General features: G+C 41.2%; 3 protein-coding genes across 3 annotated transcripts; all 3 read left to right on the forward strand.

Annotated features, from left to right (window-relative positions):
- Positions 1-8,292: 8,292 nt before the first annotated feature.
- On the forward strand, positions 8,293-14,309 carry LOC139152870 (vomeronasal type-2 receptor 26-like). The gene is made up of 2 exons (XM_070730243.1): positions 8,293-8,419; positions 13,405-14,309. Exons 1-2 carry the CDS (start codon positions 8,293-8,295, stop codon positions 14,307-14,309), a joined length of 1,032 nt encoding a protein of 343 aa, XP_070586344.1.
- A 6,206-nt stretch (positions 14,310-20,515) lies between these two features.
- Positions 20,516-39,932, forward strand: LOC139156510 (vomeronasal type-2 receptor 26-like). Its single transcript, XM_070732635.1, has 6 exons — positions 20,516-20,551; positions 23,900-24,736; positions 29,655-29,750; positions 31,271-31,489; positions 37,738-37,867; positions 39,028-39,932. Exons 1-6 carry the CDS (start codon positions 20,516-20,518, stop codon positions 39,930-39,932), a joined length of 2,223 nt encoding a protein of 740 aa, XP_070588736.1.
- Positions 39,933-61,042: 21,110 nt separating this feature from the next.
- Positions 61,043-70,731, forward strand: LOC139157109 (vomeronasal type-2 receptor 26-like). Its single transcript, XM_070733929.1, has 4 exons — positions 61,043-61,124; positions 64,200-64,363; positions 65,387-65,516; positions 69,827-70,731. The coding sequence occupies exons 1-4, from the start codon at positions 61,043-61,045 to the stop codon at positions 70,729-70,731; spliced, it is 1,281 nt and encodes a 426-aa protein (XP_070590030.1).
- Positions 70,732-72,089: the final 1,358 nt, after the last annotated feature.

The following is a 72,089-nucleotide window of genomic DNA, read 5'->3' on the forward strand; positions in this document are numbered from 1 at the left end:
GTAAACATGCAAAATATTACACAGGGCAAAACCCGAACTCAGAACAATCTACACACACATATATATGTCCAACAGGGAAAGCTGTAGCCTAGACCAAAGTCCTAGGTCCTTACTAATTTTCTGGATTAAATTATCGTAGTTGTCTTTTTTGAGTGAATTACATTTTTGCAGAAAGTATGATTCCTAAATATTTGACTGTTTTAGCTACTTTAAGACCTAATTGACTTTCTAAATTAAAGGCAATTTTCATCAATATCTTGCTGCATTTCTGAAGAATGTAGCACAACTTCACTTTCTCATTTATTAACTCTACTTCTTAAATCCCCTCAGTTGTTTCATCCATCAAGTTTCCGTGATGGCAAAAGTATCATATCTTCTTTGATTTCTCATTTATCCTGTTTATTCCTCATATTTTGGGCATTGGTGTTCTGGCATTTGAATTTTTTTGACTGACCCTGTATTTTTTTTGTGTCTGAGAAGCCTCAAAATGATAGAAGCCAGGATGCCTTATCTCTGATTTTTAACCAATTACTCCAATTTCTGAAGGTCATTTTTGTTTCAGCTTCTTCCTTACTTGACAAATGTCCAGTTCAACAACAATGCTGGAGAAGAAGTCACCTTCTCAGAAAAAGGTCTGGGATCAGCTCGTTATGATCTTCTCAATTGGGCTCACTTCCCCAATCGATCCATTGTCCTTCAGAAAGTTGGGCAAATAAATTCCGAGGCTCCCCCGGGCCAGGATGTCACCATTCATTCCAATGCAATTGTCTGGCCTACAAAGGTGAGCTGTAAGTTTCACTCTTTCCTGGGGATCCTAACTTTAAAATAGAACTATTTTAAAATCCTAACTTTAAAATAGAACTATTGAATCAGGAACCATGACAGCATGACGTTGGGTAAAAAATGTGCTTTGCGTGGAAGACATTTGTGGTCTTCACAATCGAGATCCAATAATCCAGTTGGCCATTAGAGCCGACAACAATGATTTCTAAGTACCCAAACCCCAATAATTCAGTGTTGTACCTCATGATTCTTGACAAATGTATCTTTTCTTTTATGTACACTGAGAGCATATACATCAAAGACAAATTCCTTGTGTGTCCAATCACACTAGGCCAATAAAGAATTCTATTCTATTCTATTCTATTCTGCTCAAAAAATAAAGGGAACACTTAAACAACACAATATAACTCCAAGTAAATAAAACTTCTGTGAAATCAAACTGTCCATGTAGGAAGCAACACTGATTGACAATCAATTTCACATGTTGTCAATGCATTCAACTTTTTACAGAACAAAGTATTCAATGAGAATATTTCGTTCATTCAGATCTAGGATGTGTTCTTTGAGTGTTCCCTTTATTATTTTGAGCAGTGTATTCTATCCTACCCATCCCTACCCTACCCTTCCCTTCCCTACCCTACCCTATCCTATCCTGTCTTGTCCTATCCTATCCTATCCTATTCCATTCTCAGGGCTCACTGCAATAATTTATTTTATTTTATAGTAAATTTACCAATTGAAAAGACAGGAGTTTTTTAAAAAATAGTTTGCACCTGAGGGATTTCCTCCAAGAAGTCATATGGTGCACTCATTGTTAAACATTTCAAGACAGATGATACAATCATACCTGTGAACAGATGAGGGAAGATGTAAACATAGATATTCATAAATGGTAAACTCAAGTTTATTACCATCCATCCTTCAGTTATTATCCTCAATAAAAATATGTTTTATTGTATTGTATTAATTTTAAAAAGTTATATGCCACAGAAACATTGTTAAATCGTACTGTGAACCAATTTCTTCATGGTTGCCTCAACTCATAGATACATAGAAAATAATGTACTGGGCAAATTATTATTCCAAAATCAAACTAAGACAATTGGAAATGTTTATAAATATTTACTAAATCATAGAACGATAGGTTGGATATTGAAAGATAATATGATTAGTTGGTGCAAAAATTTTGGCAAAGAGATTGATTTAGATACTTGGGAAAAGATATGGATGTATAATTGGAAAATAACAAAATCAATCTCTTTTAAAGAAAATCAAATTAAGATGTTTTATAGATGGCACCTTCCACCATACAGAATCTCTAAAATGTTTCCTTCGGTATCGCCCATTTGTTGGAAATGCAAAAAAGAAGTTGGCACATACTACCACGTATGGTGGACCTGTTCGGAGACCAAAATATTTTGGAATAAAGTAGAGAATTGGATAAATGAAATAACAAAGGAGAAGATTAAAAAATCTCCTGAATTTTTTCTATTGGGTATTTCAAACATAAAGTACAAAAAAGAAATTTACTATTTAATAATACATATATTGACGGCAGCACGAATAACATTCGCGCAGAAATGGAAAGAAAAGACGATACCGAAAGATACTGAGGTATTTAAAAAAATTATAGAGTGTGCAGAACTAGACATGATGACTAAAAGGTTGAACAATCAAACTGAAACAGAATTTTATAAAATTTGGGATAAAGTATATGATTGGTGGAATGTTAAAAATAGTATTAAAAATTAAATATATAAGAATAAATGACTACTTAAAAATCATAAGATAGAATTATATAGTTTATATAGTTTATATAAACTATATAAACAGTCCTTGTGGACTGTTTTAAAAAAGACATCAGGAAGAGAGAAAATTAAGACCAAGACTTTCTTAAATTAGATTAAGACCTAAGACCGTTGAAGACCAGAAGAACATCATGCCTGGACTGACTAACTTCTGATGATTGAAGAGTTTTTAAAGATCTGTTTTTACCACCATCGATATCAATTTTATATTAATTTATAATTTTAGCGTATATTTTATATATTTATATTTTAATGTTTTTAGTGTTTAAATTGCTGTTAACTGTCTTTTTATACTATTATTAATTTAATTGATTTTTTAACGTAATTGGGGCTTTAAGTAATGGATGACTGGGATAAACATACTTGTGGTTACGAATGGAATGACTGGTACGATTGGATGGGTGGGGGTGGGGGGGTATGGTATGGATGAGTGTATCGATAGTAGTGTGAATGATATGTCTGGCCCACCTGACGCCCGGGAGACAGGAGAGGAAGGGGCACCGATCTCTGGGGTGGCAGGGGGTCGGAATATCCCTGTGTTGCTGGGGAGAGGCAGATATGGCGGGGGCCACAGAGTTAGCCGTTCCAGGGGAACGAGGGACCGTTGCTTAATAACGGTCCCCTGTTCTGGCTCTGTGAGCCCAATCTTGGGTACTGGTGATGAGTGTAACTCTGGCCCTGGGCTCAGGTTGCTGCTGCTGAATGCCAGTTCGGTGGTTAATAAAGCTCTCCTCATCCGGGATTTGATCCTGGATGAGGAGGCCGACCTGGCATGTATTACTGAAACCTGGCTGGGCCCGGAGGGAGGTGTTCCTCTCTCTGAAATTTGCCCAGCCGGGTTTCAGATATGGCATCAACCGCGACCCCAGGGGAGGGGGGGAGGAGTGGCTATTGTAGCCAGGGAGAGCCTTTGCCTGCGTGGACTCATTGCTCCAGAAATAGCGGGTTGCGAGTCTCTCTTGATGAAGTTGGACTTAGGAGTTCAGGTGGGCTTATTTCTCACGTACCTGCCTCCCAGCTGCGTGTCAAAAGCCCTGCCTGTGCTACTCGAGGAGGTAGCCGGGTTGGCGGTAGAGTTCCCCAGACTCATTGTCTTGGGGGACTTCAATCTGCCGTCACTCGGCGAAACCTCTGGGTTGGCACAGGAGTTCATGGCCACCATGACAGCCGTGGACCTGACTCAAGTAGTTCAGGGTCCGACTCACGAGGGAGGGCACGCACCTGACATGGTATTCCTTTCCGAGCAATTGAGTAATGGTCTGAGACTAAGGGGCTTAGAAGTGTTGCCTTTGTCATGGTCAGACCATTTTCTACTACGGCTTGACTTCCTGGCTCCAATCCTCCCCCGCAGGGAGGTGGAACCAATGAAGATGTTCCGCCCCAGGCGCCTGATGGACCCAGAGGGCTTTCAGACGGCGCTTGGGGTTATTCCAGAGGCACTCGTCCACAGTTCAGCGGAGTCTCTCGCGGAGGCCTGGAACAGGGCTGCAGTGGGGGCTCTTGACCGGATTGCGCCTTTGCGACCTCTCCGTGGCGCTAGACCCCGTAGAGCCCCATGGTTCAACGAGGAGCTCCGGGAGTTGAAACGCCAAAAGAGACGTCTAGAGAAGCGATGGAGGAAGAGTAGGTCTGAATCCGATCGAACACTTGTAAGAGCTTTTATTAAGACTTACAAAGTGGCGCTCAAGGCGGCAAGATGCGCGTACCATGCCGCCTTGATTGCATCAGCGGAATCCCACCCGGCCGCTCTGTTTAGGGTGACCCGCTCCCTTCTCAACCAGGGGGGAGTTGGGGAGCCCTTACAGAGTAGTGCCGAGGATTTTAACACGTTTTTCGCTGATAAAGTCGCTCGGATCCGGGCCGATCTCGACTCCAATTGTATAACAGAGTCGACTGACAATGAGTCAGTCGAGGTGACTGGGGCACGTACTTGTCCACCTGTCTGGGAAGAGTTTGATCTGGTGACACCTGATGAAGTGGACAAGGCCATTGGAGCTGTGAGTTCCGCCACCTGTTTACTGGATCCGTGTCCCTCCTGGTTGGTTTCGGCCAGCAGGGAGGTGACACGGAGCTGGGCCCAGGTGATTACCAACGCCTCCTTGGGGAGGGGAGTTTTTCCATCTCTCTATAAAGAAGCGCTCGTGCGCCCCCTTCTCAAGAAGCCCTCCCTGGACCCAGCTGTGCTTAACAACTATCGTCCAGTCTCCAACCTTCCCTTTATGAGGAAGGTTGTCGAGAAGGTGGTGGCGCTCCAGCTCCAGCGGTCCTTGGAAGAAGCCGATTATCTAGGTCCCCGGCAGTCGGGTTTCAGGCCCGGTTACAGCACGGAAACCGCTTTGGTCGCGTTGATGGATGATCTCTGGCGGGCCCGGGACAGGGGTTTATCCTCTGTCCTGGTGCTCCTTGACCTCTCAGCGGCTTTCGATACCATCGACCATGGTATCCTTCTGCACCGGTTGGAGGGGTTGGGGGTGGGAGGCACTGTGCTTCAGTGGTTCTCCTCCTACCTCTCTGGCCGGTCGCAGTCGGTGTTAGTGGGGGGCCAGAGGTCGACTCCTAGGTTTCTCCCTTGTGGGGTGCCTCAGGGGTCGGTCCTCTCCCCCTGCTATTCAACATCTACATGAAACCGCTGGGCGAGATCATCCAAGGACATGGGGTGAGGTATCATCAATATGCGGATGATACCCAGCTCTACATCTCCACCCCATGCCCAGTCAACGAAGCGGCGGAAGTGATGTGCCGGTGCCTGGAGGCTGTTGGGGCCTGGATGGGTGTCAACAGACTCAAGCTCAACCCGGATAAGACGGAGTGGCTGTGGGTTTTGCCTCCCAAGGACAATTCCATCTGTCCGTCCATTACCCTGGGGGGGGAATTATTGACCCCCTCAGAGAGGGTCCGCAACTTGGGCGTCCTCCTCGATCCACAGCTCACATTAGAAAAACATCTCTCAGCTGTGGCGAGGGGGGCGTTTGCCCAGGTTCGCCTGGTGCACCAGTTGCGGCCCTATCTGGACCGGGACTCACTGCTCACAGTCACTCATGCCCTCATCACCTCGAGGTTCGACTACTGTAATGCTCTCTACATGGGGCTACCTTTGAAAAGTGTTCGGAAACTTCAGATCGTGCAGAATGCAGCTGCGAGAGCAGTCATGGGCTTACCTAGGTATGCCCATGTTTCTCCATCACTCCGCAGTCTGCATTGGCTGCCGATCAATTTCCGGTCACAATTCAAAGTGTTGGTTATGACCTTTAAAGCCCTTCATGGCACTGGACCAGAATATCTCCGAGACCGCCTACTGCCGCACGAATCCCAGCGACCGATTAGGTCCCACAGAGTGGACCTTCTCCGGGTCCCGTCAACTAAACAATGTCGGTTGGCGGGCCCCAGGGGAAGAGCCTTCTCTGTGGCGGCACCGGCCCTATGGAATCAACTCCCCCCGGAGATTAGGATTGCCCCTACTCTTCCTTCCTTCCGTAAACTCCTTAAAACCCACCTTTGTCGTCAGGCATGGGGGAATTGAAACATCTCCCCCTGGGCATGTTTAATTTATATATGGTATGCGTGTGTGTATGTCTGTTAGTATATGGGGTCTCTTAAATCTTTAAACATTTTATAAACTGTTGGATTATTTATGATTTGTTGTTACATGTTATGAGCCGCCCCGAGTCTTCGGAGAGGGGCAGCATACAAATCGAATAAATAATAATAATAATAATAAATAATAATTATAACTAACTTAGAAGTGTTTATATTATCTTCTTTCTGTATTACTAATAATTTGTTTATTGCTCTTTGATATATATATATACATATAAGTATATTATTATTATTTTTTGTTTAAAAAAAATATACAAAGAAACTTAATCAACAATCCTAATTTTAAAAAACTATAATTAAATTTAACGATAATGTAATCTTCAAGAGTGGCTTTTCTGCTTAGATCTTGTAATAGTTAGAGTTTTTTTTATTCTGTATTAGTTAGACTTCTATGATAAGCGGAGCAATAGTAGCTCCTTAAATGTTCAATGTTGTATGTCTTTGTTCGTTTTACTTTGAAAATAATAAAAAATATTAAAAAGAAAAAAAGAAACATAGAAGACTGACGGCAGAAAAAGACCTCATGGTCCATCTAGTCTGCCCTTATACTATTTCCTGTATTTTATCTTACAATGGATATAATGGATATATGTTTATCCCAGGCATGTTTACAATGGATATATGTTTATCCCAGGCATGTTTAAATTCAGTTACTGTGGATTTACCAACTCCCTCAAATTTCTTCTTTGTTAACATACACTAATTCTTCCAAGAACTTGTTTTCTTCACACTGTTCAGTTGGATTGATATGTTTTATTTTTAAATAATAGCTGTAGTTTATTTATTTATTTATTTATTGTTAGAGTTGGGAGGGACCATGTGGGTCATCAAGTCCAACCCCCTGCCCAAGCAGGAACCCCACAGCATCCCAGCCAAATGGCAGTCCAATTTCCTGTTAAAAATATCCAGAGTATTGGAGTTCACAACGTCCGCTGGTAGGTTGTTCCACTGGTTGATCGTTCTGACCATCAGGAAGTTCTTCCTTATTTCCAGGTTGAATCTCTCCTTGGTCAGCTTCCAGCCGTTGTTCCTCGTCCGGCCCTCCGGTGCCCTGAAGAATAAAGTGATCTCCTCCTCTCTGTGGCAATCCCGCGTATACTTGTAGACTGCTATCATGTCCGCTCTGGCCCTCCTTTTCCATGCCCAGTTCCCGCAGTCTCTCTTCGTAAGTCTTGGTTTCTAGTCCCCTGATCATTTTGGTTGCTCTTTTCTGCACCTTCTCCAGAGTTTCAATGTCTCTTTTGAAGTGTGGTGACCAGAACTGAACACAGTACTCCAGGTATGGTCTGACCAGGGCGTAGTAAGACTTCCCTGGTCTTGGAGTGTATTCTCCTGTTGATGCAGTTTAGGATTGTATTGGCTTTTTTGGCTGCTGCTGCACATTGTTGGCTCATGTTTAGTTGATTATCCACCAAGACTCCGAGGTCTCTTTCGCAGTCGCAATGTCATCAGTCTTTCTTTGCATACCAAAATCTGTGCTCTAATCTCCAGCATTCACTGGTGGGCCAAGAATATCACTGAACTGAAGACCATAGGAACTTGGTTTCTGGTACAGTGATTCCTCGTTTATCGTAGGTGTTAGGATTCAGGACGACCTGCGATAAACAAAAAACCGCAAAGTAGGGACGAGGCTTTTTTGAAATATTAAAGGGTTTTCTGAAGGCAGAGATCAGATGAGAAATGTGAAACAGCAAAGCCTTGTTGCATAAATGCCCTTGGCCACCACAGCCGCCTCCTTGAAAGCACTCAGGGATCCAGATGGGAAGATCCAGAGGGGAAGAAAGGAGATGTCCCATCCAGAGCAGAAAAGCCATCAAGGCAGAGGACAGTGAACCTTTCACTTCCCTCTCAGCTCCGCTACAGCCTCCTGACATCCGGGCAGCCCTAGAATCCCAGCAAACACTGCAAGACCCTGATCGTGCACATACCTCTCACAGAAACCCGCAATGCACCGAAGCTGCGAGCAGTGGACCGCAAAATGGTGAGGGATCACTGTAGACCGTGGTAAACCATATTTGAAAATGGAAACAAAATGTGGAAATGAAGAAATGGATTTGTTGCTTAATTTAGTCATCTGAAACATTTTTCTTTTGTCTTTTAGGAAATGCCCTTTGCCAGGTGTAGCATGAAGAGATGCCAAGCAGGAGAGAGGAGAAGTGTCCCAGAAGGCAAGCAGGTTTGCTGCTACCAATGTGCCCCTTGTCCAGAAGGGACTATTTCTGACCAGACAGGTAGAGCAGACTTCAAATGTAGATCTTCCAGGATCAGTGAACCATTCCGTAAATCAAAACATTGGTTTTTTAAAAAAATAATTGTTCATAGAATAGTTATTCTTCTGCATTTCAGAGTACAATTTATGGATTTTCTCTGTAAATCACTTCTTTCACTTTTCAAAATACTAGAAGCACAATTCTATATCCTTTTCCTTTTAACTAATTTCTGGCTGAAAGATATGTCAGTCTTTTTGAGAGTTCCAGTATGATGTGGGAAAAACCATCACTCTGACATTGAAAGTCACAGTAATCATATAGGTCAAGAAAAAGACAAACTTAAACATAAACTCAATTTAATTATACAAGAGGATATAGCCATACAAATAAAAAGAGTAAAACAAAACCATTTCGAACAGGCAAATGGCTGGCATACAAACTAAAAAGAGAGAAAGAAAACAAATATATTCAACAATTAGAAGACAATAAGGGAGTTACACAGTTTACATTAACAGAAAAAAAGAAGATTAGCTATGGAATTCTATCAAACATTATACCAGAAAGAAGAAATAAGTGAAACAGATATAAATAATTACTTAGATAAATGTAACCCAGAGGAGATAACAGAACTAGATAGAGAACTGTTAGGAAAAAACATAACTAAGGAAGAATTAGAAATTGCTATTCATAAACAAAAAAATAATAAAACCCCAGAATATCGGCGGAATGCTATAAAGAATTAGGAAACATTTTAAATAATTTGATGTTAGAAACATACAATGAAGTATTAACTCCAGACAAAATTCCAAATTCTTGGACAGACCCTTTGATAACCTTAATTCCCAAAGAAAACATGAAAAGGAAAAAATAGCTAATTATAGACCCATAGCATTACTGAACACTGACTATAAAATTTTCTGTGCCATAATAGCCAATAGACTTAAACCGATCTTAAATAAATGGATACACCCAGATCAGAATGGGTTTCTCCCTAACAGACATATCCAAAACCATACTAGAATAATGCTTGGCACACTAGAATATTACGAGTCACATCCAGAAAAAGCAATGGCAATAATATTTATGGATGCTCAAAAAGCATTTGACAATTTAAATTGGGAATTTTTATTTGAATTGTTAACCAAGATGAAATTTGGACCAAACTTCATTAGAACAATCCAAACAATATATTCAAAACAAACAGCTAAAATAATAATCAATGGAAATACAACAGACATATTTCAAATATACAAAGGAGTCCGCCAGGGATGTCCCCTGTAACCCTTACTCTTCATATTCTGTATTGAAACCCTATTAAACCAAATACGCAATAATAAAGAGATAACAGGTCTCAAGTCTGAGGGACAAAAATTTAAATTACAAGCCTTTGCCAACAACATAGCTTTTATCATTGAAAATCCGACACAAACGGGCATAAAATTAATGGAAGAAATAGATATGGAGCTTTAGCAGGATTAAAAATTAATAAATCCAAAACCAAAATTATGACTAAAAATATGACAATGAAAGATAAAGAACATCTAGCTAGAGAATTAGAATTGGAAACTACCGAAAGAACTAAATACCTAGGAATTAATATGTGAGCTAAATGCATAACCCTAAAACAGGATAATTATGATTTGCTACTAAGTAAAACAAAATTGCAATTAGAAACCTGGGCCAAACTTCCAATTTTATTGCTGGGAAGAATTGCAACAATAAAAATATCCATAATACCGAAATTTCTATATCTTCTCCAAATGATCCCAATTAAATTAGAAGGAATCTTCTTTAAAAATTTAGGGAAATTAATATCAAAATTCGTATGGCAAGGCAAAAAAGCAAGAATCAGACTCAAATGGGTCCAAGACAGCCCAAAACAAGGTGGGCTTACCCGACTTTAAATTATAATACCAAGCCACAGTTCTATCATGGGTCAAAGAATGGATACAACTCCAAAATATAAGATTGCTAGCCCTGGAAGGTCACGACATACAGACCGGTTGGCATAGCTTCATCTGGGATAATAAGGCCGCCACACATTCTTATTTTAAATATCATCTGATCAGAAGGTCACTATTAGATACCTGGAATATGTATAACTATTATCCTGTCTCTAACCTTCTCTTTTTAGGGAATGTTGTTGAGAAGGTGGTGGCGCTCCAGCTCCTGCAGTCCTTGGATGAAAACAATTATCTAGACCCTTATCAGTCTACTTTCAAGCCCAGTTTGCCAGCTCCCCAAACAGCATCTGAGAAATAAATCAGATTCCAGTCTAATTTTCTCATCCAAGGTTTGATTTATTATCAGAGCCATGTTGGTCATACCGTTGCCATCCCGACACTAACTTCCTTCCACTACCCCATCCAGGCTAAGGTTCATCCCACATCCCCACACTCACAAGTTCATCATGAGGACCAGTCCGAGTGCAGGGATTCCTCCTTACATCCACTGTGCAGAACAAAGGATGACCTTGGACTCTAAGAAGGGAATTTGTTGTGGCTAGTAACTTTTCTTCTCATGCAATTACCCCTCCCAGTTCCCATAATACTATTCTACTGTGGCAGGCCAAAGTCTCTAAATCTAAATGATGGCTTTGGCTTTACAGGTGCCCCCCCCCCCCCTTCGCAAAGAAGAAGCAACTCCAGAAACAATAGAATAAAACACACAGAGGTTAGTATCACTTTTAACTCCCTCTTTCCCAGCCCCAGGGGGACTCTTAGGCTTGGTTGGGTATTTTTCTTGGAATCGTTTAATTAACCAATCAGCCTTGATATCCCAACTCTTAATCCAGGGAGCCTCTGACAAAGAGCCTTCTCTGTGAGCCTTCTCTGTGGCGGCACCGGCCCTCTGGAACCAACTCCCCCCAGAGATTAGAACTGCCCCTACTCTTCCTGCTTTCAGTAAACTCCTTAAAACCCACCTTTGCCGTCAGGCATGGGGGAATTGAAACACCTCCCCCGGGCTTGTTCAATTTTATGCATGGTATGCTTGTGTGTGTGTCTGTTAGTATATGGGGTTCTTTTAAATTTTTAAATATTTTAAAGCTATCTGAATTATTTATGATTTGTCATATCTTGTTGTGAGCCGCCCCGAGTCTTTGGAGAGGGGCGGCATACAAATCTAAATAATAAATAAATAAATAAATAAATAAATAAATAAATAAATAAAGGGTACCCCTTCCAATGAATTAAGTATTGTAATTGCCCCCAGAAAATGCGGGAATCAAAAATCTTTTTCACTTCATAGTGGGGTTTCCCATGTATGACTACGGGGGGGGGGGGGGACTTGTGTAAGCTGCCAAATATTGGACCTGATCACTGGATTTAGCAGACTGTAGTGGAATACAGGATGGATCTTGTTGTGGGTGCTCATTGCCCACCTCAGATCATGTCAGATTCTGAGGAGGATGAGCCAAGTCCCTCTGGATACCCTGGGCCAGAGGGGTTGCCAGATGAAGTAGATAGCGAGAATGAGGCAGAAAGTTACTTGAGTGAGACTGAGGAACCACTAGAGGGGGCTTATGTGACAATGTGGGAGTGGTCCCAGTCAGAGAGTGAAGAAGACATGAGAGTGGAAAATCATTGGATTGACCCTCTATCAGCACCCCAAATAACACCTGAGAAATAAATCAAATTCAAGTCCAATTCTCTCATCCAAGGTTTGATAGAAGATTGCTCCGGAGGCGAGAGGAGTTACAGAGTAAAAATTATTAGCTTACAGGCTCAGCCTCTTTGAGGTGTGATGTAACTTCCAGATAGTATAAAGGAAAAGGATTGTGGGAAATGGGGTGTGGAGAATCAATGCCATTCATTGGAAGAGATGTGAGGCTAGGAGGTGTGATTGAACAAGGCTTAAAAATCATGATTTCTGCTTCCATAAAATACATTCTTTGTTGGAAGATTTCGGTGAGCAGAAGCATATGTTTAAGTAATGAATGGACTCTATCTAAGAAATGCAGATAAGACCGAGTTTTTGGTGCTCTTCCTGGACATAGATTACAGCTATCTCTAAAGAGAAAAATAACTTCTTCTGTACCATTTTAAAACATTGTGTTTCATTATGCATGTTTGTGTTTAAATAAATAGTTGGATTTTATCATAAAATAAGTGATTTCTGAGTTGGGGGTCAATCCAAGGGCCACATACAGAACAGATCTTACCTAGGATTCTAGGTAATGCAAGCTGCACCATGACTGGGTTGATCACTTTCATGATTGGGAAAGTGCCTAGAAATTTTGGACCTAACCAAATGTACTTGGTTAACAGGAGAACCTTATCCCTTACTCTAAAAGGGGGTTGGAGTGATTGATGTTTGTCTGCTTGCTTCTTGTAGGCTTCTGCTGCCTCAACAAGCACCTTTTTCATGTCCTCCCATCCTCTCGTTAGTTTCTCCAGCCACTCTGCCAACGTAATGGATGAGGGAGGTTCTTTAGGTAATTCAGGCATGGGGATGAAATCTTCTCCACTGGTGACCTGGAAAGGAGTTAGTCCCGTTCTGCTGTGTACAGAGTTGTTGTATGCTACCTCCGCAAAAGGCAGCAGTTCAGCCCAATTATCATGCTGGTAGCCCACATAACATCTGCGGTATTGTTCCACTAGGGTGTTAGTGTCAGGCCGAAACCATCATGTGGAGTTAGCGGCTTTGGTCCTCCAGTTAGTTTTTTCAGTGGCTCCATTTGTAGAAGGGTGGAAATCTAAGTTAAATCCTTGGCTAGAGCCAATGGGTAGTCCCGAACAATGAGTTTGTTTAGAGAATTAATCAATGACAGTCCAAATAATGGTGTTACCCTTGCTTTTGGGGAGTTCCACAATGAAATCCATCGCTATTTCTTCCATGGGTGTCTGGCCATAGGATTAAGGGGGCAGTCATGTCATCGCTAACTTCTTTTTATTATTAACTGTTTTTTAAAAAATATATTGTTGTCTATCTAATTATCCTTAAGCGTGAGATAGTGCTCCTGGCAGATGACTCTTAAAGGCTTACATAAAGACTCTTGATTTCAGATGCAGCTAAATGTGATCCTTGCCCACAAGACCAATATCCCAATAAAGATAAGATCCAATGCATTGCCAAGAAGATCCACTACCTTGCTTATGAAGACCCCCTGGGATATGCTTTATCCTCTTTAGCTCTTTTATTTTCCTTTCTCACAATTACTGTCCTGCTGATTTTCTGTAAACATCATCACACACCGATTGTCAAGGCCAACAACCGAGATCTCAGCTATATTCTCCTGGTCTCCCTCCTGCTCTGCTTCCTCCTCTCCTTCCTCTTCATTGATCGACCTGGGAAGCTCTCCTGTCTCTTCCAACAAACTGCCTTTGCCATCATGTTTTCCCTTGCAGTTTCCTCTGTTTTGGCAAAAACTGTCATGGTGGTTCTGGCCTTCATGGCCACCAAGCCAGGTAACAGGACACGGAAACTCTTAGGAAAACCAGTGACCATCTCCATTGTTTTAGGCTGTCCCCTGGTTCAATCAGTCCTTTGCCTCACCTGGCTTGTAACCTCTCCGCCATTTCCCAACATGGATTTTCACTCCTTGGTAGGAGAGACTATCATAGAATGTAAGGAAGGTTCAATTTCAATGTTTTATGCTGTCCTTGCCTACCTGGGTTTCCTGGCCCTCATCAGTTTTATGGTAGCCTTTCTGGCTAGGAAATTGCCCAACAGCTTTAATGAAGCCAAGTTCATTACATTTAGCATGCTGGTCTTTTGCAGTGTTTGGATCACCTTCCTCCCCACCTACCAGAGCACCAAAGGGAAGTCTATGGTGGCTGTGGAAATTTTCTCCATCTTGGCCTCTGGTGCTGGTCTCCTGGTTTGCATATTTTTCCCCAAATGCTACATTATCCTCTTGAAGCCTAATCTGAATTGCAAGGGGAATATAATGAGGCAGAAGAATTGCTGATTGAGCAATTTAAGATTGGGCACTGTCATTCTAGGGTATTTTTGAAGTCAACCTTATATCTAAAGTACATCATGACAAAAAAAAATATTGTCCATTAAATTGTATTTATTTTTATTGGCCAAGTGTGATTGGACACACAAAGAATTTATCTTGGTGCAGATGCTCTCTGCGTACATAAAAGAAAAAGATACATTTGTCAAGAATCATGTGGTACAACACTTAATGATTGTCATAGGGGTCAAATAAGCAATGAAGAAACAATCAATATTAATAAAAATCTTAGGACAAGATGAAGGATGGACTACAGTTCTAAGACGTTCCAAGAGAACCACACAAGGAATTCCTCCAAAGAGATACCAACAGCAAATATTACAAAAATCTTTTCCTTTTCTTTGCAACAATGTTACACTTCCTCCTGAAATTTTTTATCAAATAAGACATTTACCTGAGTCTGAACAAGAAAGATGGTATGAGGCAATGGAAATTGAACTGGACAGTTTAAAGAAACTTAAAGTGTTTAAATATGTTGAGCCTCCAACAAACAAGAAGATTATTGGTACATGGTGGGTCTACAGAATTAAACAAAAACCAAATGGTGAGAAAATATACAAAGCAAGATTAGTAGCACAAGGTTACTCCCACGTTTATTCTAAAGATGACACCTATACATTTTCACCTACAGTTAAAAATGAAAGTGTTAAAATTGCCTTAACCACAGCTATTGAATTGAGAAGTTTTCCAATTTGATGTTGAAACTGATTATCTGAATGCTGATTTAAATGAAAAGATCTACGTGAAGGGTGCACCCGGTTTCTGAGATCGAGAAGGAGATGTCTGGTACCTGCAAAAGAGTCTTTATGGTCTGAAGCAATCTGCTTTAATGTGGCACAGGTGTCTAATTGACAAGCTAAATTCAATGGGCTTTATTAAGTCCGACTCTGATGAATGCGTGTTTATAAAAGGGCAAGGTAATGTTTAGGAAATCATACTTGTATACGTTGATGACATTATGTATATTGGTCCAAACAAACGAATGAGTGAAATTTTTGCAAAAGGTTTAGAGAGACACTTTACATTGAAAAGCTTAGGACACATTCATGGTTACCTAGGTGTTCAGATTGAAAAAACTCAGAAGGGGTTTAGCCTCTCACAAGAAAACAAAATTGATCAACTTTTGCAAAATTACAACATGACTGACACACATCCATGTCGCTCTCCAATGCAAACAGATTTTTACAAGTTGACACAACAGAGTAGTCCTGAATTTGAAGATCAAACACTTTATCGTTCAGTCATTGGGTCACTGTTATACATTAGCAGTTGGACAAGACCCAACATTTCACTTAGTGTCAATCTTTTGTCATGGTACGTTGGCAAAGCAACTAGATTTCATTGGACATGCATAAAGAGATTACTGACATACATGAAGCACACAAAAGACAGGACGTTGTTCTTAGAACCAAGCCATAACAAGTTTCCTGAGTTAGTTTGCTACGCAGACTCTGATTGGGCAGGTGACAAAGAAACACGAAAAAGTACTTCTGGTTATATAATGTTTTTAAATGGTTGTCCAATTTATTGGAAAGTTAGAAAGCATAACTTTATTTCTTGTTCTTCTACTGAGTCAGAATATGCCTGTGTTTCTGACTGTTGAAATGTTTTAACCTGTGTTTCTGCTCTCGTTGACCAATTGTTATTGTGGAGGACAATGTTTCAGTTACCTTCATAACTGAAACTGAATATATTGGAGCGGGTTCACGGCACATCAATATAAGATATAAGAATGCCAGACAATATGTGAAACAAGGATTTGTGAAACTACATTATGTGTGCACAACTGAACAAATTGCTGATGTGCTGAATAAACCACTGCCAGCTGACCAACACAAATACCTATGCAAGAAAATGTGCCTTACGTGAACAATGTCAATGATGACTGCCAAAGAAGGGGTGTCACGCTGAATATTTGCCAGCCCCTTAGAGACATTTAGTAATGAAAGAGTTAACTGTGTGTGCCTTCTAAGATCCTCCTATTATGATGTAATATCCTGCCAATCTCACATCACTTCCTTCTTCTTCTCCAATTCCTTACTCTCTTCTCTTCTATCGTCCATTATGTAAAGAAGTATATTTGAGTTGTCCCTCGAGACATGTTTTATTTCTGTTTTTATAATAAAGATATCTTGTTTTGAACAAATGACTAAGGCTTTTATCCATCGACTCCGCGGGGTTAAGGTTCTAATGGACTTTAATCAATTCTCCAAACCGCGACAATTACAGGCATTTGGGACAGGCCGGCAGAACAGCTACAAGTCCCCAGCTATCTCTACTCCCCTCTCCCATTCCCACAGCTCTGACCAGCTATCAAGGTTCCTGGTAACAACCCAACTAAATCAGAATTTGAATCTAAGTATTCCTCAAAGTTCCAATTTAATTCCGGAGCCATTCTGGCACATACGCAGGGAAACCTAGATCTGAGTTTCCCACTCAGTTGAAAGTTCACATCCCTTGCCCCCACCCACAAACCTGTCACATTGCCCATTCAGATTGTGAATGTGGCTAGTCTTTCCTTCGCTTCTACTCAGGTGGGTGGGCATTGGATGGCCTTGAATCATTCGAAAGAATGCTTTGTGGCTGCAATCTGTTCCCTCCTGAAATTACCCCTCCCAAGTTCCCCCAAACATCAGTTCTTCTATAGATAATGTGGCAAGCCATTAATTTATCACCAACTTCTGCAGTGGCTTGACACCAGCCTTGTTGTGGTAGCCCTGATGATACTCCAAAATGGCTTCAGGGTTGACATGATAGCCGACTTGGAACTGAGAAGTTCTGACTGAGGCACCTTGGCAAAAAGTTGGACTCAGTTTCTCATCTCCAACCAATAATGACAGGAACCAGCTACAGAGCAGACAATCATATAACACTCTGCATTTATTCTTATTATCCCAGTTTCTAATTTTATCCTGTTATGTGTTTATAAATATACCAGTTATTCCATCTGTCAGAGTTCCAAGTAATACACCCATAGTGAATAAAACTCTGAGGCAGGTAGATTCCTCAAATAACAATTTTATTTGGAAATATCCAGTAATGGACAGCCAAAATATTTACTGCCAAGCTGTGGGTGTGGCTTATTTTGTGGGTGTGGCTTGGTGGTCATGTGACTGGGTAGGGGTGGCTTGCCGGCCATGTGACCAGGTGGGAGTGACTTGAACGATCATCATTCAAGTGAATTGTTAACTCCTTGACTTACTACCTCATTAGTGTCACTTTCTGGGGTTGCAATTTGCTTTGTGTTTCCCATCGCCCCCTACCTCAGGCTTGGTAGCTACGCAAATGGGTGATGATCAGCTGTTGAGACTTTGAAGTTTTCCGAGGTTTTCACCTCGTAAAAAGAAAACGTTTTTCCCTGCCCAAACAATCAGTCACATGGTCCAATTAATGTTCCATCTGGTTGCCTGGTGACATCTCCCCTCCTTCCTCTGACCAGGTGTGAGAATGTCCTGGGTTCCCAAAAGAAAGTATTGTGTTTCGACTACAAAACCCCAGTTATGTCTATTCCCCTCACCATCCCTCAGCTCCAATGTGGCAACACTAAAGCTCCAAAATGGCTTCTGTCAGGTCAGCTTTAGGGTTGACACCATCCAAGCATTGGTGTGATTGCTCACACTTACTAGGGTACAACTGTTTTTCATGTGCCACCATGGGCCATCACAGTATCTGAGAAAACTATAGTGCAAGTCAAACTCCATCTTCTGTATTAATGTCACAGAGGTCAAATATCCAACTTCACCTCAACTCTCAACTCCATCTGGTCTTTGGATTAACAACAAGAGATACAAACATGTTTCCCCCTATTGGATGTGCAAACAACATCTATTACTCTGCGGGCAGGACAATTGTTTTTCACTGCAATTATCACAAGTACAGTCATTGCTAATGTATCCCCTATGGATTTCTATCCCAAATACATCTTCCAAGATTTTTAAAAAGTGCTTTTAAAAAACATGCTCTGAATTCTCCAGATGGGATTAGGCCATGTTGCCTTGTCTTGCAAAGAACGAAGAGTTTGAGGGAGACTGAACTGGCTACTGGTTTTTCTTAGGTCACAGCCCAAACACAGGTAAGAAGGAGCATAGCTGTACCAATTTGCACTCTGAGGCCAACCAGGTGGCATGGCTCTTCTCTATTGTCCTAAAACTCTGATGAGAATTCAAATACTACCTGTAATTTAGCTTCTGCAACAACCTTGATTTCTGATCTAGGAGGGAAGGTGAGAAGAATGAATGGGATGTCTCTCCTGCTGCTGCACTTCTGGCTCCTACCTCCAATTACTGCTAAGAGGATGCAAAGCGTATGTGTCATGAAAAACCCTTTCCGGATTCCAAGAGATTATTACAAGCCCGGCGACCTCATTATTGGTGGGAACTTGCTCCTGAAAACAATTATTTCCTCCAACTTCCCAGACTTTAAAACTCATCCATCCCTGCCTCTTTTCAAACTGTTGTAAGTTCTGCCTGGAGACAAAAGATGTAGATGATTGTTTGATTGGATTGGATTTGTATGCCGCCCCTCTCCGTAGACTCGGGGCGGCTAACAACAGTAGTAAACAGCATATGACAATCCAATATTAAAACAGTTAAAAACCCTTATTGTAAAATGAAACATACATATAGACATACCATGCATTTGTTTTGGATCCAGGGACCATTTTCAGAAATGCTTTTTCTAGTGATGTTGTGATGCCCTGGTGTACCATATTTTTTTGGAGAATAAGATGTACCTTCCCCCCCCCCAAAAGAGGCTGAAAATTTGGGTGCAGCTTATGAATGAAGCTTTTTTAAAGCTCCCCCCAGCCCTAATGAGGTGCTAACAATCTTCCTGGCTTGCAGTCTTTTTCATTGCTACTCCCTCTGCAGAATGTTTTTTTTTCAGCCCTAAGTCTTTGCAGGCTTTTTTCATTGCTACTTGCTACAAATAAGGGTTTTTTTTAGCTCTAACCTGGGGATAAATAATGTGGAGAAGCCGATGAGATTAAGGACACTAGCCAGATGAATACCTGGTAGGGAGATTTTTTTCCTCCTATTTTCTTCCCCCAAAACTAATATACATCTTATACTCCAGTGCATTTTATAGTCTGAAAAATACAGTAATCTAAATCTTTGTGCTTTTCTCAATAAATAGCCACGTTTATAAATTGAGTGGAACCCTAATCAGGAACACAGTAAACAACATACGGATGATCAGGGATCATATCTAAGAAATTGATCTACTGAATAATTTATTTTATAATTTTAATGTGGAAAAAGTCTTGGTTGAAAACTCCAATAAAAACCAAATTCTGTTCTAGGGGTGTTTTTTTTTTTAAAGAAATCAGTTTTGGAATTAGCTGTGCTTATTCATAAGGGCCTTGAGTAAATCAACGATGTGACCCTACAGGAATTAGCAATGTTAAACAGACCTGCTCCAAGAAAGGACCAAATTGATCAGAGTAGAGGAGCAATTAGGGATGATTTCAGACACTGGAACAAAGTGAAAAAAGGAGGGACAATAGAGAAATCCTTGATTTGGACAGACTAATTTTTTTCTCTTTTCTCACAAAGCCATCCAAGTTTCATCAAGAAACTTCCTTTAAAAAATCAAAACCTAATGAGATATGGCACTTATTGCTCCAAAGCACAGCACAAAAAGCAAGGCAACAATAGACACCAGCTTTTCTGAATGGTGGCACTGTGGTTAGAATGCAGTATTGGAGACTAGCTATGCCCAGTGTCAGGAGTTCAATCCTGACTGAATGAAGGTTGACTCACGCTTCCATCCTTCTGAGGTTGGTAAAATGAGAACCCAGATTGTTGGAGGCAATAGGCTGACTCTGTAAATTGCTAAGAGAGGACTGTAAACATGGTGAAGCGGTATATACAAGTGCTATTGCTATTGCTGTTATTATAGCCTCATACCCATGAAGTACCAGCAGTTCCAGGCCTTGATGTTTGCAATCAGAGAGATCAACAAGGATCTTCTTCTCCTCCCAAACATCACATTTGGCTTCCAAATCTATGACAATCACCAGATTGAGACGAGGATTTATTTAACCAGTCTCTCCTTGCTCTCCACACGAGGCCAAATGATTCCAGGTTATACATGTGACAGGCAGGGACACCCTGCTTTCTGTCATTGGAGGTCTCAACTCCAAATCCTCAAGGCAGATGACCTCCATCTTCAGCATCTTCAAGGTCCCACAGGTAAGGTGAATACAGTATATAGAGAAACAACAGAAGCACAGATATAAGCCAAAGATGAAATGTTGTTTGGGGGAGGGGGCTGGAGGAGAAGATCAAATCAGGCATATCCATCCTGCAGTTGAATTCATTGTTAGGTATTGATGTGTCAAGATATAACCCCCAAGATATAAATAATGAGATATGTCCTAAATGATGAAGTTCTCGAGATAATTCCTTTCTCATAGATTCTTCATAAAAGTGTAGCCACCTATTCAGTGCAGTAGATTCTTGATGGTTTGTTACCTTGACAAACCATGCAAATTTTGTAACTGATCTTGGAGTCTTAGTGGACAACCAGCTAAATATAAACAAACCATGTGCGGCGACAGCCAAAAAAATCCAATGCAATCTTAAATTGCATTAACTCAAACTAAGTGAGATATGAATACCACTCTATAAAGTACTAGTAAGACCATACCTAGAGCACTGCATCAAGTTTTGTCACCACACTATATATACATAAAAGAAGTTGTGACTCTAAACAAAGTGCAAAGGAGAGCAACCATGAGGATTAGGGGACTAAAGGCTCAAGCGTATGATGAATGGTTACAGGAAATGGGCATGACAAGTCTCCCCTAGAGAAGAACCTGGGGAGATAAGATAGCAATCTGCCAATATTTGAGGGGCTGCCCAGAGAGGAGGGGGTCAAGCTATTTTCCAAAGCACCTGAAGGCCAGACAAGGGACCAACGCTCTTCATTCTCTACATCAATGACCTTTGCGATTACATCACAAGCAACTGTGTCCTCTTCGCCGACGATGTAAAACTCTTCAACACCACCGATAACACAACTACTCTCCAAAAAGACCTTGACGCTTTTTCTGAGTGGTTTAACACATGGCAACTCCAAATCTCAACTAGCAAATGCTCTGTCCTACACATTGGGAAGAAGAATCTGAACTCCAAATACGAACTGAATAATCAAATTATCACAGATAATCCCCACTCAGTTAAAGACCTTGGTATACTAATAACAAAAGATTTAAGTGCTAAAGCCCACTGCTACAATATAGCCAAGAAGGCTTCAAGAGTTGTAAACCTAATCCTACGTAGCTTCTGCTCTGGCAATCTCACACTACTTACCAGAGCTTACAAAACTTTTGCCAGACCCATCCTCGAATAAAGCTCATCTGTTTGGAACCCATATCGCATCTCAGACATTAACACCCTTGAAAATGTCCAAAGATACTTCACCAGAAGAGCCCTTCACTCCTCCACTCGAAATAGAATACCCTATGAGACTAGACTTTCAATCCTGGGCCTAGAAAGTTTAGAACTAAGACGCCTTAAACAAGATCTAAGTATTGCCCACAAGATCATATGCTGCAACGTCCTGCCTGTCGGTGACTACATCAGCTTCAACCACAACAACACAAGAGCACACAAAAGATTTAAACTTAATATTAACCGCTCCAAACTTGACTGCAAAAAATATGACTTCAGTAACCGAGTTGTCGAAGCATGGAACTCATTACCGGACTCCATAGTGTCATCCCCAAACCCCCAACACTTTACCCTTAGATTATCTACGGTTGACCTATCCAGATTCCTAAGAGGTCAGTAAGGGGCAAGTACAAGTGCACTAGAGTGCCTTCCGTCCCCTGTCCTATTGCTCTCCTATATCTCCTATACCTTTCTTGTATTCCTATATCTCTTCTTCTATTCTTTCATTGATATGTTCTATTACTTTATCTTCTTTTCTATTATTTCTTGGATATATTTTACTATGAGTATCTCCTCTATAACCTTCATCATGTATTTTATTATGTGTATATAGATATGTACCCACTAAAACCCTCATTGTGTATTGGACAAAATAAATAAATAAAATAAATAAACATGGATGGAAACCTCGAAATAAGGAGGAACTTTCTGACAGTGAGAACAATCAACCAATGGAACAGAAGTTGCTTTTGAAAGTTGTGGGAGCTTCATCACTGGAAGCTTTCAAGAAGAAATTGGACTGTTAGTGGTCAGAAATGGTGCACTTCCCGGTTAGACATGCCTGATGTCAGAGCGTTTGAAAAATAAAACTTTCGTTTCTTAGTAGGCATATCAATCTTAATTAATTAAGACAGCCATCCATCTGCTGCCATGTCACGATTGTAAAAGTCCGTTTGAACTTTATCGTGGAGGCGATGGATTTAAGAGCCCCAAAACATTTATTCAGAACAATATTTCTTTTATTATGAATGTAAAAATAAGCATTGTCTGAGTAGACAAAAGAACAAATACCTCACATCATGGAGTCTTAAGGCAGAGAAGGAGAACGGAGCAAGAAGGCGGAAATGACAAGGCAGGATGCTACATCAAAAATAGGAGAAGATTAATAAAGGCACACATATTAACTCTTTAATTACTAAATGTCTCTGGCTGGCAATATTCAGCGTGACAGGGTCTCCTGCTTGAGCAGGGGGTTGGACTAGATTAGATTAGAAGGTGCTTAAGTGCACTTTTGTGCCTACCGTCCCTGTCCTAATGTCTTTTTGTCTTTTCTATCTCTACTTTATACTTATATTATGTTAAACATACTACAATACTATATTTGTATGACAAACAAATAAAATAAATAAATAAATGACCTATAAGGACCTATAAGATTGTGATCTCGCTGTATAGAGCGCTGGTGAGACCACATTTGGAATACTGTGTTCAGTTCTGGAGACCTCACCTACAAAAAGATATTGATAAAATTGAATGGGTCCAAAGACAGGCTACAAAAATGGTGGAAGGTCTTAAGTATAAAATCTATCAGGAAAGACTTAATGAATACAATCTGTATAGTCTGGAGGACAGAAGGAAAAGGGGGGGACATGATCAAAACATTTAAATATGTTAAAGGGTTAAATAAGGTTCAGGAGGGAAGTGAACACAAGAACAAGGGGGCACAATCTGAGGTTAGTTGGAGGAAAGACTAGAAGTAACGTGAGAAAATATTATTTTACTGAAAGAGTAGTAGATGCTTGGAACAAACTTCCAGCAGACGTAGTTGGTAAATCCACAGTAACTGAATTTAAACATGCCTGGGACAAACATATATCCATCCTTAGATAAAATACAGGAAATAGTATAAGGGCAGACTAGATGGACCATGAGGTCTTTTTCTGCAGTCAATCTTCTATGTTTCTATGTACCTTCTAACTCTGTTAATCTGTATCTGGTGGATCTTCCTTAGAAGGGAAGAACTTAGTCTTGCCACTCAGAGCAAGTCAGGCTCACTGGTGGGACAATAAACCACACAATGGTGATCCCTAAAAGCACCATAAAACATTTACTTTGTGTTTGAAAGAAGAATCTCACTTTCTTTAGCTCGGTGTTGGCTTTGAGTTCCCTCAGGGAGAGAGCAAAGTTTATCCTTCCTTCTTCCGGATTAATGCCAAGGAATTTCCTCAGAATGTGGGTATAGTCCAGCTGCTCCTGTATTTCCAGTGGAACTGGGTTGGGCTCTTGGTCTCTAAAGATGACAGTGGAGAACGCTTTATCTCATCCCTGGTGCCAATGCTCAAGGAGAAGGAGATCTGCTTGGCCTTCACTAAAACGTTGAAATCGGACTATCTTTCAAATACAATGCTCAGATTCCTTTGGCATTTAACATATTCCTTTCAAGGTGAAGTGATTGTTCTCTTTGGAGACTACAGAGCGATTGCAAGTTTGCAGACTGCTCTGTATTCTTATGAGCAATGGAAAAAAACATCATATGGCAAAGTTTGGATATTAACGTCCCATTGTGAACTTAGTGGAATGGGATCTCTAGATACACTGGAATATATGAGGCCCTTCCATGGGGCTTTGCATTTTAAGGACCACACTGGGGATGTCCCAGAATTCAACCATTTCCTCCTGTCTTTAGATCCCTTGAATTCACAGAGTGACATCTTTCTTCTGCAATGGTGGGAAAGGGTCTTTGACTGCAAGTTCTACAAACGAGGCAAAGTTTCTAAAGTGGAAGGCAACACATGCATGGGAAAGGAGAATTTACACAATCTGCCAGCATTTATATTTGAGACGAGCATGACAGGTGACAGTTACAATGTCTACAATGCCATTCATGCTCTGGCACATGCATTACATGCAACGTATGAATCAGGAAGACGGCCAGCCATGATGTGGGACGGAACGGGGATCTCAAATGTCCAATCATGGAAGGTAATCTCTGGGACTTTTGATCCAGTCCATAGATCCTTAGAGCAGTGTTTCCCAACCAGTGTGCCGCGACACAGTCAGGTGTGCTGCGAAGAAGGAAGCTTAGTTTCTGGTCTCGCAACTTTTTGCTGAGAGTGCAAAGAGCAAAAAGTTGTGAGATTGGAAGCTGAGCTTCCTTCTTCGCGCCTTCCATGTTTTCCGGCAGCTGCAACGCCCCGCCCGGCTGGAGCTTCCCTGGCGGCGGCAGCAAGTGAGCTTTGGGGCCCGGGGGGAGGGCGGCGGCAGTAGGAGGGAGGCAGCAGCAGCGGCACCAGGCAGTAGCCGCCGGGCGGTGGCAGGGTGGTCGGCTGCAAGCCAGAACTGCAGGACAGAGGTGCAGACGGCGGCAGCTGGACATGTTGCTGTACGCCGTACATGCTGGCATTGCGTGGCTGGCACTTACCTGCTGGCTGGGCCAGGACGGAGGCTCCAGCCCCACGCCCATGCCCAGTGCAATGCCAGCATGTACGGCGTCTAGCAACGCGTCCAGCTGCTGCCATCGGTGCCTTCGTTCCGGAGCTCCGCCTCACAGCTGACCACCCTGCTGCCGCCCCACAGCTACTGCCCAATGCTGCTGCTGTGGCATGGTGTACGAGAAAGAGAGAGAGAAAGAAAGAGAGAGACAGCAAAAGAGGGAGAGCGAGAAAGAGAGAGGGAGAGAGGGGGGGAGAGAGAAAGAGAGAGAAAGCAAAAGAGAGAGAGAGAAAGAGAGAGAGAGATAGCAAGAGAGAGAAAGAGATAGCAAGAGAGGGAAAAAGAGAAAGAGAGGGAGAGAGGGAGAGCGAGAAAGAGAGAGGGAGAGAGAGGGGGAGAGAGAAAGAGAGAAAGCAAGTGAGAGAGAGAAAGAGAGAGATAGCAAGAGAGAGAAAGAGATAGCAAGAGAGGGAAAGAGAGAAAGAGAGGGAGAGAGGGGAGAGAGAAAGAGAGAGAAAGCAAGAGAGAGAAAGAGATAGCAAGAGAGGGAGAGAGAAAGTGGGAGAAAGAGAGAAAGTGAAAGAGAGAGAGAAAGAGAGAGAAAGAGAGGGAGAGAGAGGGAGAGAGGGGGAGAGAGAAAGAGAGAGAAAGCAAGAGAAAGAAAGAGATAGCAAGAGAGGGAGAGAGAAAGAGAGAGAAAGCAAGAGAGAGAAAGAGATAGCAAGAGAGGGAGAGAGAAAGACGGAGAGAGGGGGGAGAGAGAAAGACAGAAAGCAAAGAGAGAGAGTGAGAAAGAGATAGCAAGAGAGAGAAAGAGACAGCAAGAGAGGGAGGGAGAGAGAAAGAGAGAGAAAGCAAAAAAAGAGAGAGAAAGCAAAAAAAGAGAGAGAAAGAGAAAGAGATAGCAAGAGAGGGAGAGAGAGAAAGAGAGAGGGGGAGAGAGAAAGAGAGAGAAATCAAAAAAGAGGGAGAGAAAGAGAGAGATAGCAAGAGAGAAAAAGAGATAGCAAGAGAGGGAGACAGAGAAAGAGAGGGAGAGGGGAGAGAAAAAGAGAGAGAAAGCAAAAAAAGAGAGAGAAAGAGAAAGAGATAGCAAGAGAGGGAAAGAGAGAGGGGGAGACAGAAAGAGAGAGAAAACAAAAGAGAGAGAGAGAAAGTGATAGCAAGAGAGGGAGAGAGAGAAAGAGAGAGAGGAGGGGAGAGAGAAAGAGAGAAAGCAAAAGAGAGATAGAATGAGAGAGATAGAGAGAAAGAGATAGCAAGAGAGGGAGAGAGAAAGAGAGAGGTAGAGGGGGGAGAGAAAAAGAGAGAGAAAGCAAAAGAGAGAGAGAAAATGAGCGATAGCAAGAGAGAGAAAGATAGCAAGAGAGGGAGAGAGAGAAAAAGAGGGAGAGGGGAGAGAGAAAGAGAGAGAAAGCAAAAGACAGAGAGAGAAAGAGAGAGGGAGAGTGTGAGGGGAGAGAGAAAGAGAGAAAGCAAAAGAGAGAGAGAATGAGAGAGCTAGAGAGAAAGAGATAGCAAGAGAGAGAAAGATAGCAAGAGAGGGAGAGAGAGAAAGAGAGGGAGAGGGGAGAGAGAAAGAGAGAGAAAGCAAAAGACAGAGAGAGAAAGAGAGAGGGAGAGTGTGAGGGGAGAGAGAAAGAGAGAAAGACAGCAAGAGAGAGAGAGAGAAAGCAATAGAGAGAAAAAGAGGTGGGAAGGAGGGTGAGGGAAAGACATTGAGGGAGGAAAGGAGGGAGAGAGAAAGAGAGCAAAAAAGAGAGGAAGGGAGAAACAGAGGGATGGAGAAAGAGAGGGAAAGAAAGAGGAAGGAAGGAAGAGAGAGAAAGAGGGAGAGAGAGAAATAGAGCGAAAGGGAGGAAGAGATATATTTTTTTATCCAAACATTTTTAGCACCCCCCCCCCGCTCAATGTTCCCCAGGATTTTGTAAATGTGAATAATGTGCCACCGCTCAAAAAAGGTTGGGAAACACTGCCTTAGAGGAGTTTATTTATATCCCCAATTATATTAGGGGGTTAGTTTATATTAGTTATTTTATTAAGCAGGACTAAGGTTGACGTGATGGTAGCCTTTCAGTATTTGAGGGGCTGCCAGAATTGAGAGGGGGGTCAACTTATTTTTCAAAGCACCAGAAGGCAGGACAAGAAACAATGAATGGAAACTAATCAAGGAGAGAAGCAACCTGGAATTGAAAAGAAACTTTCTGACAGTGAGGAAAATTAACTAGTGGAATAGCTTGCCTTCAGATGCTGCGGGTATTTAATCACTGGAGGTTTTTAAGAATAGAATGGAAAACTACCTGTCTGAAATGGTATAGGGCCGTGATGATGAACCTATCAGAGGGCACATGAGATGTTACCCTGTGTCAGCTCCAGTCTGCATGTGCGTGCTGGAGAATCCTACCGCCAGCCCGGCTACCTTCTTGAGCAGCACCGGCAGGGCTGTTGACACGCAGCTGGAAGGCAGGTATGTGAGCAACAAACCCATCTGAACCCTTAAGTCCAACTTCACTAGGAGGGACTCGCAACCTGAAATATCTGGAGCAATGAGTCTATGCAGGCAAAGGCTCTCCCTGGCTATAATAGCCACTCTTCCCCCCCCCCTTCCCTGAGGTCGAGGCTGATGCCATATTTGAAACCTGGCTAGGCAAATTTCAGAGAGAGGAATTCCTCCCTCTGGGCCCAGCCAGGTTTCAGTCACACATGCCAGGTTGGCCTCCTCATCCAGGATCAAATCCCAGATGAGGAGAGCTTTATTTACCGTCGACCTGGCATTGAGTAGCAGCAGCCTGAGCCCAGGGCCAGAGTTACACTCATCGCCAGCACCCTGGGTTGAGCTCACAGAGCCGGAACGAGGGATCGTTATTAAGCAGAGATCTCTCGTTCCCCTGGAACGGCTAGTTCTGTGGCTCCCACCATATCTGCCTCTCCCCAGCAACACTGGAATATTAATACAATTGAGAGAGACCCAAAATAATCCATAAGAAGAGTCCTTCCCTCCTCAGCTCACAACAAAATATCTTATTCCACCAGATTTGAAATATTGGGATTAGACAATTTACAACTACATTTCCTCTGATCTGATCTACATGATCATAAAATCATATACCAAAATGTCCTTCCTGTTAATGACTACTTCGCCTTCAACCGTAACAATACATGAGCATGTAATAGATTCAAGCTAAATGTAAACTGTTCTAAACCCAACTGCAGAAAATATGACTTCAGCAATGGAACCAAGCCTGGAATGCACTACCTGACTGTGGTTTCTTCCCCAAACTCCAAAAATTTTAATCTGAGATTATCTACAGTTGTTCTCTCCCCATTTCTAAGAAATCTGTAAGCAGAATACATAAGAACACCACTATGCCTACCGTCCCTCTCCTGTTCTTCCATTGCCCTCTTTTATCATTACTTTTTATTTATTTTATGATTATACAAACTATTACTATCCCTTACAGGTTTAACAATAAAAAATGCATACATACATACATACATACATACATACATGCATACATACATACACACACATATACATGCATACATACATACATATTGTTGGCTTCAGTCCAGCTCCTGTGGCTGCTGATTTTGACACAGAGGAGTGGGAGCCGTCTGTTACAGAAGACCAGTCTGGCTGGAGGGCGAATCAGACAGTGAACTAGAAGCAGAGACAGTGAGACAAATGGAGCAGGAAGGGACTGGAGAGACAGAGAGGGGAAGGGAGTCAGTCAGATCTCCAGCCAGAGGTTCACCTGAATCAGAAGGGGAAGAGTTAATGAACAACCCTATTCTGAATGCTCGGGTGCAGAGAATGCTGGGAAGACAAGAGCAGCTGCACAAATGCAGAAACAAATTATAGGTCACAGGTGATAAGACTTAATGATGCTGCTGCAACCTTGAAAAAGGGGAGGGTTGCAGTGATTTATGTGGGAGTCATTCAGCGTTGAAGAAAGTTTGATGAATGGTGGTTTGGTGTCTGCTGTGGATTTCTGGACATTTTGCCATTCAATTTGTGAGTTATTTCTGACAGATGTAAGCCTGAAAGGCTCCTGCACTGACTGGAGAAATTAACTCTGACCTATGGACTACTTAAACTAGCCTTGCTCTGAAACTCCGTGGTTTGCAGGTTTTTTGAATATAAAGAACACTCCTTGTTTGATTTTTACAAATCTCTGCGTGAGCATTAGATTAATTACTTTGTCCCTGGGTGGCTTGAGGCCAGGCAGAACACAATGGACAAACTGGAAGTTTGGAAACGCGCACTTCTGGTTAGTCCGTTTGGTGATTTTTTTTTCATCTCCAGGCATTAATGGGTCCCTACTGGTGCGGTCCAGTGTGCTGCATCAGTAGGAACTCACTGATGCAATTTTTGGTGATTCTCCCCCCCCCCCCCAGTTTCTCTGTGTCTGAAGAAGCCCTCCTGTATACCCTCATCTTAATGTTGACCTTTATTCTTCATCCAAAGCACAGCTGTCGAGCTCCTTTTCAGGAGACGGTGGGGGAAAAAATCACCAAATATCATCAGTGGGTTCCTATCGGTGCAGTTCTCTGGACCAAACTGGTAGGAACCCACCACTGCCTCTGGAGTTTAAGAAAGGCCTGTGTGCATGCATGGGGGGGGGGGCAGCTTGGGGGATGCACATGTGTGAGGGGAGGAAAAGAGGGTGGGCACATGAACTCATACTTTCATGCCCACACACCCTCTTTTGTCATGTGAGCCAAAAAAAGTTAGCCATCATTGGCATAGCATCTCCTGCTTGAGAAGGAGGTTGAATTAGATGACCTCCAAGGTCCAGATCTATTCTGATTTTCCAGCTCTGTTCTGATTTTCTAGATTAAACAGCAATTATTAAAACAATAATATGTAAATTACGTATATTTTTTAAAGAGGTAGATGACTGATGCCCCAATAAAATAATGAGCCTTGGGCCAAGCTTTGAAAGAAATACACTTATTTATTAGGAGCCTCATGTCAACATGTTCTAAGTGAAGCCAATTCTGACCTCCATTAAATCACACCCTGACTCTGACCCTGTTTCCCCTTCCCCTCAAGGTATATCATCAGTCACATTCCCCAACAAAGCAATTTCGCAGGTTGTAGACTCTCACCCTCTGGCCACTGTAGGTAGGTGTGGAGATGCCTTGACATAGAGATGGATGGAATGTGCTTTTGTTTTGAGTGTAGTGTGATTTCCTCACTGCAGCTGTGAGACTTGGTCCTCCATCCCCCTGCCTAAAGCAATTTGAATACAGGTCAGGATTTTAACATTTATACCTTTTTTAAAAGTAAGTAAATTTTATAAAAAAATAAGTAAATTTTATAAAAAAATAAGTAAATTTTATAAATAAATAAATACATTTTATAAATAAATAAATACATTTTATAAATAAATAAATATTTTATTTTCTATTATATTTTCTCATACCCGTAATATAACAAAAGTCAGACGTATACAAATGATAATTTTAAATAATGAATTATCTGAACGGTCTGACATTTGTAGAAGCATGCACTATATATTCAGTACATAAGGCTTTCCATCTTTGTATTCAACTGACCACTTAATATATTGAATTTAAAGTCGCCCTGAATCCTATGGGATTCGAAGGCATATAATTAAATTAAAAAATTAAATTAAATTAAAAAATTAAATTAAATTAGAAAATTAAATTAAATTAAAAAATTAAATTAAATTAAATTAAAAAATTAAATTAAAAAATTAAATTAAAAAAATAAATTAAAAAATTAAATTAAATTAAATTAAGTTAAATTACATTAAGTTACATTACGTTACGTTAAACTAAACTAAACTAAACTAAACTAAACTAAACTAAACTAAATAATTAAATTAAATTAAATTAAATTAAATTAAATCTGTTAAGTGTACAATGGTCCAGATCGCCAGTTGTAGTTGATTGGTTGAGAGTGCCGGCTCCTGCATGAGGCAATCTATTTTATGATTGGTTGCTGGGTGAGGCAATCTATTTTATGATTGGTTGCTGCCTTCCTTTTTCTTCGGTGTGCTCTGTATGCGTTCATCTTATTTTACATCAATGATTGAAGGTCTCTTTTTCTTTCAGATCCTTTCCTATTTGAGGAACATCCAGTTCAACAACAGTGCCAGAGATGAAATCTCCTTCTCTGAAAATGGACTGGGATCTGCTTCTTATGATCTTCTCAACTGGATTTTCTTCCCTAATCAATCTTTTGTCCCCATGAAAGTTGGACAAATAGATCACAAAACTTTTCCAGATCAGGACTTCATGATTCACTCTGATGCAATTGTGTGGGCTACAAAGGTAAGTTGAAGGTTAATGTTGCAATTTTGTTAATAATAATAATAATAATAATAATAATAATAATAATAATAATAATAATAATTTATTGGATTTGTATGCCGCCTCTCTCTGCAGACTCGGGGCAGCTAACAACAATAATAAACACAACATGTACAATCAAATAATAAAAACAACTAAAAACCCCTATTATAAAACCAAACATACACACAAACATACCATGCATAACTTGCAATGGCCTAGGGGGAAGAGCTATCTCAACTCCCCCATGCCTGGCGGTATAAATTAGTCTTGAGTAGTTTACGAAAGACAGGAAGGGTGGGGGCAATTCTAATCTCCGGGGGGAGTTGGTTCCAGAGGACCGGGGCCGCCACAGAGAAGGCTCTTCCCCTGGGGCCCGCCAAACGACATTGTTTAGTCAACGGGACCCGGAGAAGGCCAATTCTGTGGGACCTTATCGGTCGCTGGGATTCGTGAGGTAGCAGGCGGTTCCGGAGGTAATCTAGTCCATTGCCATGTAGGGCTTTATAGGTCATAACCAACACTTTGAATTGTGACCGGAAACTGATTGGCAGCCAATGCAAGCCACGGAGTGTTGAAGAAACGTGGGCGAATCTTGGAAGCCCCACACTGGCTCTCGCAGGTGCGTTCTGCACGATCTGAAATTTCCGAACACTTTTCAGAGGTAGCCCCATGTAGAGAGCATTGCAGTAATCAAACCTCGAGGTGATGAGGGCATGAGTGACTGTGAGCAGTGACTCCCTCCTCGCCAGAGCCGAAAGATGATGTTCCAATGTCAGCTGTGGATCGAGGAGGACACCCAAGTTGCGAACCCTCTCTGAGGGGGTCAGTAGTTCCCCCCCCCCCCCGGGTAATGGACGAACAGATGGAATTGTCCTTGGGAGGCAAGACCCACAGCCACTCTGTCTTGTCTGGGTTGAGTTTGAGTTTGTTGACACCCACCCAGGCGCCAACAGCCTCCAGGCACAGGCACATCACTTCCACTGCTTCATTGACTGGACATGGGGTGGAGATGTATAACTGGGTATCATCGGCGTATTGATGATACCTCACCCCGTGCCCTTGGATGATCTCACCCAGTGGTTTCATGTAGATATTGAATAGCAGGGGGGAGAGGACTGACCCCTGAGGCACCCCACAAGGGAGGGACCTAGGGGTCGACCTCTGACTGCCCACTAACACCAACTGCGACTGACCGGAGAGGTAGGAGGAGAACCACTGAAGAACAGTGCCTCCCACTCCCAACCCCTCCAGCCGGCGCAGAAGGATACCATGGTCGATGGTATCAATAGCCACTGAGAGGTCAAGAAGCACCAGGACAGAGGACAAGCCCCTGTCCCGGGCCCACCAGAGATCATCCATCAACGCGACCAAAGCAGTTTCCGTGCTGTAGCCGGGCCTGAATCCAGACTGCTGAGGACCTAGATAATCGGCTTCTTCCAAGGACCGCTGGAGTTGGAGCGCCACCACCTTCTCAACAACCTTCCCCATAAAGGGAAGGTTGAAGACTGGACAGTAGTTATTAAACACGGCTGGGTCCAAGGAAGGTTTCTTGAGGAGGGGGCGCACAAGTGCCTCCTTATAAAGGGCCGAAAGGATCCCCTTCCCAAGGAGGCAGTGACAATCTCCTGGACCCAGCTCCATGTCACCTCTCGACTGGCCGAAACCAACCAAGAGGGACACGGATCCAGCAAACAGGTGGCGGAACTCACAGCTCCAATGGCCTTGTCCACTTCATCAGGTGTCACCAAGTCAAACTCCCCCCAGACTGATGGACAAAGATGTTCAGCCCCAGTCACCTCGACTGACTCATTGTCAGCCGATACTGCTATGCAATTGGAGTTGAGATCAGCCCGGATCCGAGCGACTTTATCAGTGAAAAACGAGTTAAATTCCTCGGCATTACCCTGTAAGGGCTCCCCAACTCCCCCATGATTTAGAAGGGAGCGGGTCACCCTAAACAGGGCGGCCGGGCGGGATTCCGCTGATGCAATCAAGGCGGCATGATACGCACATCTTGCCACCTTGAGCGCCACTTTGTAGGTCTTAATAAAAGCTTTTACAAGTGTTCAGTCGGATTCAGACTTACTCTTCCTCCATCGCTTCTCTATACGTCTCTTCTGGTGTTTCAACTCCTGGAGCTCCTTGTTGAACCATGGAGCTCTACGGGGTCTAGTGCCACAGAGAGGCCGCAAAGGCGCAATTCGGTCAAGAGCCTCCGCTTCAGCCTTGTTCTAGGCCTCAGCATGAGACTCCACCGAGCTGTGGATGAGTGAATCTGGTAAAGCCCCAAGCACCCTCAGAAAGCCCTCAGGGTCCATCAGGCGTCTGGGGCAGAACTTCTTAATTGGTTCCGCCTCCCTGTGGGGGAGGATTGGAGCCAGGATATCAAGCCACAGTAGAAAATGGTCTGACCATGACAAAGGCAATGCTTCTAAGCCCCTTAGTCTCAGACCATTATTCAATTGCCCCGAGAGGAATATCATATCGGGTGTGTGTCCACCCTCATGAGTAGAATCCTGAACTACTTGAGTCAGGTCCATGGCTGTCATGGTGGCCATGAACTCCTGTGCCAATCCAGAGGAACCGCCGAGTGACGGTAGATTGAAGTCCCCCAGGACAATAAGTCCGGGGAACTCCACCGCCAACCCGGGCACCTCCTGGAGCAGCACAGGCAGAGCTTTTGAGACGCAGCTGGGAGGCAGGTACGTGAGTAACAAGCCCACCTGAACCCCTGAATCCAACTTCACAAGGATGTTGCAAAGTTGTTGCATCGAGAATCACATTCACCCAAACCTGGAAGAAAGGGGGAAAAAACTCCAACTCAACAATTATAAAAAAAAAGGTGCTAGAATACACAGAGATGAGTAAATTAACAATGGAATTGAGAGAGAGAGTAAACAATGTATTATAAATACATTGGCTTGGTATGATTGGCTTGAAAGGGAAAGTAAAATTAATGTGTAAAGTAATATAAAATGATGTATCAAAATAAATCTAAATGCAAATAGATATAAAGTAATACACAACAAGTATAAAACTGTAAATAGAAATAAGAATGTTTAAGTTAAGAATAATATCCTTAGATATGGAAAATGTAGAATGAAGAAAATACATTTGATAGCAACAAACTGTATTAGTGAAATTATGTTGTGTCTTTTTAGTGTGGAAAAAATTCAATAAAAAGTATTTTAAAAAAGAAAGTCAATGTTGTCATTCTGTCAGGGTTCCAAGTAACAAACCCAGAACAATCAAAACTCCGCAGCCCAGGGTTTCCTCAAAGTATGAATTTATTAGGAATGTCATATTTGTAATACTGCTAAACAAAATAAGGGACAATGGATTTGCAGCTGGCTGAAGCGTAGACATCAGAGAGTTATTGTTAATGGCGAGTATTCTGAGCAGAGACAGGTTACAAGCGGTGTGCCACAAGGGTCTGTTCTGGGTCCTATGCTTTTTAATATGTTTGTGAGTGACATAGGGGAAGGTTTGGTAGGGAAGATTTGCCTATTTGCCGATGACTCTAAAGTGTGCAATAGGGTTGATATTCCTGGAGGCATCTGTAATATGGTAAATGATTTAGCTTTACTAGATAAATGGTCAAAGCAATGGAAACTGCAGTTTAATGTTTCCAAATGTAAAATAATTCACTTGGGGAAAAGGAATCCTCAATCTGAGTAATGTATTGGCAGTTCTGTGTTAGCAAAAACTTCAGAAGGGAAGGATTTAGGGGTAGTGATTTCTGACAGTCTCAAAATGGGTAAACAGTGCAGTCAGGCGGTAGGGAAAGCAAGTAGGATGCTTGACTGCATATCTAGAGGTATAACAAGCAGGAAGAGAGAGATTATGATCCCGATATATAGAGTGCTGGTGAGACCACATTTGGAATACTGTGTTCAGTTCTGGAGATCTCACCTACAAAAAGATATTGACAAAATTGAACCGGTCCAAAGATGGGCTACAAGAATGGTGGAAGGTCTTAAGCATAAAACGTATCAGGAAAGACTTAATGAACTCAATCTGTATAGTCTGGAGGACAGAAGGAAAAGGCGGGACATGATAGAAACATTTAAATATGTTAAAGGGTTAAATAAGGTCCAGGAGGGAAGTGTTTTTAATGGGAAAGTGAACACAAGAACAAGGGGACATAATCTGAAGTTTGTTGGGGGAAAGATCAAAAGTAACGTGAGAAAATATTATTTTACTGAAAGAGTAGCAGATCCTTGGAACAAAATTCCAGCAGACGTGGTTGGTAAATCCATAGTAACTGAATTTAAACATGCCTGGGATAAACATATATCCATCCTAAGATAAAATACAGAAAATAGTATAAGGGCAGACTAGATGGATCATGAGGTCTTTTTCTGCCATCGGTCTTCTATGTTTGTATGTTCTATGTTTCTATGTGGATATCAAAGATACGAAAAGTTAACATGGAAGACTATAAACTACAAGCCTTTGCAGATGACCTAGTATTTTTTGTAGAGGACCCACACAAAACAGGCCCAATCTTATTATTTATTTATTTGACTTCTATGCCGCCCAATCCCGAAGGACTCAATCTTGATTAATGAATTAGAAAAAAATATGGCTCAGTGGCAGGCCTTAAAATAAATAAAGAAAAAACTAAATTATTAAGAAAAAAACATAACATCCCAACAAGAAGAGAAATTGGAGAGAGAACTGGATGTATAAATAGTTTTAAAAAAAATCAAATACTTAAGTATCAACCTAACAAATAAATGCTCAAAATAAAAGAGAATAATTATCAAAAGCTGATTCCACAAATAGAATCTAGATAGATTTACAAGATTATTAGAAGTAGGGGTGGTCTTGGACTCCCCAACTGGAAACACTATCAAACAGTGGCAACTTTGGTATGGGTAAGAGATTGGGTAAATCTAAACAATACTCAACTCCTGACACTAGGTCACAATTTATTAACTGGCTGGCACTCTTTCCTATGGAATAAAGAAAAAAAATCCTAAATATTAGGGAGACATTAATTATAACTTGGTTGGAGAAAAAAAATCCACTATATTAAAATTCCAAATTGGTTTTCAACAATGGAAGCAATGATTTATCCAAATACAATTGATATAAAGAAAAAGGTATAAGGAGATTTTAGATGGGAGTGGAAATCTTAAAAGTAGAGAAGAGCTGCGTGAACAAAACGGAATTATTGATTGGTGGCCATATGCAGTGGTGAGATGCTGCCAGAACGCCTAATTGCATGCAGCTCCATGGTTCTGGAATGCAAGTGCGGGATTGAGCTCAATTATGCTTCCTGCACTTGTGCTGGTAGCAAAATCGCGCACAGGGATGAGTGCATTTGGGTGAGTGTTTTTGCTTCCCAAGGAAGCAAAAAACATCACCGAATCACGGACGCAAAACATCCCCTTGACATGAAAAATAGCCAGAAAACATGGCAGGCATTTGTTGAAAAATATAAGAGTTTGTATGTGTTAGAAGAAATATCTATCTGGTTGAGTTCCAAGTGGGGAGAAATACACTGGAAACAGGGAGGCTGCTTGGAAAGATGGTTTACTGCAAAATAGGAGCAGATGAGTTTAAAGTCCTGGGTAGCTGACCACATGGAGTGGAGAGTGAGTGCTATTTACACCCTCTCTTGGGCTTTGAACTTGAGCTTCCTGTTCCTGTGTCAAGGGCATGTATTTTTGTCTGTCTGATTCCCATGTGGAGTCATGCTTGTCTGAATCAGGTTTGTTTGAACCTTGGGCTGATGTAATAAGACGGCTTGATTATGCCATGTGATGAGCTCTGCCGATAGATAATTTCATTCTTCTAGGAGAGGTGTCATGCTAACTTTCTACACGTTACACATTTGAGGTCTGATTTGTGGCAGGACCACAAAGAGAAAAAAATATTTTGCTGCCAATTCAGGATGCAGTTAGAACAAGCAACAGTGAGTGCGATGGATCATTCGCATGCAGTTGGATCCTCATGGTTCTTTGTTTAAAAAAAGTTATAGCTCAATCACACAAAGGTTTGAGGTTTTCTAAAATTCCAGTTCCAAATTCCAGCATCTAAGTGGTGTGTTGGGAATGCCACTGGCCTGAATCTCTCAAGAGCTTTTCCTGCTCCTGATAGACCCTGTTGAATAATTGCTTTTGGAGGCATTCTAAATGTGGAGATAAGAATATGTAAAAGAATAAATGAAGCATGTCCATTACTTAAGCCATCTCAAACATTACTCTTTCCTCTTTTAGAAGGTGCCCTTTGCCAGGTGTGGCATGAGGAGATGCCATCCAGGAGAGAGGAGAAGAGTTCCAGAGGGCAAGCCAGTTTGTTGCTACCAATGTGCCCTTTGCCCAGAAGGAACCATTTCTAACCAGACAGGTAGCACATACTTACAATCATAGTTCCCTCTAAGCTGAGCAGTGAGCAATGGCTCACTTAAAAATCATCATCAACTCAGAGTTTTTTAAACCTGCTCAGAAGCCGAGAGGGAAAGAGTGAGAGGGAAAGAGTGCCACCCAGTCCCAAAGGGACTGCCGCTCAGACACTATACTTTTCCGCTCACCCCCCCCAAAAAATTAGAGGGAACACTGCTTACAATGTACAACTTCCAGCATCTAGCAAGCCATCCAGTACATTAAAATGTTAATTTCTGTAATTTTAATAGGATTGACATGCTTAAAACATTCATAGTTCTCAGAAGATCCTCTCAGTTCATGGATCTAAAGTTTTTCAGGAGGCAACTGGATTTTCTTGGTTTTTTACTTTGAATATATTTCACTTCTCATCCAAAAATCTTCTTCAGGTCTGATTGGATCATGCGGAATGGAAGGATTTATATACCTTGCAAACTGCTGGTAATTTTGCTAACTTTTAGATTTGCTTCCTTCCTGGAGGAGAAACAAAACATCTGCAAAGGAAAAAAAACACGAGAAAGTCCAGTTGCCTCTTGAAAAAGCACTTTTGGGACAATTGTGACTCAGATGATTGAGAATCTTTACAAACTTTTAGCCATGGATCTGAAGTGTTCTGCCCAAAAGGGCAACTTTTTCCTTTTCTCACTAACTTAAAGCAGGTGTCAAGGTTCCAAGTGATAAGAATATCAACATGAGCTGTTTCGAGAAGGGCAGCAGAGAAATCTAATAAATAAATAAATAATAAGTAAATAAATATAACATAATACAGACGGATAACAAAAAAAGAGAGTAGATGACAGTCTATTCAGTATTTACATTAGTTGTTCCCTCCCCCTATTAATTTTCCAATATCTTCTTGAGTTTTAATTTATTTATAATTTGTCCTTCATACTTTTAGCCTTTAATCTTGGTTCTCCTCTTTATCTAATTATATATTGTTCCAGGTTTCAAAATAAGGGTTTCCTGCTTGAGAAGTAGGTTGGACTTGAAGACCTTCATGGTCTCTTCCAACTGTGGTATTCCGTTATTCCTTGTCTTGGGCCATTTTGAATTTCTCATTATTTGTTGAATCGTCATTAAAAATATTTGCTTGTTTTGATCTTAGAGAAAGATTTTTTATTTTAGATGCAGTCCACTGTGACCTGTGTCCAGAAGACCAATATCCCAACAAGGGCAAGGACCAATGCATTGTCAAGAAGCTCCACTTCCTTTCCTATCAAGATACCCTGGGATACACTTTAGCTTCTTTAGCTGTTTCTCTCTCTGTGATCAGTCTGGCAACTCTAATTATTTTCCATAAACATCACAACACACCGATTGTTAAGGCCAACAACCGAGATCTTACCTATATCCTCCTGATCTCCCTCCTGCTCTGCTTCCTTTGTTCCTTCCTCTTCATTAGTCGACCCGGGAAGTTCACTTGTCTTTTACGACAAACAGCTTTTTCCATTCTGTTTTCCCTTGCAGTTTCTTCAGTATTAGCAAAAACTGTGATAGTGGTTCTAGCCTTCATGGCCACCAAGCCAGGAAACAGGACAAGGAAATTCTTAGGAAAACCACTGACCAACTCCATTGTCTTTGGATGTCCCCTGGTGCAGGCAGTACTATGTGCCACATGGGTAACAACCTCTCCACCATTTCCCAACTTGGATTTCCACTCATTGTTTGGTGAGATCATCTTAGAATGTAAGGAAGGTTCAGCTTTGATGTTTTATGCTGTCCTTGCCTACCTGGGTTTCCTGGCCTTGGTCAGTTTCACAGTAGCCTTTCTGGCTAGGAAATTGCCAGACAGTTTCAATGAAGCCAAGTTCATTACTTTTAGCATGCTGATTTTTTGCAGTGTTTGGATCACCTTTCTTCCCACTTACTTAAGCACCAAAGGGAAGTCCATGGTGGCTGTGGAAATCTTCTCCATTTTGGCCTCTGGGGCTGGTCTCTTGGTTTGCATCTTTTTCCCAAAATGTTATATTATCCTACTGAGACCCAATCTGAATTGTAAAGAGAATATAATGAGGCAAAAGAACCTGTGATTGAGGAATTGGAAACTTTGATTTTAGGACATTTTTGCTTTTGATCCAAAAGGAGACAAGGACTTATCAATTTGGAAATAATGTGATGTGATCACCAAGTATTTATTAATCAGTAACAATTGTCCAATTGTTATCCTTCATTAAGGCTAATTGTCCCAGAAAGTATCCTAGGGTCAACTTGGAAATATTTTATTCTATTTTAAAATTAAATAAACGTGGATAATATTCCAACATGAAGTTTCACACTTTATTTATTGTAAGCAAAAGAGTCATTAAAAGTATTTTAATTTGGGTTCACTATCGGTATTTTTCAGCAGTTTTCCTGAGGTTTCCTAAATTTTGTGCTAAGATTTACATTCAATTGGCTTTTAGAATTTTTTAAAAAATGCTTTAGAGCAAACAAATTTATCAGGCTCTAATCAATTGTTAGGCAATACTCGTGCAAAGTTTAAATTAGCTTCATATCTTGAATAACACACCTCTCTATTTTGAAGGGATCACAAATGAGCTCTAATATCATTTCTTGACATGCAAGAATAAATCAGTTCTTCCAGATAAAAACTGATTTTATTGATCACACTTATGAGCATAGTTCCCTCTAAGCTGAGCAGTGAGCAATCGCTCACTTAAAAATCATCATCAACTCAGAGTTTTCCAAACCTGCCCAGAAGCCGAGAGGGAAAGAGTGAGAGGGAAGGAGAGAGAGAGGAAGAGAGGAAGAGAGAGAAACAGATAGAAAAAAGAGAGGAAGGAAAAGAGAAAGAAAAAGAATGGGAGTAAGGAAGAGAGAAAGAAAATCAAAATCTAGTTTGAAACTAGCTCAACTATTTAAGTGGCATTTTGATATTGATAGAGTTGCCCTATTATGAACTCACTGTTATAGACACACAGTACTGTATTTTATTTTGAAATTCTCTGAGGCAAAACAGGGTGGGTTTTTTATTTGTTTGTTTGTTTGTTTGTTTGTTTATTATTTCTGTTCTGCCCAGTCCCAAAGGGACTGCCGCTCAGACACTATACTTTTCCGCCCACTCCAAAAAAAAATTAGAGGGAACACTGCTTATGAGGCTACAATTGATCAACATGCTAGCAACTTGGCCCTCAGCCCTCACTCATCTGAACAAACTGTGGCACAAGTCACAGTTTCTGTGATGCTCAGTTTCAAGTAGGCTGAATATTTTATTTATTTATTTATTTTATTCATTTGTCCAATACACAAATACATAGGAAGAAAAATAGACATGTGGTAATATATATAAGGGTAAAAGTGAACTTAGAGGAGAGGATATATGAAAGGAAGAGATTATATATGATAGGTGAAAGAAAGGAAAGACAATTGGACAGGGGACGAAAGGCACACCAGTGCACTTATGTATGCCCCTTACTGGCCTGTTAGGAACCTGGAATAGCACCTGCACCCTGACTCTCAAGTCCACCTCAAGGACACCTATGTATTTCTACTCACAAAACTTTTCCAAGGTAAAACCTGCTTGAAAGAAATAACCTCTGGACTCTCCCAAAAGTAAATGGCATGATTCCCAACTTCTGGTGGGCTAAGTAAGCTCATGATTTTCCATCCTCAGGCTCCAAAGGCTTCCCTGGAGCTGGGAGAGGGTTAAAAAACCTCTTCCCATCCCCCAGAGGCTCTCTGGAAGCCAAAAAACCCCTCCCAGACTTTCTGTGCGAGCCAAAGATCAGCTGGCTGGCACACACATTCATGTTGGAGCTAACCTAGGACAACGGCTCATATGCCAGCAGATATGGCTCCATGTGCCACCTCTGGCACATGCGCCACCTGTGGCACCCATGCCATTGGTTCGCCATCACTGCCTTAGGGACTCAAGGTGGCTCACAACAAAATAAACATACGTCAATATTTATTTACTTACTTACTTACTTACTTACTTACTTACTTACTTACTTACTCATTCGACTTCTATGGTGCCAAATCCTGAAGGACTCAGGGTGGCTAAATAGTGGTGTCCCTCAAGGCAGTGTTTTAGAACCAACACTCTTCATACTCTACATAAACAATATTTGCAATCATATTATAAGCAACTGCGTTCTCTTTGCTGATGATGTTAAAGTATTTAACACCACTGACAATGCTACTACCCTTCAAAAAGACCTTGATCATGTAGCACAATGATCAAACAACCATCAACTTCAAATCTTAACCAACAAATGCTCTGTCTTACATATTGGCAAAAAGAATCAGAATACAAAATACAAACTTGGAGGAAATGAACTTGTAGATGATCCTCATTCTGTCAAAGACCTTAGAGTACTCATATCCAATTACCTAACTGCGAGAGCCCACTGTAGCACCATTTCCAAAAAAGCACTAAGAGTTGTTAAACTAATTTTATGTAGCTTCTTCTCTGGCAATATTAATCTGCTTATCAGAGTTTAGAAAACATTTGTTAGACTAATTCTGGAATACAGCTCACCTGTCTGGAACCCACATTGCATATCAGACATTAATATAATTGAGAGAGACACGAAATAATCCATAAGAAGAGTCCTTCCCTCCTCCGCTCACAACAAAATATCTTATTCCACCATATTTGAAATATTGGGATTAGACAATTTACTACTACGTCTCCTCTGATCTGGTCTACATGATCATGAAATCATATACCAAAATGTCCTTCCTGTTAATGACTACTTCACCTTCAATCACAGCAATACAAGAGCATGTAATAGATTCAAACTAAATGTAAACTGCTCTAAACTTGACTGCAGAAAATATGACTTCAGCAATAGAGAGATCAATGCCTGGAATGCACTACCTGACTCTGTGGTTTCTTCCCCAAACTCCAAACATTTAAATCTGAGATTGTTTGTTTATTTGTTTGTTTGTTTGTTTATTTATAGATTTGTATGCCGCCCCTCTCCGCAGACTTATCTTTGAGGCATATCTTATTTTTCATAATCTTGATGACAGAGAAGAAAGAATAGTTTTGATACTAAGATAAGGGCATATTGACTTCCAAAATTGAGCCAGAAAACATTCAAAAGAGAGAGGAAAACAACATGATAGATGATATTGTGAGCCGCTCTGAGTCCTCGGAGAGGGGTGGCAAACAAATATAAATAATAATAATAATAATAATAATAATAATAATAATAATAATAATAATAAGGAAACCCCCCAAGAAAGGATGGCGAAATATCAGAATGAAATAATGTTATGTGAAAAACAACTCCAAATATGGGGAAACGGAAATAGGAGGTTTTTATATTTTAAAACACTATATATATTCAGATCCTTTGTAACCAAGATGTCTCAGAATCAGCAAGCCTGATCCAACGTCCCTTTTATGAATAATCGGCCTTTTCTTTCTTTTCTTCCACTCCCCCCTGTATTTTTCTTTATTCTGTATTTTTTGAAGCTTCTTTGAAAATAACTGACAATAAAGTTTTTTATGGTACAGAACTCTGGGGTTTTTCTTACATCGTTTTCACATCTTTATGTTTTCATTGCAGTATGTATTTATGGGTAGATCTTGACTTCCAATCATTCATTGAGTGACTGCTCAAAGTTGCAACGGCATTGAAAGAATGTGACTTATGACTATTTTTCACATTTATGAGCATCGCAGCATCACCATAGTCACATGATCAAAATTTTGGTGTTTGGCAACTTGCCCGTATCTACGATGGTCATGGGAACCCCTTGTGGGACCTTCTGATGAGAAAAGTCATTGGGGAAGCCAGATTCTCTTAATAACCATGTCACTAACATAATAGCAGAGCTGCATTTGCAGAAACTAGCCAGCCCAAGCAGAAAACCAGCCCAAACAGCCAGCCACAGACCAGTAGATATGAAGTCTTCAATGAAATACAGCAGGAGTAGGAAGTCTTGGAAAAATATATTTACTTCTGATTTACACTACTAACTGTATTCTTCCTTTACTATACATACTAGTATTTCATTAGTATCACTACAACTATCTCAGTTATAATAACTCACAGGAACCAACAGATCAATATAGCAATATAATAGCTTCACGGCACACTTGACACAGAGCAGGATCAGAAAGCTCTTGCATAGTTAAATACTATTTACATAATTACTAGGTTGCTGCATGCTCAACTGCCTCAGAATGACTCAGCATTCTCAACAGAGGCCTACCTTCTGCATTAAGAGATTATCTCAGGATTTTTAATTCCTGACACATAAATCATGCAATTATTCACTAAACAACTGTGGCGAGTAAAATGAGGCAAAACTATTTCAGCTTCAATCGCAACAACACAAGAGCACGCAAGAGATTCAAACTTAATATTAACCGCTCCAAACTTGACTGTAAAAAGTATGACTTCAGCAACCGAGTTGTCGAAGCGTGGAACTCATTACCTGACTCAGTAGTGTCAACCCCTAACCCCCAACATTTTTCCCTTAGACTATCCACGATTGACCTCTCCAGGTTCCTTAGAGGTCAGTAAGGGACCTGCATAAGTGCATCAGTGTGCCTTCCATCCCCTGTCCAATTGTCTCTCCTTATCTCACTTATCTTTTCTTCTTTTCAAATATGTTCACCTATACTTTTATATCTTTTCTTCTATTCTTTTCTTTACTTATATTATTACATATCTTTCTCTTCAATGTGTATTATGTATTGGAAAAAATAATAAATAAACAAATAAACAAACAAACAAACAAACTTTACAATTGTCTTCATTAGCAATGGACATATTTGGACATTGCAAAAATAGTTCTGTATCATTTTGATATTAATGGGTATAAGCCAAGCCGTACTTCAAAATAAATACAAATTCCTGATAGACAAAGCTTCCTTTCAGACTGGCTGCAGTAAGCTTGAAATGTCTTGTTTCTGGACTGCCAATTCCCTCGGCCCCAGTTTCTTTTAGCAGTCAAATAGTGTTTCTGTTCAACACTCATGAAATATTTTTCTATTTACTTTGCTTGTATGTTGGCCCCTCCCAAAGTCTCTGCCCAGCTAACAATTTCAACCTATCAAATAAAGGCTTGATAACACCAAATACATATTCTAATATCAAGGTAACCCCCACAAAATATATTTAGATGTTTATTTATTTGTATCTTGCCTTTGTTAATTTTTACAAATAATTCAAGGTATTGCACATCTCCAACACCTGAAGTGCCCCACTTCAATTCTAACTACAGTTACATAAGGGGCACCCCACTTCAATTACAACACATCCTCTTCCTATATAAGAGATAAACCTTTTTCATTTTCCTGAAGCTCAAGAGGGTCTCATATCACTGAACGTCTTCTAGGAAATGGGCCAAAGGGTGGCCACAGAAATTGTACATCTGTTACATGCAGTGATGGGCTCCTACGGGAACAGTCAGGAACGCAGTTTGCACTGAAAGATGTTGAAACAAAATGCATAAACCACACCCACAGTGTGAGAGTAAAATTTATGGTAGCACATCACTGGTTACATGCCAAATATCACTTGTCAGTTGAGTGCAATAAATTGAGTGCACCCAATTGATGTTGAAAGAAAATGCAGGACGTCCTGCATAAACCATGCCCACAGTGTGGTAAATAAAAATTTTGGTAGCCCTTCACTGAATAAGCTGAACTCCGTTAATTATGGCCCCTTGAAATCCCTGCAGGAGTGGATTCCTTCCAGTTTAGACCCGTTATATTGAGGTCCGTGGATGCCACCATCTTTTTATTTTTATTTTTTTAATTATTCTGAGCATACGCAGAATGTGGTGGCCACCTTTTATTCCTGTTTAGTTTTCCCCCCCGATTTTTTGTTACTGAACATCCACGCACCCACGAGGCACACCCATGTACTGAGTGAGGGAAGGAACAAACCAGGAGTGAGATAGGTTGGAACCAGTGGTGGGCTACAAGTTGGAATGCTAAATTGCATTTGCCACCTCGGCTCATAAGTTTTTGCGGGACCAGCACGATTTTGCTGCTGCACTTGTGAACATAGCAAAATCGCGCATGGAGCCGCAGGTAAAACCTCGCTGAAACACAGGTGCAATTTTGCTACCTTCACAATTTTGCTACCTGCAGCTCGTAAGTTCGCAATAACTTACGAGCTGCAGCGGCGAGCACAATTTGGTGTTCCGGCTTGTAGCCCATCGCTGATGAAGCCATATCTGCTGGCATATGAGCCATTGCCTGACTTTAGCTCCACCATGCATGTGCATGCCAGCCAGTTGATTTTTGGTTTATGTGGAGAGTCTGGGAGGGTGTTTTTGGCTTCCAGAAGGCCTCATTTCCTCCTTTCAGTAGTTCATGAAAGACCATCTGTAGTGTACAGATAATAAAGTTAAAAAGAGTGAACAACATTTTTACAGACCTACAGATATGTTGAGGCTGGGTGTGACAAGGAATGGATGGGAGGGGCCAGGCAAGTCACCCCTTTACATGAGTGACATTGAGTTGTCCACACGCACTCAGTCACATAACCATGAAGCCACTCCCATCAGGTCACATGACTGCCAAGCCACTCCCACCCGGTCACATGACTACCAAGCCACTCCCACAAAATTAAGCCATGCCGACAGAGCGGTAGTAAAAAAATTGAAACCCACCTCTGAATCCCTGTCTATGAATATGTATCCTTACATCCTCTATTGCTTATGTATTAGTCTCCCCTGCAGATCTTAGATGTATGAGTGCATCCTTTAATTGGGTGGGGTCTCTCTCTGTATTTGGAAGGAGTCCAGCCAGCACATGCTGGTTATTTGTTTTGGGCCCTCTGTTTGATTCCACAGCATGCATCCATTGTAACCCTAACCCTAACCCACCCCAGAGGTTTATGATGAGTGATGGTAAACTGTCACTTCAAACTATTCTAAAGTTCAACTGCTCTGTGGATTAGCAACAAGAGACATAGGATTGTTTTTCCCCTTCTGGTGAAGAACCAAAATGGAGGCCTGTTCCTTGCAATTATCAGAATAACAGCAATTCTTAATATATCCCCTGTGGATTTCAAGCCACGAAAAAGATAAAACCTTATTTCAAAAATGTGCTTGGAGTTCTCACCTCACCTCACCTCACCTTGTCTTGCAGAGAAAGCTAATTCCTGGATTTGAAGAGACTCAACTGCCCTTCATTTTCTCTTTAGTCACAGCCCAAACACAGGTAAGAGGAAGGTATTTGATATTTATTTATTGTTAGAGTTGAAAGGGACCATGAAGGCCATCGAGTTCAACCCCCTGCCCAAGCAGGAACCCTATAGCACACCAGTCAAGTGGCAGTTCAATCGTCTCTTAAAAATGTCCAGAGTGTTGGAGTTCACAACGTCCGCTGGTAGGTTGTTCCATTGGTTGATCGCTCTGACCGTCAGGAAGTTCCTCCTTATCTCCATGTTGAATCTCTCCTTGGTCAGCTTCCAGCCATTGTTCCTCGTCTGGCCCTCTGGTGCCCTGAAGAATAAAGTGATCCCCTCCTCTCTGTGACATCCCCTCGTATACTTGTAGACTTCTATCATGTCCGCTCTGGCCCTCCTTTTCTCTAGGCTATCCATGCCCAGTTCCCTCAGTCTCTCTTCATAAGTCTTGGTTTCCAATCCCTTAATCATCTTGGTTGTTCTTTTCTGCACCTTCTCCAGAGTTTCAATGTCTCTTTTGAAGTGTGGTGACCAGAACTGAATACAGTACTCCAGGTGTGGTCTGACCAGGGCATAGTAGAGTGGTATTATGACTTCCCTGGTCTTGGAGTGTATTCTCCTGTTGATGCAGCTTAGGATTGTGTTGGCTTTTTTAGCTGCTGCTGCGCATTGTTGGCTCATGTTTAGTTGATTGTCCACCAAGACTCCGAGGTCTCTTTCACAGTCGCTACTGCTAAGCGGGGTTTCTCCCAGGTTGTATGGTTGTATGTTGTAAATGACTTGAAGCCATCCAGGTGGCATATGCTATGTTTATCCTGTTAAACTAGGGTAAAGTTTAAAGTGATGTCTGCAATTTAGCTCCTGCACAATCTTGATTTCTGATCTAGAAAGAAGAATGACTGGACTGCATCTTTTCCTGCTACTGCTGCTCTTCTGGCTCCTGGCTCCAATTATTGCTCAGAAGATGCAAACCCTTTGTGTGTTGCCACAACGTTACAAGATCCCTGAACACTATTATAGGCCTGGTGATTTCATTATTGGTGGGAATCTGCATTTGGGGAACTATTGGAACCCTTACTTAGACTTTAAGAAAGACCCATACCCATTTTATCTCCCCTATTTGTAAGTTTTAGCTGGAAGACAAATATCTAGGTGACCACTGTGCTTGCTCTGAAATATTTCTTTTTGCAGTATTTGAACTTCCCAGTATAGTTCAAATCTTTGTGCTTTTCTCAATAAAGAACCACACTGATTAGAATAGAATAACAGAGTTAGAAGGGACCTTGGATGTCTTCTATCCAGCCCCTTGCTTAGGCAGGAAACCCTGTAGCATTTCAGACAAATGGTTATCCAATCTCTTCTTTAAAAACGTCCAGTGTTTCACAAATCCATATATAAACTATGTAAGGAATTAAATATGGGGGATATATTTTGTGAAACTATAAAAGAGATTTATAAAGAGAATGAAGTGTATATAATGGTGAATGGACAAAGAACGCAGAAAATTAAAATACTAAACGGCACCAAGCAGGGATGTCCTTTATCTCCAATGTTATTTGTAATAGCAATACAGATGTTAGCTAATAGGATAAGACAAGATAACACTTGGGCAGGATAAAAAATAGGGGAAATAGAAATGAAATTAAACCTATTTGCAGACGATGCAATTATATTGACCCAGACCCCGATGGAGATGATTAAAGGTATAAGAAATATTCTACAAAAGTTTAAACAGGAATCAGGATTGTTGATCAATATGGAAAAATCAGAGACTATGTGTTTAAATACAGGTCCAAGAGAGCAGATAGAAACTAGGAAAGAATCAGGGTTGAAGTTAGGACTAAAGAAAATTAAATATCTGGAAATTTGGTTATTGACAAATCCAGCGAAAATTGAGGAGGTGAATTATAGATTAATATGGAGGAAAATGTTGAAACAGCTGGAAAGAGAAAAGGCTAAGGAGAATCTCTAAAATAAGAGCCTTGAAAATGATGATAATTCCCAAAATGATGTATCTGTTTCAGGTACTGCTGGGAGGGGGGGGCTATCAGCATCCATGTTTAGAGAGTGGGATAAAAAACCTAATTACTGGGTTGAAGAAGATAAGAGACCAAGAATAAGAAAAAAAGTGCTTAATAGCGAACGAAAAAGAGGGTGGATGAGGAATTCCTTGTTTGGAGCTGTATAGGGGAGCATTTCAAATTGAAAGATTAATGGAGCTGCAATTCTTCGAGAATAAATGGGTGAAACTGGAAAAACAGATAAACAGGATGAAGAATAGAGAACTAATCTTTATAAAGTGGAATAGGAGCGACTTAAATAAACTAATAAGTCCCATGAAAGGGACTATGGAAATTTGGAAAAAATGGCAGGGGAAAATAGGATTATATAAATCAAAACTGTCATTGATTTATGTAATAAATAAAGATAATGAAATAAATTTAAATAGGGGTATAGGAGAGTTGAAGGCAAGAGGGATAACTAAGATAGAACAGTTATATGAGAAGGATGGGAGGCCAAGTAGAAATCGTATAGAATGGTGGCTGGGTAAGAGAAGATGGCTACAAATAAATGCAATATGTAAATATCTGAATGAAAGGGAGAATAAAGAAGCACTATTTAGGGAGGAGATAGAGATAGAGAAAATAATAAGAGAAGAAACTGAGGGAACTAAGGTGCAAGCAAGCAATATATATAAGATGTTTATTTTATTTATTTTATTTATTATTTAGATTTGTATGCCGCCCCTCTCCGCGAACTCGGGGCGGCTCACAACAAAGCATAAACAAATCGTACAAATCCAAATAGAGTCAAATAAATTTAATGTTAGTGAAGTCAGACAGGGATGTGATCCAAGGATTGACTAAATGGTGGCAAAATGAGATACAAGTAGAGGTGCAAGAGATGGAAAATACAGTACAGAATATAAGGAAAATCAAGAATACAAGAGTTAGGGAAATGAGAAGAAAAATACTACATAAGTGGTATTACATACCCTTTCAACTTGCACACTTTCAGCAGAACGTTAAAGGTATCTGTTGGCATGGGTGCCAAGATAAAGGAGTGTTTATGCATATGCTCTGGGAATGCCCAGTGGTGCAGAACTTTTGGCAAAAAGTGCAAGAGGATATTAATAGGATATTAAATATAAGATGGACGATTACTAAGGAAATGGCAGTATTAGTAAAAAGTAGTGAGATGAGAGAATACAGAGAAATAAAACAAGCAGCAATAGAAAGCGCTCAGGTGGTAAGAGTCTTGGAGTGGAAAGACGCAACAAAATGGACAATACAAAATTGGTATAGGTACATGGTGGACCACATTCAATTCAAAATTATGGATAAAAGGATGAATTTGATGAATGAAACTGATTTGCAACAGCTGATGGGGCGATGGGACAAGGTAAGACGATATATGGCGAGTAGGATCTGAGACCAAGCTATAAGAAACAAGTTGGAATCATTCTATAATATGTAAAGAAATATTTCACTCTTGGGTTTAAATGATTTATACAAGAAATACCCCCAACTGGTGGTGGGGTATGATTGATTGTCTGCTGGTGGGCACAATCACTGAGCACATGTTATATGTTATATGTTGTGTGTGTGTTTTATATTATAAAAATCAATAAAAATATTAATTTTAAAAAAACATCCAGTGTTAGAGCATTTGCAACTTCTGGAGGCAAGTTGTTCCACTGATTAATTGTTATAACTGTTGGGAAATTTCTCCTTAGTGCTAAGTTAATAATAATAATAATAATAATAATAATAATAATAATAATAGCCATCACAACATCAACAACAACAGAGTTAGAAGGGACCTTGGAGGTCTTCTAGTCCAACTCACTATTTTCTGTATTTTTTGGTGTATAAGACCTGGTGTTGTCCACTAGGACTCCAAGATCCCTCTCACAGTTACTATTGTTGAGCAATGTACCATATATACTGCACATGTGTGTTTTGTTTTTCTTGCCTAAATGTGGAGCCTTACTTTTTTCACCATTGAATTTCATTTTGTTAGATAGCGCCCATTGCTATTTCTCCTTTGTTAGTTTCTACCTATTGCTTCTTATCCTACCCTTGGATGCTTTGGACATAAATCCCTCACAACAAACCACATGAAGAGTAAGCAGCGACAACACTTTAGGAATTTTACTAGCCTAGTGAAGAAGTTGATTTCAAATGTTAATTTGGACATAATGTCATGATAGAACTAGATGACCTACATGATAGACTAGATGACCTACAAAGGCGCTTCCAACCGTAATAATAAATAAGAATTAAAAATGAAATAGAAAGTTCAAGGAAAAGAGCAACACCTGTAAAATTCAGTTTTGGAATCAGCAATGTTTATGAATAATAGCCGTCAATAAATATTTGGTATATTTTCCATTGGTGTCTTCTGCTTCGGATCTGAAGAAGCTGCTCCAAGAAAGATCTAAATTGATTACGGTAGGTTGCTGGAGGAAAAATTGGGCTGTCACCATTCCAAATAGCATCCGAGAAATAAATCAGAGTCCAAGACTTCACCTTCTTCAAAATTCCAATTTATTAACAGAGCAATGCTAGCACAACTGGAGAAACCTGATTCTAAAGTTACAAAGATACCTCCACTAGGGTTAGAGTTCATTTCTTTGCATCTACTCCAGTGAAGGTCTATCAAAAATTTTACTACCACACTGTGGGTGTGGCTTATGCAGGATGCCCTGCATTTTCTTTCAACATCTTTCAGTGCAAATTGGGTGCTCTGGGGTAGAACTCAATTTTCGCTACCCTACTGCGTACCCCAACCCCTCAGGTCCGAGCAGCAGCCCAACCCTGATCTTCTCCCACAAGCCTAGCACATGAACCACACACTTTCTGCTAGCATATCCTGCAACATCCAGCAGCTTCCAGCCAGCTGCTAAACAAAAGCTGACCTTTTGGGATGTGTCACGGTATGCAGCCAAGCTCCCCTAAGTTCCCACAGCAAGAAACATTCCAAAAGAACATAGCATGATGCGGCAAGGTAAAACCTCCAAGCATTCTGGCTTCGTCCTGACATGGGTAGGATTACAGGTACTGAAGCAAAGAGAAGAAGGGAGGGATAATGGAGGGATATAAAATAGTCCATGATATGGACAGGCAGGCAAAAATCCATCAAAACAATAAGCATCTTCTAAAAAAAAGCCCATTAAACTTAGCGACTTCCTGCTCCAAAGAAAATGCCACAAAGAAATAAGACAAGCCAAACTACACCAGCCCTCGCACGTTTTGTGGCAATATTTCACAATGTTTCCCTCTGTAGACCCACACCTAAAAACTACCAGCAGTTTATGGCCCTGGTGTTTGCAGTGACAGAGATCAACAAGGATCTGGTTCTTCTCCCCAACATCACACTTGGCTTCAACATGTACGACAATGCCAATTGGAAGAGAAGGGTTTCTTTCATCAGTCTCATTCTGCTCTCCACCCGTGACCGAATGGTTCCAGGTTATAAATGCGACCAGCAGGACACTCTCTTCTCTGCTATTGGAAGTGACCAGTCCCAATTCTCAATGCTGATGGCCTCCATCTTCAGCATCTTCAAGGTCCCACAGGTAAGAAGGCTCCTTTAGGTTCACTTATGGAATAGACAAACTACAGAAGCAGTCCAAGATGACACCAAAAGGGAGTGGGGACATCAATAGCATATGACATAGTGAATTGATACTACAGTTGGATTTATTTTTATATTTTATGGGTCAAGATATATTTTATATAACTTCTAGGAGGTACATAATGTCATGTTTCTGTATTTGCCAAGAGGAATTCCTTCTTAATGTATTATTGACAGAAGTGTTGGTGCTTTTTGCATTTTCTCAAAATGACTCAGCTTGACTGATGGAGTCCATAAACTGCAGAATGGGAATCCTTAAAGTCACCATCAATCTTTACATTTGTCTTTTAAAGAATATTTTCATTTATCCCCCCAGCTCAGTATTGGCTTTGAATACATTCAGGGAGACCGAAGAGTTTATCCTTCCTCCTTCCGGATTAATCCCAAGGATTTTCCTCAATTTGTGGGTTTAGTCCGGTTGCTCCTTTATTTCCAATGGAACTGGGTTGGGTTTATTGCCTCTGAGAGGGGAGAAGAATTCATCTCAACCCTGAGGCCAATGCTGATGGAGAAGGAGATCTGCCTGGCCTTCACTCAAATGGTGAAACATGATTTTTCTGATGCGGACGTGTTCAAATTCACTTCACATTCGGAAACATGGGCTAATGTTGAAGTTATTCTTTCCTTTGAAGAACCTGACATTGTTCAAACATTTCTTTTGGCTCTGAACTTTAAGACATTTGGTAAAAGTCCATGCCGAAAAGTTTGGATCTTAACTTCATATTGGAAACCACATACAACCCATCTTCTAAATACAAGGAAAGCCTTAAGGCACTTACGTGGATCTCTGCATCTTAGGGATCACACTGGTGATATCTCACTATTCAGCCATTTCCTCCTGTCCTTAGATCCTTTGAACCCACAAGGGGATAGGATTCTCCCATTGTGGTGGGAAAGGGTCTTTGGTTGTAAGTTCCGCAAACCGGGCCACTCTTTTCGAAAATACTGTACAGGAAAAGAGGATTTACGTAATCTACCACCTTACATGTTTGAAACAAGCATGACAGGTGAAAGTTACAACATCTACAATGCCGTTTATGCTGTGGCACACATACTACATGTAATGTATGGCTCCAGGGTGAGACCAGCCATGATGAGGCTTGGAAAAAGCATCTCAAACATTCAGTTATGGCAGGTAATTTCTATCACTCTTTATTTTTGATAGTTTGCACTGTTTTTCCTTTTGATGCAGAAAATAAGTTAAACAGCTTTGTGACAGTCTCCTTTCTTACAATTTTCTCCAATTAATGAACCAATTGTTGCCTTGACCGTTTTCTTGTTTTTTACATGTTGAGAAAAGCAGTTTTACAAAACTTTTGTCTCAGGTCTTTGCCCTGGAAGCGGAGTAAAGACGCTGAGACAGTATATGGATTTTAATATAGGGTCACTTTATTAAATTAGCATAAATTTAAATAACGTCAATTTAAGTAGCATCAATTTAAATAACGTCAATCAACTGTAAACAAAGGACCTACAGAGGCCAAAAACTAATGGGGCGGAAATTCCTATCAAAACCTTCCTAGGTAACTATTGGGCATAACTCCTTGCTGAACCAGGTGAAGGTAGCCACCTTCACCTGGATCCAAGCCACGCCCATAAGCATGTGGGAGCAGCTCACCCTCCAATCCCCGAGGGAAATTGGATCCGGTGAGTCCCATGGGCATCCTCTCTCCAATCCCCGAAGTTGCACCAACCTATAGTTCATGGAGAGAGGCGGTCCATCATCTTTTGAAAAGATGCCCAAAAGGAGAACACACAGTTGCTCCTACTGCCCATTTCTGCACCAAACCTGCCAACTCCAGTGATCAGAGGGAAGCCAAATTGATTGAATGTATATCTACATAGCGCCGCACCCCCTAACCAGTCCATGCTTACCATCAGTGTGGAATAGGTGAAAAAATGGCCACCCCCATAGGAGAGGCTGCAAAAAATTCCTATTTGGCCCCAAAGCGACCCCTTCAGGCACACTGCATGATAGAGGAGGGCAGGTGGGTGTTCGCTTCTTCAGGATGCCCGAGGGAAAGGAGGAGGTCCGCTTTGGACCGCCCTTAAATAGGGTGGCCTAGGACCTCCCCCAAGGCCCAGGAGGCAGTGTGCCACCTTGGCACGCTGTCAGAAGCTGAACTTCCGGTTTCGCCAGAAACTGGAAGTTCGGACCTCCGCAGAGCTCCAGGCAGCGTCGCCCAGCTCCAGGTCAATTTCGGCCGGCATATTAAAGTGTCGGCCATGCATTTCTCCATTTTGAACCTTAGCTTGTCAAGTTAAACATTACAGACTTTGGGCTATTTACTACTATTCTCCCTTAGATATGTGCCCCTCTTTTGACTTTTTATACAAGTCCTTTTGGTCTTTCAGTTTACCAGAATCCATTGTGTAGTCATGCTGGTTTCTTTTGTGACCTCTTTATTTTAGTTCTTCATTGGGATTTTTCTAGTTCAGTTTTTATTATCTCATTTTTGAAAAATTTCCCAAGTTCTGTTTTCCCTTTGAAGATTCTCATCTATGGAATCCTTCTCAAACTCTCTCTAAGAGTATGGAATTAATTAATTCCAACACCCTTCTGTTTTTATTTTGTTCTATTTTTTGAGCTTTCATAATGTAGAATTCCAATATTTTCTGGTCACTCCACTCCAGGTTCCTGCAAATTCAATGCCTTCTATCATATCATGTCTTAGTGTGAGTCCTGTATGTCTGACCCTCTAGTTCTTTACCTTAGGGTAGACAAAGTTTGTCTGCTAAGAATGTGTTTGATCTTCCAGTAGGTGCAGAAATTGTGATGTACCCCCATGATTATGGTGATGTACTTCTAACATACCTTATTTAATTTCTGACAAAAAGTTATTCTGTTTAGTTGGCTGGCCTGAAGTACACACCTTTTCAATGTCATTCTTTTTTTTTACTTTTAGGTAAAAGTTCCCCTCAAACATACATGCTAGTCATTCCCGAATCTAGGCAGCAGTGCTCCTCTGTTTCTAAGCCACGTTGTACCTTTACCCCGATCCAAGTGCATTCAAGACAGATTTCATCAATATCTTTTTGTATGTCTGTAGAGATATAGTTATGTAGAACAACTTCACTTTCTCATTTATTAACTCTGCTTCTTAAATCCCCTCAGTTGTTCATCCGTCAAATTTCTGTGATGGCAAAAGTATCGTATCTGCCTCATGTTGTCGGATTTCTCATTCATCCTGTTTATCCCTCATATTTTGGGCATTGGTGTAATGGCATTTGAAACTTTTTGACTGACCCTGTGTTTGTTTTTTATGTACCGTACATACCCGAGTATAAGTCGACCCGATCATAAGCAGAGGCACCTACTTTTGCCACAAAAACTGGGAAAACTTATTGACTCGAATATAAGTCCTAGGTGGAAAATACAGTGGCTACTGGTAACTTATAAAAATGGAATATTCTTCTATTGTAGCTTCTTAAAATTGTTTTTGTAGGAGAATAAAAAAAACATATGAAGAACAGTTGCAAGAACTGGGTATATCTAATTTAATGAAAAAAAGGACCAGGGGAGACATGATAGCATTCTTCCAATATCTCAGAGTTTGCTACAAAGAAGAAAGAGTCAAACTATTCTCCAAAGCACCTGAGGGCAGAACAAGAAACAATGGGTGGAAACTAAACAGGGAGAGAAGCAACTTAGAACTAAGGAGAAAATTCCTGACAGTTGGAACAATGAATCTGTGGAACAGCCTGCCACCAAAAGTTGTGAATGCTCCAACACTGGAAGTTTTTAAAAAGATGTCTGAAGTAGTGTAGGGTTTCCTGCCTAAGAAAGGGGTTAGACTAGAAGACCTCCAAGGCCCCTTCCAACCCTCTTGTTATTATTATATTATGTACCTTTTTTTCCAAAATGTTTTTTATTTCTTGCATCTTTCTTCCTCCCCTTCCAAACTCTTCCTTTTTTAAAAATTCCAAACACCTCTTAAAATATCTTTAGGAATGTTATCTTAATCTTAAAACCTGTTATCTTAATCTTCATTACAATATCATTATAATTTTCTTAATAATTGGGATTTCATATATTCTTTCAAAACAATTGCTTAAATCAAACTTCCATACGATAAATGTTTAGATTTTCCATTTAAAACGTATTTCATAAGTTAAAATCATTATTACTATCTCAATAGATCATTAAATAACAATTGGGGGTTACTCAATCATTAATTGTAAAATCTTTCTTCTACATGATATTTATCTTGCATAAGGAGTAACCATACTGTTTAAAAAAGGTAAAACTATTCATATTAATTATGTAGAACAAATTATTAATGACAAAATTCATACTATTATATTATTCTAACCTTTGTATTGTTTTAAACAAGTCAGCATTAACAATCCTCTTGGGTAGGATAAGTATAGTTGGAAGAAAAAGTTTAATTACACAGAGTTATCCCCACTTTAAGCAACATTTTCTTACAAAATAACCTATCCTGTTAATCAAATTTAAATGGGTAACCTACATTTTACTTGTACATTTCATTTACTTGTAAAATATTGTTGCTGGCTTGATCAGAAGAGAAAGCCATGGTTTCTTCCTTCCTTCAACCCTCCTGCCTCTTCCCCCACTGCTTCCTGTAGTGGAGGAGCTGTAATTGGTACAGCCTGCTGCCAATTAGATAGCTCTCTCAGTGCCTCCTTTCTGTGTAGAGAAGGAGCTGTGATTGGTTCAGCCTGCTGCGAATCAGGCAGCTGAAGGGTAGCAAGAGCAGCCATGAGGTTTCTTTCCTCCCTGCCTTTCACATCGGAACTGTGGAGCTTTGGGACAGTTTTCAGGTCAGTGAAAGTCAGTGACTCTAGTATAAGTCGAGGTTGGATTTTTCAGCACATTTTTTGTGCTGAAAATATGGACTTATGCACGAGTATATACGGTAATTTGTTTAATTGACTATAGCCCTTACATCATTGCTAAACCATAGCAGTTTCTTCTTCCTTTTACCTTTAGTCATTTGCCTTACCTACAGTCCTGTGGCTTTTAAAATGGCCTTTTTTAATGCAGTCCACTGGGTGCTCACTCCTGCCATTTTATCCCTCCCCTTTAATTCATTATTTAAATATTCCCCCATTGCATTAAAATTTGTTTTTCTGAAATCCAATACTTTGGTTGCAGTATAGGATTGCTCACAATCAGTTTTTGCATCAAACCACAAACATAGATGGTCACTGCAACTTACATTTTCTCCCACCTTAACCTCTGAAACCCAATTCCCATTCGTAAAAACTAAATCTAGAATATTCTCCCCTCTAGTCGGTGTCTTAACCAGCTGTGCCAGAGTTGCTCCTGTAAAGGCTTTATAGTAGAAGCTAGAATGCCTTATCTCTGATTTTCAACCAACTACTCCAATTTGTAGAGGTCACTTTTGTTTCAGCTTCTTCCTTATTTGATGAATGTCCAGTTCAACAACAGTGTTGGAGAAGAAGTCTCCTTCTCAGAAAAAAGTCTGGGATCTGCACGTTATGATCTTCTCAATTGGGTTCGCTTCCGCAATCGATCAACCGTCCTTCAGAAAGTTGGGCAAATAAATCCCAGGGCTCCCCCAGGCGAGGATGTCATCATTCATTCTAATGCAATTGTCTGGCCTACAAAGGTGAGCTGGAAGATTCACTCTTTCCTGGGGATGCAGAACATCCTAACTTTAAAATAGAACTATTGAATCAGGAAACATGACATTGGGTGAAAATTGTGCTTTGCATGGAACACATTTGAGGTCTTCACAATGGAGAAGAACATCTTGTAATCCAATTGGCCATTAGAGCAGACAACAGTGATTTCTAAGTACCCAAATCCCAATAATTCAGTGTCGTACCTCATGATTCTTGACAAATGTATCTTTTCTTTTATGTACACTGAGAGCATATACAATAAAGTCAATCAATATCAATATCAACTTTATTTGATTAGTCAATCGACCATATCAAAGCAAGAAAAAGGACCACATCGGTCATCATAAAACTGTGACTGGTTAAAATACAGTAAAATTGGCTAAAATAGAGGGAATTTGAATAAATAATAAGTTAAAATGCAGTATAATAAGCTAAAATTGAGTAGTAAAACATGAGAATATTACTCGTGCAAAGGATTATATTAAACAAAACTAAGATACTGATATAAAATATTCTTAAGTAAGTTCATCTCCTTTGCATGCCACCCCAATATGTTCTATAAAACGTATTCTCATCTGTACAGCCCTGACTATAAACTTAGCGGTTCTAGAAACTACATATATATTTGTACCCTGAAGAAAAAATGATAATTGTTTATTACAGTCCCAGTGTATGATTTTGTCAAGTAGGGGCTGTAAATACTGAGGTCTTACTGAAGAGTATAGTTTACAATTGAGTAGCACATGTGCAATGTCTTCTATTTCTGGTGCACCGCAAATGCATGTTCTCTCAAAATATGGTACTTGGTGGAATCGTCCGTATCTAACCATAGAATCTAACTGCTCAAATCTTGCTCTAGTGAGTGCTGTTCTATGGTATTGGGTCAGACCCATTGTCAGATATTTTTCTAGTTGAAAGGCTCTTTTGTTCTTGGCTAACCATTTCAGTGACCTGCACTTAGAAAGTACCTCCATATCAATTTGTGCATTAACATCTAAAACTCTTTGTTTAAATATTTCCTTGGCCTGATGTCCAGCTGAAAGCAGGTGTTGCATTGAGAAACCGAGATATAGGGTGCTTTGAGAGAGCTGGTTGACCCATGTAGTGGGTTTGGGTGTGCCCATCTGGGTGTGCCCATCTCCATTGGGAGAATCCTCCACCAATAGTTGAAGACTTTAATAACTGTTAAACTGTAGATGGAAGGGATGCCAGTTTCAGCTCTTACTGCTGCTGCGGATGTATTTCTGTCGGTCCCCAAGATGGTTCTTAGAAAGCATGCTTGGTTTTGTTCTAGTGGTGCAGCCTTTAACAGGCCCCACAATTCCGCACCATATGTTAGCACAGGTGCGGTTTTTGCTTTATAGACCTTCAGAATTGGGAGCAGGGAGCTTGGGTGGTTATAACTAAGTAATTTAATTAACGTTTTAGAGCGTGCTGTGGCCTTCATAGAACTTTGTTTAAAATGATTGGCCCAGGGCCCTGTATCTGTAAAAACCACCCCTAAGTAATTGAATCTGTCTGTTTGTTCTATAGGCTCCCCATCTAAATACCAGTTATATTTAACTCGCCTTTTCCCAAAAACCACCACTTTGGATTTGTGCTTATTAATGTTCAAGTAGTTAAGAGCACAATAATCACTAAATTTCCTCATCAGTCTTCTCAAGCCTACTTGGGAATGTGCCATCAGAACCATGTCGTCAGCATATAGAAGGATGTTAATATGTCTGTTGAGGATCTTTGGCATGTGCAGGTCTGTGGATTGGAGAAATCCTGGAATGTCATTGACATAAAGGTTAAACAACGTTGGGGCCAAGATGCATCCTTGTCTGACTCCTTTATAGGTGGGGATGCTCTGAGTAAGAGAGCCACTGACCCCGGTACGGACTTTCAGACATGTGTTTGTGTGGAGGGCCTTTATCAGGAATAGTAATCTGGGTTCCATGTTTAACTTGGCCAGCTTCTTCCATAAGATGTCTCTGTTTATAGAGTCAAATGCTGCGCTAAGGTCTATAAAAGAAGTAAATAAATGTTTGCCATCAGTTGTATATTTGGTAATAAGATGATGTAACACAAAGCAGTTATCTATTGTAGAATGTTCATGTCTGAACCCGGCCTGTTCTTCCCCAATTATATTTTTCTCAATTACCCAGTCCTCTATTTTCCTCAAGAGATGTTTTGCATACATCTTAGCTGTTATATCGATCAGGCTTATGGGTCTATAGTTTTTTGGATCTTCCTTGTCTCCTTTTTTATGTATGGGAACTACAATGGAAAGTTCCCATCCTGTTGGGATGTGGCCGGTCTTGTCTATGTATGTAAACAGGCTTGCCAATAGTGGAGCCCACCAGTCACTATGTGTCTTAAAAAGTTCAGGAGGCAGGAAATCCTCACCTGGTGCCTTACTGGGTTTCAGTGACTGTATAATGCATTTAATTTCTGTCACTGTAACAGGTTTCCAGGTAGGAAGATTATCAAGGATCCGGGGCTGAGTCATCATCTTTCCTGAGTTATCTTGCTCAGGGGTAGCAAATAAGGTGGTATAGAAATCCTCCCAAATTGAGGCTGGGATGGGAATATCAAGTAGGAGCCTACGCTCGTTCAACAAGCCAGATGCAAGATTCCAAAATATAGCTGGGTTGGGCCCTTTTGCTGCATTTTCAAGCTTGGACCAGACTGCGGCTGTATATTGAGCTTTCTTATTAGCTATTAGTTTCTTGTAGTTGCGTCTGAGCTTTAACATCTTTGCATGTTTACTTGGTGTAGGATTTCTTTGGACCAAACGCATGACTGCTCTTAGTGACTTTTTTGAACGAGAACACTCGAGATCGTACCAATGTGATCTAATGGACTGTCGATTCCTGACTGGCAAGTTCTGTATAAAAAAGTTTCTTAGTGTGCTACACAAGTTAGAATATCCAATAAGGATTCTGTTTGGGTCTTGAGTGGGTGTAGCAACCATTTTCACCCAGGATTGGGCCCTCTCAGAGTTCATAAAACTAAAAATTGCCTTTGTATCCACCTTGCACCAATTGAGCCTCCTGGCTTGCCTCACTTCAAGGTTAGAAAGTAGTTTCTTGTCATGTGCTGTGGGTGGTCTTAAATCAGATTTGACATAAAAATTAACTGCAATTGGTTGATGATCACTATCTTCCCTTGTATAGATTTGGATATCTGAAAAGAAGTTTGATTTTTCCCTTGAGACACATATATAATCCAAGACACTGCTAGACTTCCCAGCATGGAAGGTGAAGGGATATATAAAGCAGCTGCTTTTGCCTCCTAGTATGTGAAGGTTACATGTGTATGTCAAGGAGATCAGATTGGAGCCCGCCGCGTTCCTTTTAGAGTCTCTGGAGTGCCAGGGTGAGTCCTTTGTCAAATAGGTCTCCGGAATAATGCCCAAGTGTACATAGTCTTGCAAGGAGGCACCCACCCTAGCCAAATTCCTTGTGTGTCCAATCATACTAGGCTAATAAAGAATTCTATTCTATTCTATTCTGCTCAAAAAATAAATAAAGGGAACACTTAAACAACACAATATAACTCCAAGTAAATCAAACTTATGTGAAATCAAACTGTCCATGTAGGAAGCAACACTGATTGACAATCAATTTCACATGTTGTCAGCACATTCAACTTTGTACAGAAAAAAGTATTCAATGAAAATATTTCATTCGTTCAGATCTAGGATGTGTTCTTTGAGTGTTCCCTTTACTTTTTGAGCAGTGTATTCTGTTCTATTCTATTCGCAGTGCTCACTGCAATAATGTATTTTATTTAATAGTAAATTTACCAATTCGAAAGACAGGACTTTTAAAAAAGTAGTTTCCTCCTGAGGGATTTCCTCCAGGAAGCCATTTATTTATTTATTTATTAGATTTGTATGCTGCCCCTCTCCATAGACTCGTAGACATATGGTGCACTCATTAAACATTTCAAGACAGATGATACAATCATACCTATGAACAGTTGAGGGAAGGTGTAAGCATAGATATTCATAAATGGTAAACTCAAGTTTATTACCAGCCATCCTTCTGTTACTATCCTCAATAAAACTACATTATTGTATTGTATTAATTAAAAAAATTATATACCACAGAAACATTGTTAAATCGTACTGTGAACCAATTTCTTCATGGTTGCTTCAACTCCCTCAAATTTCTTCTTTGTTAACATACACTAATTCTTCCAAGAACTTGTTTTCTTCACACTGTTCAGTTGGATTGATATGTTTTATTTTTTTAATAATAGCTGTAGCTCAATGTCATGAGTCTTTCTTTGCATGCCAAAGTCTGTGCTCCAATCTCCTGCATCCAAGAGCCGAGGTGGTGCAGCAGGTAGAGTGCTATACTGCAGGCCATTGAAGCTGACTGTAGATCTGTAGGTCAGTGGTTCAAATCTCATCACCGGCTCAAGGCTGACTCAGCCTTCCATCCTTCCAAGGTGGGTCAAATGAGGACCCAGATTGTGCGGGCAATAGGCTGGCTCTGTTTAAAAATGCTATTGCTAACATGTTGTAAGCTGCCCTGAGTCTAAGGAAAAGGGCGGCATAAAAATCAAATAAATAAATAAGTAAGTAAGTAAGTAAGTAAGTAAGTAACTAAGTGTTCTGTCCGGGTCACTCTGGAAGCCAAGACCAACCCAAAAAGAGAAGCCAGACACACCGGTAAAAGGCAAAGGCAGTTTATAAAATTCAAGAAAAACACAGGTAACAGAAAATGTCCTTACAAACAGGAAAATGCTGTATCTTCAAATATATCCACGAAGGCAAAAGTCCATGCAGCAATACAGGATTCTTGCTGCCAAGACGAGGCTGTAGATAGCAGACCTACACCTCCCATGGGTCTTCCAAACTGCTGGGCCACAAGCCAGGAACAGAGACGTCGAGAACAAAGCAGGTCACCGTAACTCCAACTGATAACACTCCACATGGCTTCAAGCGCTTGCCTGCCTTTTAAACCCTGCTAAGGAGGGCCACACCCAAGCCCAGCTGTTCCTAATTCAGTGCTGATAATACTTCTTTAATTTCTCCTTTCTTTGATCTGAACGTCTCTGTCGCAAGTCAATGATGGCTTGTGCTTCATCCCCTAATGACTCCAAGCTACTGGCTGGGGAGAGCCTCCCCTCAGGGCTCTCATGCTGTTCTCCTTCATCCCATTCCTGACTTTCCCCTCCCCCGTCCGACTGCTCAGCCCCCTCCTCTTCGCTGTCCTCCTCCTCCGGGCATGGAGCCAGCAGAGACACAGCTGGTCCCTGAGCAGCCTCAGGCTGAACCACAACAGTAAGTAAGTAAGTAAGTAAGTAAGTAAGTAAGTAAGTAAGTAAACAAACAAACAAACAAACAAACAAACAAACAAACTGTTGGGCCAAGAATACCACTGAACTGAAGATCATAGGAACTTGGTTTCTGGTACAGTGATCCCTCATTTAGCATGGGTGTTCCAGGACCACCCACGATAAATGAAAAACCACAAAGTAGGGATGAGACTTTTTTGAAATATTAAAGGGTCTTCTGAAGGCAGAGATGAGATGAGAAATGAGAAATCTTGTTGTATCAATGCCCCTGGCCGCTGCAGCCGCCTCCTTGAAAGCACACAGGGATCCCGAGGGAAAGATTTATTGGATTTATATGCTGCCTCTCTCCGCAAACTTGCTTCCCTTCATCCCGTCCAGAGTAGTAAAGCCACCAAGACAGAGGACGGTGAGCCTTCCTCTTCCCCCTTGGCTCCGCCAAAGCCTCCTGACCCCCAGGAAGCCCTAGAATCCCAGCCGCCAAGACCTCCCCGCCACCCAGTGAAGGGATACCAAAATTTTACTACCACACTGTGGGCGTGGCTTATGCAAGACACCCTGCATTTTCTTTCAAAATCTTTAAGTGCAAATTGGATGCTCTGGTGTGGAACTCCATTTTCACTACCCCATTCTCCCCCATCCGGGCAGTAGCCCACCCATGCCACCGACCCCCTATTTCATTCTTACGCACTGAGGCAGAGGACCATGAGCCTTCCACCTCCCTCTCAGCTCCACCACATCCTCTCGACCTCCGGACAGCCCTAGAATCCTGGCAGACACCACGAGCCCCTGACCCGCAATGCACTGAAGCCGTGAGTGGTGGACCACGAAATGGTGAGGGATCATTGTAGACCATGGTGAACCCTCCACATCGGCAAAAAGAACCCAAACCTCATATATGAACTGAACAAACAAATTCTCACAGCAAACCCACACTCAGTAAAAGACCTCGGAATACTAATTTCAAATTACCTAAGTGCTAAAGCCCACTGCAACAATATTGCCAAAAAGGCTTCCAGAGTTGTAAACCTGATTCTACGTAGCTTCTGCTCTGGCAATCTCACACTACTGACCAGAGCCTACAAAACCTATGCCAGGCCCATCCTGGAATATAGCTCATCTGTCTGGAACCCTCACCACATCTCAGACATCAACACTCTCGAAAACGTCCAAAGATACTTCACCAGAAGAGCCCTCCACTCCTCCACCCGAAACAGAATACCCTACGAAAACAGACTAACTATCCTGGATCTTGAAAGCTTAGAACTACGGCGCCTAAAACAAGATTTAAGTATTGCCCACAAAATCATTCGCTGTAATGTCCTTCCGGTCAACGACTACTTCAGCTTCAACCGCAACAAAACAAGAGCATGCAACAGCTTCAAACTCAATGTTAATCGCTCCAAACTTGACTGTAAAAAATATGACTAACAATCGAGTCGTCGAAGCGTGGAACTCATTACCTGACTCAATAGTGTCAACCCCCAACCCCCGACATTTCTCCCTCAGACTCTCCTCGATTGACCTCTCCAGGTTCCTAAGAGGCCAGTAAGGGGCGTACATAAGTGCACTGATGTGCCTTTCGTCCCCTGTCCAATTGTCTTTATTTCCATTTTATCATATATATTCTTTCCTTCCCACCTACTTCTCTTCCTCTTCACTTCCTATCTTTTATATATCACTTAATGTCTATTCCCTTTCATATGTATTGTATATTGGACAAAGAATAAATAATAATAATAATAGTATTTGAAAATGGAAACAAAATATGGAAACGAAGAAATGGATTTGTTGCTTAATTTAGTCATCTGAAACATTTTTCTTTTGTCTTTTAGAAAATGCCCTTTGCCAGGTGTAGCTTGAAGAGATGCCAAGCAGGAGAGAGGAGAAGAGTCCCAGAAGGCAAGCAGGTTTGCTGCTACCAATGTGCCCCTTGTCCAGAAGGAACTATTTCTGATCAGACAGGTAGAGCAGACGTCAAATGTAGATCTTCCAGGATCAGCGAACCATTCCGTAAATCAAAATATTGATTTTTTAAAAATAAATATTCATAGAATAATAATTCTACATAGAATAATTGTTCTGCATTTTAGAGCGCAATTTATGGATTTTCTCTGTAAATCCCTTCTTTCACTTTTCAAAATACTAGGAGCATAATTCTACATCCTTTTCCTTGTAACTAATTTCTGGCTGAAAGATATGTCAGTCTTTTTGAGAGTTCCAGTATGATGTGGGAAAAAACCATCACTCTGACATTGAAAGTCACAGTAATCATGGAAGTTCCCAGTAAATGGAAAGTGCCTTTTTTCCACAGCAAACTGAGCTCAGGTTGTTTGGAAGGAAACAACCTAGGATCTTGGGATGCTGGGGACAATTGGAAGACTCTCAGTATGCCAGGAGCCTCCTTTCTCTTGGGATTTTTGAGACTGTTGGGACTCAGACTTCTAATCTCCATTGGTGACTGCAGACACTAGTAAGGGAAGCAACAGCCTTTTTCTTTAGACTGGGCAATATTTTATGCTTGGATTACTGGTCTTATCTTGAACTATAAAGGATCCCTGCAGAGGACCATTTTAAGAATATCCCTCTGCTGATTATTCTCATTAGGAGGATAAGAACAACTTATGATACTTTAAAGTCCTTTAAAGTCCTGGAGAGGACTTTAAAGTCCTAAAGCGTGGAAATAAGGATCAACAGCTTTTTTTAAAAAAAACCCCACCTTTTTAAAATTTTCAATTCTATTAAAAAAATCTCAATAATCATATGCAGATCATTGCCCATTTCAGATTCGTTTTGTATATTTCTTACATCTCTATTGATTACAAACACATCATTATGAAATTGATAAAAGACTTTAAAAGGGTATATTACTTTATATTATTATATGTTTACTTGTGCAGATCTTAATGAGAGAGTCTTGTATATATTTGTATGTACACTAAGTTTGAATATTTCTCTTGATATTTCTTTGAACTGTTCTATTTTGGATCCATTTTTCCCATGGTTGATCTGTTTAATTGACTTTTATGCCCTTAATATCTCTAGTCATTTCATCCATCTCAGCACATCAACAGTATCAAGTATCAACAGCTTTTTAATGACTATGGATCTTCCTATGTATGCTTACACCATTCCAAGGGTGGTTGCAGCTGTTTAGATTAACTGTATTGTATATATTGATGGGTATTTTTAAATCATTTTTATTACTATGTTACTGTGAGTTAGGGAGTGATTATATGGAAGAGTGAGTTGAAAAATATGCATGTGGAGGCAGTGAGGATCCAGTTATAACTGCTGGCTTGGTATGAATGGTACTGATCTGCCAAGTATGAGTGAAACCTGGGAGGTGGGTGGGGGATACTATCTCTGGCATGGGAGAGGACCAGAGCATACTGGTTCTGACTGGGAAAGGCAGATACATGGGAGCCAGGGAGTAAAAGTGATTCCTTGTTCTGGCTCCTCAGAGTCACCTAGCTCAACCCGTATAACTGGTGATAGGCAAAGTATGGACCCTGGGCTTAGGCTGCTCCTGCTTCATGCCTGGTTGGTTATGAATAAAGCCTGCCTTATCCAAGATTCACCCTTGGATGAGGAGACCGACCTGGCATGTGTGACTGAGACCAGTCTGGGTCCCAAGGGTGTGTGTGTGTTCCCCTCTCAGATATGTGCCCAGACAGGTTTCAGTTTCTGCACCAGCCACAATCCCAGGGAAGGGGTGGAGGGCAGTGTTCCCTCTAATTTTTTTTCGGTGTGGGCGGAAAAGCATAGTGTCTGAGCGGCAGTCCCTTTGGGCTGGCAGGGGGATGGTGAGTGAGCGCGGCGCCTCCGCACTTTCGTTGCTCCCCGCCCCCAACTCCAATGCCCCGCTCCTTGCACGCCCTTCAAAAAGGGTGCACGGGGGTATTTTGGGGTGCATGCGTGCCCATGCACGCAGCTTACAGGGAACGGTGGTGGAGGGGTAGCAGTTATAGCCCAGATGACTCTCAGCCCACCCAGGGACCCTCCTCCTGAGATAGTCGGTTGTCAGTCTCTCCTTTTGAAGTTGAACCTAGGGATTCAGGTGGGCTTGTTACTTATGTACCTGCCTCCCATGTGCATTGCCACAGCCCTGCATGTGCTACTCAAGGAGGTAGCCAGGCTGGTGGTCGACTTCCCCAGACTCATGGTCTTGGGAGACTCCTTCAGTACCAATGCTTGGTGAATCCTTGGCATTGGCACAGGAGTTCATGGCTTCCATGGCAACCATGGACCTAACCCAGGTAATATGGGGTACTATTCATAAGGGGGGGCACACACTCAACTTGGTATTTCTCTCAGGACAGTGGAGTGATGATCTGAATTTAAGGGGCTTAGACATCTTGCTCTTGTCATGGTCAAATCATTTTCGGTTACAGCTTGACTTCCAGGTGCCAAACCTCCACCGCAGGGGGAGAGAACTGATTAGGTGGTTCTGCCCCAGACACCTAATGGACCCAGAAGGGTTTCAGAGAGCACTTGGGGAAATACTGGACTCGCTTATACACAGTCCCTGGTAATGGCCTGGAATAAGGTCTCAGCAGGGGCTCTGGACTGGATTGTGCCTTTGCAAACCTCTCTGTGGCAGTTGACCCAGGAAGTCTCCTTGGTTCATGGAGCTGTGGGAGATAAAACCCCAAAAGAGATGTCTAGAGCAGCATTGGAGAGCCAGTAAATCTGGATCTGACCAGACACTATTAAGATCTTTATTAGGACTTATCTATTGGCAATCAAGGCGGCAAGATGTTTGCATCTTACCGCCTTGATTGCATCTGCAGAATCTCATCCAGCTGCCCTGTTTATGGTGACTCAACCCTCTTGGATACAGGAGGTGTGGACAAGCCCCTGCAGGGTAAAGCTGAGGAATTTAGCCAGTTTCTCACAGATAAAGTCGCTCAGATTCAGAAAGACCTGGACTCTGACTGGGCAGTATTGACAGAGATGACTGGAGCAAGTCTTAATCTGGTTATGTGGGATGAGTTTGATCTGGTGATGCCTGATGAAGTGGACAAGGTCATGGGAGATGTTAATTCCTCCACCTGTTTATTGGCCCTGTGTCCCTCCTGGCTGGTTTCGGCCAGTAGGGAGGTGAATCGAGACTGGATCCAGATGGTGATCAACACTTCATTGAGAGTGGGGTTCTTTCCATCCCCGTTAAAGGAGATTGTGGTGTGCCCCCTCCTCAAGAAGCCTTCCCTGGATCCGGCTATTTTGAATAGCTATCATCTTGTCTCCAACCTTCTCTTTTTAGAGAAAATTGTTCAGAAGTTGGTGGTGCTCCAGTTCCTGCAGTCCTTGGATGAAACTGATTATCTAGACCCTTATCCGTCTACTTTCAGGCCCAGTATGCCAGCTCCCCAAATAGCATCTGAGAAATAAATCAGATTCCACTCCAATTCTCTTATCCAAGGTTTGATTTATTATCAGAGCCATGTTGGTCACACCGTTGCCATCCCGATACTAATTTTCTTCCAGTACCACATCCAGGTTAAGGTTCATCCCCCATACCCATACCCACAAGTTCATCATGAGGACTAGTCTGAGTGCAGGGATTTCACAACCTCCTTCTTACATCCGCTGGTGCAGAGCAAAGGTTGACCTTGGACTCTAAGAAAGGGATTTGTTGTGGCTAGTAACTTTCTCTCTCATGCTAATACCCCTCCCAGTTCCCATAATACTGTTCTACTGTGGCAGGCCAAAGTCTCTAACTCCAAATGATGGCTTCGGCCTGACAGGCTGCCCCCCTTCGCAACAAAGAAGCAACTCCAGAAACAATAGAATAAAATACTTTTAAACCCCTCTTCCCTGCTGGCTTGCAACATCAAGGAATCTCATCCTCATCAGTTCAAAGAAATCAGCCACATCATCAAGCTCAGGACCCACCTCATTGTGTAGTTCAGCAATCCATTCTGCCGCTTCCCCTTCATTTATCCCTTCCAAAATTCAATCTCTTGGGAACAAATGGCCATATTCACTCACATATGACTCCACTCAGTGATCAGCTGGTGATCAGCAGAAGTCGCTTGCTGTACTGCCCTCTAATCACTGCACCACCGAGGCTTCAAATGCACAGAGGTTCATTCCAATACTTCCATGGGTGGCTGGCCATAGGATTAAGGGGATAGTCATTTCATCCCTAACTTCTTTTTATAGTTAACTGTATTTTTTTATATTGTTGTCTATCCAATTATCCCTTAAGCATGAAAGAGTGCTCCTGGCAGATGACTCTTAAATGCTTACATAAAGACTCTTGATTTCAGATGCAGCTAAATGTGATCCTTGCCCACAAGACCAATACCCCAACAAGGATAAGGTCCACTGCATTGCCAAGAAGTTCCACTACCTTGCCTATGAAGACCCCCTGGGATATGCTTTATCCTCTTTAGCTCTTTTCTTTTCTTTTCTCACAATTATTGTCCTGCTGATTCTCTGTAAACATCATAACACACCGATTGTCAAGGCCAACAACCGAGATCTCAGCTACATCCTCCTGGTTTCCCTCCTGCTCTGCTTCCTCCTCTCCTTCCTCTTCATTGATCGACCTGGGAAGCTCTCCTGTCTCTTCCAACAAACTGCCTTTGCCATCATGTTTTCCCTTGCAGTTTCCTCTGTCTTGGCAAAAACTGTCATGGTGGTTCTGGCCTTCATGGCTACCAAGCCAGGGAACAGGACAAGGAATCTCTTAGGAAAACCAGTGACCATCTCCATTGTTTTAGGCTGCCCCCTGGTCCAATCAGTCCTTTGTCTCACCTGGCTTGTAACCTCTCCCCCATTTCCCAACATGGATTTTTACTCCTTGGTAGGAGAGACTATCATAGAATGTAAGGAAGGTTCAATTTCAATGTTTTATGCTGTCCTTGCCTACCTGGGTTTCCTGGCCCTCATCAGTTTTATGGTAGCCTTTCTGGCTAGGAAATTGCCTGACAGCTTTAACGAAGCCAAGTTCATTACATTTAGCATGCTGGTCTTTTGCAGTGTTTGGATCACCTTTCTCCCCACCTATCTGAGCACCAAAGGGAAGTCTATGGTGGCTGTGGAAATTTTCTCCATCTTGGCCTCTGGTGCTGGTCTCCTGGTTTGCATATTTTCCCCCAAATGCTATATTATCCTCTTGAGGCCTAATCTGAATTGCAAAGAGAATATAATGAGGCAGAAGAATTGCTGATTGGGCAATTTAAAATTGGGCACTGTCATTCTGGGGTATTTTTGAAGTCAACCTAATATCCAAAGTACATCATGACAAAAAGAATATTGTCCATTAAATTGTACTTATTTGACAAAGTGACAAAATTAGTGGACTAGAGGAATGCTGTTGTTTTAATTTCTTTAGACTTCAGCAAGGCATTTGATAAAGTAGACCATAACCTACTATTAGATAAAGTTGAAAAATGTGGGTTAGATAGCAACAACGCTAGATGGGCTGAAAACTGGCTAACCAACTGCACTCAGCACGTAGTGCTCAACAGAACTGATTCTACATGGAGGGAAGTATGCAGTGGAATCCCCCAAGGCTGTATTTTATGCCCAGCACTCTTCAATATCTTCATCATCAATGAAGGGATAGATGGGGAACTCATCAAATTTGTAGATGACACCAAACTGTTGTGTATGTAAATAGAATATTTAAATAGTTATGGAAATGAGTTAATATGCATACTGGCCCCAGATTGGTTATACCACAGTCTGGAAATTCAAGAGGCTGTTAAGCCACGCCTCTAGCTGAAAAAAGGTTAAAAAGTGCAGCATAGCCGTGAGCAAGTTATTCTTATCTACTACTTTGTTACTGTTTATTCTTCATTATTTTGTTACCGATTCCTAATAAAACGAATCGTGTTAGAATGGTGTCTGTGCTTATTTGCAATCTAACAGACAAGAATAGCCAATTCTCCAGAATATGGGTTCAAGATTCAGAAGGATCTTGACATACTTGAATATTGGGCGCTATCAAGCCAAATGAAATTCAGTGGTGAAAAAAGTAAGGTTCTACATTTAGGGAAGAGAAACAAAATGCACAGGTACAGTATATGTGGTACCTTGCTCAACTTTAGTAACTGTGAAAGGGATTTTGGAGTCCTAGTGGACAACAATTTAAATATGAGCCAGCAGTGCCCAGCAGCTGCCTAAAAAGCCAACATAGTTCTAGACTACATTAAGAGAGGGATAGAATCAAGATCACATGAAGTGTTAATACCACTTTATAAAGCCTTGGTAAGGCCACACTTGGAATAGTGCATTCAGTTTTGGTCACCACAATGCAAAAACGATGCTGAGACTCTGGAAGGAGTGCACAGAAGAGCACAAATATGATTAAGGAACTGAAGGCTAAAGCATATGAAGAGCTGCTCAATACCTACTTTGCATCAGTCTTCACACAAAAAGGAACCATCAACCAAACAACCTGCAACTTAACTGCAACAAACAGGCCCGGAACCGAACTCAACATAGACAAAAACACAACAAGGGACTAATTGTGGGAGCTCAACGAGTACAAATCACCAGGACCAGACGGACTTCACCCCAGAG

This window comes from Erythrolamprus reginae, chromosome 1 (assembly GCF_031021105.1).
Source record: "Erythrolamprus reginae isolate rEryReg1 chromosome 1, rEryReg1.hap1, whole genome shotgun sequence".
Classification (NCBI taxonomy): domain Eukaryota; kingdom Metazoa; phylum Chordata; class Lepidosauria; order Squamata; family Dipsadidae; genus Erythrolamprus; species Erythrolamprus reginae.

Bases quoted from the DNA above. Each gene is read 5' to 3' on its own strand.
- LOC139152870 (XM_070730243.1), top strand. From the start codon at position 8,293: ATGCCCTTTGCCAGGTGTAGCATGAAGAGATGCCAAGCAGGAGAGAGG. The intron at 8,420-13,404 runs GTAGAGCAGACT...TCTTGATTTCAG, and splicing joins GACTATTTCTGACCAGACAG to ATGCAGCTAAATGTGATCCT.
- LOC139157109 (XM_070733929.1), top strand. From the start codon at position 61,043: ATGACTGCTCTTAGTGACTTTTTTGAACGAGAACACTCGAGATCGTAC. The intron at 64,364-65,386 runs GTGAGTGGTGGA...TTTGTCTTTTAG, and splicing joins ACCCGCAATGCACTGAAGCC to AAAATGCCCTTTGCCAGGTG. The intron at 65,517-69,826 runs GTAGAGCAGACG...TCTTGATTTCAG, and splicing joins AACTATTTCTGATCAGACAG to ATGCAGCTAAATGTGATCCT.
- LOC139156510 (XM_070732635.1), top strand. From the start codon at position 20,516: ATGACCTCCATCTTCAGCATCTTCAAGGTCCCACAG. The intron at 24,737-29,654 runs GTAATCTCTGGG...CTTCATCCAAAG, and splicing joins CAAATGTCCAATCATGGAAG to CACAGCTGTCGAGCTCCTTT. The intron at 37,868-39,027 runs GTAGCACATACT...TTTTTATTTTAG, and splicing joins AACCATTTCTAACCAGACAG to ATGCAGTCCACTGTGACCTG.